The sequence below is a fragment of the Amblyomma maculatum genome, chromosome 1, assembly GCF_055883805.1.
Source record: "Amblyomma maculatum isolate TAMU_Amacu chromosome 1, ASM5588380v1, whole genome shotgun sequence".
NCBI classification, from domain to species: Eukaryota; Metazoa; Arthropoda; class Arachnida; order Ixodida; family Ixodidae; genus Amblyomma; species Amblyomma maculatum.
In genome coordinates, this window is record NC_139344.1 from 355,417,751 (window position 1) to 355,489,839 (window position 72,089).

Below are 72,089 nucleotides of genomic sequence, written 5' to 3' on the forward strand. Positions count from 1 at the left end.
CAGCATGACCAATCATGACTACGAAACGACGACTTGAAACGACTGCAACTGTTTGGAAAGGAAGGCTAGGCGTTCGCCATTCTCCTCTTACGAGATATCTAGCAGGCCCTCTAATTTATTACATTTAATGCTTTCGACTTATGAGTAGCTGCGATGGGAACAAAACAACGATAGTTCGAGGCTACAAGCTCATTTGACGCTCCTTGACGAGAGCTGCACGTGACTACAGTACTGTGATGTTTTGTGTCAACCTCTCTAGATGGCACCACGAGTCTGCCTGACGGGAGGTTCATTCACTTTGTTTATTTTTGAATTTTTGTTCGCATAAACTTCAGAACAATTCATTGCCCTCCATAACCTATGATCGAGGGCAGCTTTTTGAATTTATTTTTATTTTCATGTTTATTTTCTTACTTCTGCGGTTGTCTTTTCCCTCAGAGCCATCCGGTGTCCAGAGTACACGCTAGACAATAAGAAATATAGTTTAGATCTCAGGAAGTCTGCGTAAAGTATGCTGGTTTGCCCGCTTGGATGGAGAGCAGAAGGATAACGGCAGACGAAATTCGGGACGGTAAGGGTCACTGCTATCAGGAAGCAGGACGATAATGTACCCACTAATACACTGTTGCTCGCCTGCATTTGAAAGAACACCATAGAAGCAAAATCATAGGGCGACTCATTCCAAAGTACTTGCAGCCGGAATTTCATAAAAAAAGGAGCAAGGCTAGGGCTAAGGCCGTCAGGAGGACCTGGAGTGGGAAGAAATGGCAATTTACGTTTATATAACGATAAAATGCATAGCAACCACAGCATGCACCGAAACGCAATGAAACTCAGTTATTGCATTATTAATTTGATTGGAGGCAATCGCTAGGCTGAGGAGACGACGGTCACTTTGACGATCGATGGTTTCCTGGAAGCTTCTATATGTAATTACTAACTCCGACACTGCATATTGGAAGGAAGAAACACGCAGAAATTGGGTACTAATGAAGAGAACACAAAGTATTTGAGTCCACTGCAATCTGGAGGCTAGGATACTCTATAAATTTTAGAAATAGAAGCCCTCACTCCCCAGTATGCGCGCTATTACCATGGCTCCTCCAACATGCGCAGAAACATAATTATTAACGGAAATACTGTTTGAAATTAACAAGGAAGGTGTACGCCATACCGGTCAAAAATCTATAATGCAAGAAAACTTTCAGTCAAATACTTATTAAACCACTTAAATACATATATATGCTTTCAAAATAGCGAGACCCGCATTACCACTTCTGCGATGAAGTAAGTAAATAGTGCCACTGTATCGGTATAAGTTAGTAACTCTTTAGATTTGTTACATCCGGCGCAGCTGAGAATTAGTTTCTGAAAATATGTTACTGCTGTTTCGAAATTTCTGTAAGAATTGTTTTAAAGTGCTCGCTGATGCAATAGTATATCTGTGAGGAATTAGGGTTGAATCCACATACTTGCCAGCAGCGCAACAAGGAAGTTGCCGTATGTGGTGGTTATAGGTTTCGCAAGCTGTGTGATCAATAGGCGTGTGCCCGACATATTGGAATTTTGGACATGATGGAACGACGAAGATTGTGCAAATGCAAGAGACGGGAACGACCAAGATTGCAAAAAAAAAAAACTGATTGGAGTAGCTTTAATGTAAACTAGGAACAGACACTGTGCTTACGGGATGCAAACAGGCTAGAAAAAGTTTTCCCTCGCTGATCGTCGCATAATTCCTCCCTTGAACTGTATGGCGATTTAGAAGTGTAACGCAGCCCAGTAGCTCTAAATTTCAATGAAGAAAAAAGTACGCCTGACAGGATTGTTGTGAAACGAAGGCTCAACGACCTCGAAACGTCTAAATTCAAAATTTAAAGGCCTCTAAACTGCGTGAAGCGGTGTTAATATGTCAAAAGAGCCTTGATTAGAACAAATTTCAAGAGAACGCTAATAGGGACTCTGGAGCCACATTTGCAGCGTTTCATATAATTTTGATTTGTTTTCCTTTGATCTTGTGCCATTCGGTGGTGCTGCCGATTACGTAAGTCGTTCTAAACGACGTGCTGCCAACCGCTGAAACACATGCATGATGCTACTTTCCTAAATAAAATAGCGCCACGCCCATGTTACAGACGCAGACCGACATCTAGGCTGACGAATCACTCTCGGCACAAAACATTTAATACACCTAACATGCTTTATCAACTTTGATTTTGTCTTAGCAAAAAAAAAAAAAAAAAAAAGGAAAGGTCCATGCGTTGACTATACATTGAATCGACGGAGAATCGTCCCGGTGACTTGGCCGAATTAAAAAAAGCAGCATGCAGTCCACTACATAAGGCACCCGCACCAGGCGGCCTCAGACTGGCTGGTCACTTGTGCCCTACTTTCTGTTGCCCTTGCAGCAGTTAGCACTACAAACAACGAATTATTCGTTACTACAAGCGGACTCCGCTTTCTTCGACCCTAATAAAAAGTTCATAATCGAGCAAATGCGAGGCGAAAGAAATTCGCACATTTTACACAAACAAGTGTAACTTTGCTTTTACGGTATTTTTATGATCTGCTCAGGACCCAGATATCCGCGCAATAGAAGCTTGTAAGCTCTGCTTTCCTCACAGGGTTTATCCTTCAAGCCTAAACCATATGAATCACAGCGTCCAGCTCTCACAAAGCAACCAAAATAACTTTGTGAATATAATGCTCCCTTGAAGACTTGTCCTTTCAAAGGTCGCTTTCCGCCAACTTGTTCTTGACCTGTCCCAGCGCGATGGCTTAATGGTTACGGAGCTCGACTGCTTTAGCCAATTATGCGGGATCGAATCGCGGCCACGGCAGCCGCTTTTCAATGGCGGCGAAAAGCAAGGCGCCCGCGTACTGTGCGATGTCAGTGCAGGTAAAAGAACTACAGGCGGTTGAAATTTCTGAAGCCCTGTACTACGGCGTCTCTCACAGCATGAGTCGCTTTGGGACGTTACAGACTATAAAGCATAAACCTTGCTCTTGACGTGTACATAAGATGCTGCTGGCAAATAAGTGCCCTTTTCTCTTCTTTTCTTCTAGAACACATTTGCATGTATAGCATAATAAACACATCGCGTGAGTGTAACGACTTACGTCTGATGGCAGGTGATTGAAGTAGCATTCAGATATTCGAGAAATCTCGGATTCTTCGTAGGCTGCAAGTATAAAAAGTAATCGTCAAAGTAATCGAAGTTGCCTCGTTTATTTTTTTTTTTAAATTGAATTAACGAAAGCGATTGGAGAGTCTCGCCATTTGCAATGTAGCACCTATAAATTAAAAAATTTTCTCACTTCCCTTCTTTGTGAATTTCATTATATCGTCTTTTTTTTTTTCTTTAGTGCATTCTCCAAAGTTTCCTTTTCCGTACAATCATGACACTGCATTGATATTCTGCCCAAGAAAACTACTGTACCATATTATCAACCGTTGTTCTTCAAACACTAACACGGCACCACGTTCAGCAGAGGCAAGTGGAGTCAGAAGACAACTACAGTTTTCTTTAACGCTGTGAAATGACGCGCTTCTTCATATTTTGGCCATATGCGGTTACATAACACGCACGAAGGTGTACTCTGCGATGTCAGTATAAGTTAAAAATCGCCATGTGGTCGAAATTTTCTGGAGTACATGCGGTTACATAACATGCACGAAAGTGCACCGTGCTATGTCAGCACAAGTTTAAGAACTCCGTGTGGTCGAAATTCCATGGAGCCATCCGTTTGGCGTCCTCGTATCCCGAGCTGCTTTTGAACGTTAAAACCTATATAACTCAAACCAAACCACATTTAAGCACATGACCGGAGACTGCATTCTTACCCTTCTTAAACCGTTAGTTCGCTACAACAGCCCCTACCTTCAATAAGTACCATGTAACCGAGAAATTCTTTCCTACCTTAAAATATTTATGCTCTTAGGAACATATTTTCGTTAAACAAGTAGACTGGTATAGACGATAACTCTTGTCTGAAAGCAATATTTATACAACTAAAAGGCACAGTGTTTCAATAATTAGAGCATTCTTCATAATTCCTGTTATATGTCCCGCAGATTTGTAAGACAACTGGTATTCCGCACTGGTCTAAGGAGCAACAGTTTCCAGGACTAGCAGGCACCCACCCTGTTGGGTCCGGTCTCAACCGGCCTTCGATGACGGCGACTCCACGCGTCCAATATTTTTCCGACAACTTGTTCTTTAAGTCCACAAGGCGTACTATTTGGCTTGGGTTGAAAGAGAAGTGCGCTAGGACCTGACGAGTTGACTTTCACGCTCGTAGTCACACTGATCTTATGTGATTTCCGGACAGCACCCTAATCATGAGCAATATTTATTTACTTGTGGTTTGCAGCCTTGCGCGGCAGGGATATTGTGACATTTGTTGCAGGAAAACCGAAGAAAGTGACGCCATTCCGGGGACTTCAGGATAGCCACACTCAGCACAAGTTACGCTTTGTTGATCATATAGCGTGAAGACGCGCCAGGTAAGGCGGCAATCTATATAGCTCCCCATTCCTCTCCAGTTCACGGCACCGTAATTTGCAACCTTACCGAGCAAGCTCAGGCACTTTGCATTGAGAACAGTAAAGTAGTTTCTCTATGCACACCTCAACGCAGAGATCGCCGACAATTCCACCGGGAGCCACAAAAAAATCTTTACAAGGCGAAAACGTTGGCCTCATCTTGCAGCAGTTTTCAACGAAACAGACGTAGACGCTTTTCGAAAATGATTTTTGAACAACTTCTCCTGGTGAATGCTCTTTAAAAAAGCAGATCTTTCCAGGTGACAGCACTCCGAATTCCATGTGCTGTTCCTTTATACTATAACGACGGCTGTTTTCCACTCGTCTGTTTGAAGTGAATATGAAATTAATCGTGAACAGAAAACAAAGGTGAAAATATTTCTTTAAGAATGCTGGCCATGTTGCTAGAGGTTTGACTGTTGGTGAATAGTTGATAAATTGTTGCATTCATTCAGAAATGTTAGCTGTGATGTACAGCCTGCTCTGCGTACAAAATGAATAACTGCCACAGGTCTGTACTTACAGCAGATGTTGGCGTCCGGCATGTAATTTTTCTTTTCTCTTCGAAAACGCTGCCCTGAACTAGCTCCTGCGATAAGAAGAGTCACCAATGCCAAGAGCGGGAATGTTGCCATCATTGCAAGGGCAGTGCTGCAAACCCTTGAGTATGACCGTTAAAGACCGCCGCTCAATACTTTGATCACCAGAATAGCGATAGGATTAGATGGCCCTGCCAAGTAGAGGAAAATGTGTCATGACGATTGAAAATAGGCATGAAGTGCAACAAGAGAGCGAGGAAACGTTTTATGATCATTCATTGATGCAATACTTTTCCTTTCTGCTGAATCGACAGTAAGGCCTAATTGTTTCTCGAACTCCAATACCGCATGACGCTCATTGTAAGAAAGAAAGAAGAAACAATAAAACAGACAAAAATTACCAGCTCTCTTTTGGGATTGGAAAGTAAAGACCGAACGAAAAAAGGGAGTCCAGCAGCAGAGTAAACTGCTCTTTATTTTATCTGCGACCGCCGCCCGAATCAAAAGCCAGAAAGCTACAAACGAAAGATCTGTGCAAAAGACAAGTGTGACAGTCGCGCGACAGCCTTCGCTTTGCTGTAGCCCATTCTTTATAAGCTAGTTTTTCCTTTATATGTACCTTACTGAAGACCAGCCCAGCTTCATAGCCATATCGAATTCTGCACTTTTTTGTTTGACTACTGGCTAGCTTTTTGCTGTTTAATTGAACATGCGCGCAAATGAGGAGAACGAAAATCGTAAAAAGGACAATCATAGACGGCGCTATGAATGATTCATGCATGATCCCATTCTTTGGCAAAAATAAGGGCTCACTCAGTTGACATTTCATACACGAGGCCGGCCTATTGATTCTGCTTCTATTTTGTTTCAAACTTACATTATTTTACGTATATGTCACATAACGTTTGCGAGTACTATTTATTCAGAAGTACGGCTAATGACGCAGCCCTCAAAAATTGAGCTTGACCGCGCTCTCTTCTTATTGTGTGTGTGTGTGTGTGTGTGTGTGTGTGTGTGTGTGTGTGTGTGTGTGTGTGTGTGTGTGTGTGTGTGTGTGTGTGTGTGTGTGTGTGTGTGTGTGTGTGTGTGTGTGTGTGTGTGTGTGTGTGTGTGTGTGTGTGTGTGTGTGTGTGTGTGTGTGTGTGTGTGTGTGTGTGTGTGTGTGTGTGTGTGTGTGTGTGTGTGTGTGTGTGTGTGTGTGTGTGTGTGTGTGTGTGTGTGTGTGTGTGTGTGTGTGTGTGTGTGTGTGTGTGTGTGTGTGTGTGTGTGTGTGTGTGTGTGTGTGTGTGTGTGTGTGTGTGTGTGTGTGTGTGTGTGTGTGTGTGTGTGTGTGTGTGTGTGTGTGTGTGTGTGTGTGTGTGTGTGTGTGTGTGTGTGTGTGTGTGTGTGTGTGTGTGTGTGTGTGTGTGTGTGTGTGTGTGTGTGTGTGTGTGTGTGTGTGTGTGTGTGTGTGTGTGTGTGTGTGTGTGTGTGTGTGTGTGTGTGTGTGTGTGTGTGTGTGTGTGTGTGTGTGTGTGTGTGTGTGTGTGTGTGTGTGTGTGTGTGTGTGTGTGTGTGTGTGTGTGTGTGTGTGTGTGTGTGTGTGTGTGTGTGTGTGTGTGTGTGTGTGTGTGTGTGTGTGTGTGTGTGTGTGTGTGTGTGTGTGTGTGTGTGTGTGTGTGTGTGTGTGTGTGTGTGTGTGTGTGTGTGTGTGTGTGTGTGTGTGTGTGTGTGTGTGTGTGTGTGTGTGTGTGTGTGTGTGTGTGTGAAACTGCACAGAGTGAGGAGAAAAGAAGAGAATCGATGTTTATTCCTTGAGATAACGCCATTTACTGTCCGCATGTATATGCTTGTGTAAAAAGTATTACTGTTCTGATATGTAAAAGCTGGAGGGATGTGTAAAGAAGAGAAAAAATAGAGGTGAACTAGAAAACTATATATTCATTCTAGAGAGCAAAAAAAGAAAAAAAATCTTAGTTTTAGGCTTCAACTGCTTGAATACAGCGCTAAACAGGAGGAGTTTCACATCGTCGAGAAATCCTGAATAAATTTAGGTGCTCAGAAATATATAACATGCTTATTATCAAAAAGTGGACGCCGAATTGGAAACCTCCTCGCGTTCTCGGAGAGAAACACTGCCGCACCCTTCCCTGTGCTACCTTCCTACATAGTGGCCTTATAAAGCACTTAAAAAAGCACTTGAAGAAGCACTTGAAAAGCACACGTCACTGATAAACACCCCTAAGCACATCTCACTTTATCTGACTGCTTGCACCAGATCGTGAAAATCCGTCTGCAGAGCAATATTTTTGGCGTTTGTTTTCGTATATTTAGGCAAGAAAAGGACAATTCAAAACTGGGACGTCTTCTTGAATAATTTTTCAAATGAAAGCCTAGCAACGCTAACTTTCTTGTCCCACATTATGGAACATTAACTAACCTTCCTGATATGTCAAAATTGTAATGTAGGTTGTGCGCGGAGAGTTACGCCCAGGCGCAGCTCATCACCATGATAAGCTCAATTACGTGTACTGCATAACAAATTACTATTTTACTGATCTACAGTTAATCATGACCTGCAGAATATTTTGGCGCCTTACGCTCACAATTTCTGGATCTCACCTCTCAGTCGGCGTTCTGTCCCCCCGTTCCATTCACGACCTTTCATCCTTGCATATGTCTGCACGACATACGCTGGACTGCATTCAACTTGACCTGAACTAGGAGGCCGTTGTAGAGGTTTATCACGCTCAGCACTAGTCTCTTCTCTCCACATCACCGTTGTGATTTTTCCCTTCATAGAACACTGCAAAACCCTCTCTTCTATGTTTTTCTCTATCTTCAAATCTTGGGCTCCCAAGTTAAAAAATGCCTTACTGCAGCTGTGCTGTTCTAATGCTTTGTTGGCTGATTTTGTGGGGTTGAACGTTCCAAAACGACTCAGGCTATGAGAGGCGCCGTAGTGGAGGACTCCGGAACTTTCAACCACCTGGGGTTCTTTATCGTGCACTGACATCGTACAGCACACGGACGCCACTCCGTTTCGCCTCTATCGAAACGCAGCAGCCGAGGCCGGGATTCGATCCCGCTGCCTTGGGCACAGTAGTCGAGCGCCATAACCACTGCGCCACCCCGGCGGGGCCTGTTCTATAGCATTGGCAAGTATCGTAGTCATACTCTGAGATTTTTCAGTAATACTATTTGGCCCATTCCAGGTCCTTTTCTTGTCGAGCTGTTTGCTGAAAAAAGCCTTTATGGTTTATAAAATACGTCATTAATCAAAATCCCATTTCACGTTTCCTGTGCTATGCTTGAACCTATACTATAGTTGCGCACTGCCTAGTCGCCTGCTTGCTTCTTGCCCACATTTCCACTGAGGTTGCTGATTAGTGCTGCGCACTGCACTTTTGCTTTATTCGTTGCCAAGCTTGCCTTCTTAGAAACATCAGACCATCCCCTTTTTTAGACCTGGACAGCTTCCAGCTTTTGCTGCTCACGCAACTTGTTTGCGATACCTACAAATTTGTGTTAATGCCGAAAAATTCATAAATGTTAACCCCTACAGACTCGTTTACAGAGATTCTAGCAATTTTGCCTAATGCATTTTTTGTAAACGTTATATATATGCCTCATTCAACTGTTAGCCTTAACTTGTCATATGATGTGGCTTTTACACGCTATGACGCCTGGTTGCAAAAGTTTGATTCATTATTATTATTTCTTATAAAATATAACTCCGCTTTTGTATCGCGAATTGCAACTTTTTGTGTGTATCACTCACATTAAGGAAATTATCGGTGTCTGTTCAAAGGACACCTTCATTCTGGTGTTCTAGAGTCCCACCTCTGCGAAAGTACGCATATAGTTATGCATGAAATAAACACTAATTTGGCAAATAATCATCATTTCTAGGCTAGCCTCACTCGATAATGTACTTGTGTTAAACGTGTGTTCTCCTTATTTATAGGTCTGAAATTCTGAACGCCGCCTTGGTCAGTCTTTGTAAGGAGAGTAACGTTCGTGCGTACTCGAGCGCACGCAGGCTACGCAAGCGACACCTTTCGGCGAATTGCGCGTTTAACTGATGTGCCATGCAAAAGCACACTGCCAGGCGGTGTTGTCGAGATGCCGACGGAGATTCAATCCCAAGAGTTGCAGAATAAAAGTATCTCGGTGTAAAGGTAAACAAAGGACAGGCATACAGGGAAAGCACGTAGTGTCCATTGGGGCAAATGGCGAAAAGCTGCTCATATACTGAGCATTTTGAGCGTAGAACAGGTTTGAGGTAGCGAGAAATTTGGGAACGAATAATGGACTCGGGCTTACTTTTGGGTACGTGGTCTCGTGCCTAAAGATATAGAAAGAGTGGACATTAGCAATAAAACAAAGGGCTATTGGAGGATTAGTACCAGGTGACAACGCCAAAACCACAAACGAGCAGTAAAGGAACATCTTACGACTTCGAAGGAAGAGAAGCTCAGACTAAAATGCTATATCAAGAAGGCTTGATGAGACTGGACGACAACACATGGGCAGCCAAAATTCTTAAATAATTATACAAAAAGAGTGCTGACTCACAATGGCTAAAAAGGACTTGGAAAATAACACAGTAGGATCCGCTTGAAAACAAACTTGCCCTTGCCAGCAAGCGCATATTCCGGATGAAGTGTCTGAAGATACGTCGGACGTACCCATTAGATTCTCGTAAAGATAAGGCGGACGTAGGCTCGTGGCTGAATTGCACGTCGAACGTGGTATTGTCCGCATTCCGCTTGCTACGTGTGAATGAATCGCTTTCTCAGCTAGCCTTGGCCACTCTCACTGAGATACTACGAAGGGTTCGCCCATTCTAACAGCCGCAGATCACGGTCTCCACTCAGGATTTTGCGCGGCGAGCACGCACAGCCAAAGGCGACGCGACGTACTGCACCATCTAGCGTCGAGATACGCGCACGATCGTAGCTTTCGATTCGCACTAAACTATCACCTCGATCTGCACGTAATGTAAGCGAGCTATTCCTAGCATTTACGCTGTCTTAAATCCTGCACCAACCTCCGAAGATCGAGCGTCGGCACAATTCACACTGAACACCTCGCCGTGCACTCGGCCGTCCAAAGTATGTGTATTACGCTATAAACTATGTGAAATGCTATGCTCGTTCCTCACATGCAGACAGAGGAAATGTGATGTTTGTAGTTAAATCCTTCTTTCAGATTCTATTTCAGAATCGTGGAAAAGGCATGCCGAGTGGCGAGCTGCATGTCGAGGCGTCGACCTGCTGCACCGCAATACATGAGTGCACAACCGGAAAGCAGGAAGCGCGAATGATCCGCTTCCCTACGAAAAGCAATGTTCTTTGGTATTTAGGGGAAGACTAGGCAAGTGATCAGCCTGCATCTTTCTCTCGTCATTGAATATTGCGTACATGGAGTTTAAACTGCCGCATGCTCGAGGTTAGCGTGACCCAATTGAATGGCCTCCGCTTTCACACGAGCGGAAGATATGCGACGCGCCGGAGAAAGTGTGCGCTGTACATTTAGTTGCAGATGCTGACTCTTGGAATTTTGCAGAGGATGCCACGCAAGCGATCGTTGCTACAACCACCCATATATATGTTCCCACGGCTGGCCTACTCGGTGGCGCATGAATGCAGTCGAGTACGCGCCCTCCTCAGTACGTTGACCGACTGTGCGGAGCTTGCAGTTCCGCCCTCGATCGCGTTGTCGTTTTATTTTCTTGCCTGTTGGGCGCTTCCATATTAAGTTTTGATGAATGCAAAATAAACATGAATTGTAGCCAAGCACCTGTCCTGTGAATATCGTTCTTCTTGCGTTTTTGATGCATATATATGCAGCGTCGAACGTACTACGTCCGCGCGCTCTCAAATGAAACATGCAGTTGCACGATAAATATTCTACTTTCGAGGGGCTGCAAACTGCTGTACAGCAGTACGCGAAGGAGAAGTTTTATCATTTTTGCCTTGATCATGCATAACTCAGTGTTTTAGGTGTGCTCAAGCTATAGTTCGAACAGCTCGCCTTTCAAGAAGAATTAACGGCTGATTGGGCGAGTTGGTGAACCATGACGAACAGTGATATAAGAGCGCAACAGAAACCATCGTTGTCCTCTTCTCTTCGTCTCGTTTCTGTTGCGCTCTTATATTACTGTCCGCCTTTCAAGTCCGCGGCCAGCGCTGGATCAGCAGTAAGACTTTCCACGCTACACCGATGTCTTGCTAGAAAGCCAACCTAGGCGGCGTTTGACGTTCAGCTGGTTTTTGTGGGCCCCGTAATGATAAACAACGCCTTCAAAAACGTGCTAAATGTTCAGAAATATTAAAAAAAATGTTAAAAAATGCATGCAGTCATCATAAACTCATCAAGAGGACATTTTAGATCATCTTCGCAGAAGACACATGCACAGCTGACACAGCTTCATACTTATGAAAGAGGGCAATTACCAATATGCAAAGCTTGGAGATGAACTAGCAATAAACCATTCGAGGGAGGTGGGGGATTCTTTTATTTAACACTTACACTCCAGGCTGTGTTCAACAAAAAAAAGCGGGCAGACGTTGACAAAACAATTGAGCACTCCAGTCAAAACCAAACACCCGCACGTCTTTAGAGATCTGTAGAATTGCCAAAGATCACTTTCCGATTGCTAGGACATCAGAGCCGCATGACAGAGCTGTCATGTGAATAGACCACACCAGATCAAAGGCTTCTCGTATAGCTAATAATAGTATACCTAACAGCGTTGTGTTGATTTTTATGGCACATAAGCGACTAATGCTGCCATGCGCCAAGAACAAGGTTTAATGTACTTTTTTTTTGCATAATGACTAAAATGTTCTTTAGAATGCAGCTTGTTTAGGAACATTGCTTCCTTTAGAAAATCGAAAATGCAGGGAGTTTGAACTGGTGCAGTTTCTCGTAGGATTATACTGGAATGGAAAGGGATCTGTTGCAAAATTGTTGAAAATGTTTTCTTTATTTCTCGCGTCCGGTGCATATGAAAGTAAGATATGGTTTATTGCTAGTTCACCTCCCCTCTTTGCATATTGGTTTGTCCTCTTTCATAACTAGGAAGCTCTGTGTCTGGTGTGGGCGTGTCTTTTGTGAAGACGGCCTAAAATGTCCTCCATTATGCGTTCTTGATGACAGCATACTTTCTATTCCTCGATGACAGGTTTGACAAAGTGTAGTGTAGTTTGTTATTTATTTCAATGTTCCAAGCATTCTTCAATTTCACTCTCAAATGTTTTTGTACAAGCTTCTTAGTATTATTATGCAGTATATTCAACCTCTGTAATTTAGCATTGCGGCTAGGTAACCCGGTTATTTCCCTTCAGTACCTTTCAAGACAGCTGTCCAGCGTTCGTAAAGTGTAGGGCTTCTGACGACAGGAACTTCTTTCAAGTCATAGAAATAAATGAGATTCACAATCATTAGCTACCTAAGGTATGCATATATATCGATCGCTCAGTGAGTGGAATCGTGTTCGATCGCTCAGTGGAATGGTGTCAGCACGCTGTTAGAACAGGTCTTGTAACAACAACCGCTGCCCGAGGGGGTCGTGCCATGTAGCCACAAGCACTGACAGAACTCTTGATCATGTTATGTGATGATGCTTCCCTTTCAAAAATAAAGGTACGCATTTCAGAACATCCAGTGCACCACTTGACCATTTGCCACCAATGTTTGTATGAAAATGTCTTTTTCATGCATGTTAACCAGCATGATTAACAGACAGACCTTGTGCACAAGCCAAAAGTGCCACTATGCAGATGTCATGAGGCCACACGATATGGCAGGAGCTGCTAACTCTAGCTTGCAAAGTTACATTTTGAAATATGTTCTGCTCCGTTTCAGCTCCGAGTAAGAAAGGTTACTCCTAGGCCATGTAGGCACATTTCTACAGTTTGGTTAACACGAGCCTTACAGAGGTCTACGTCAAGTTGTCTTTCACATAACACAGCAGCCTATGACTGCATGCTAATGAGTATGTGTGAGATAGCACAGACATGAATTAAGGAATTAGTGATTAAGTGTGTAGAAAAGGGCATCTACACTTGTGAGCAAAAGTGGTATACTCCACGCACTGCAAGAAAACTGCCCGCCAGATTTTTCAGACAGAGAAGCAGTTATTTCGGAGATATGCATTACGTATCCTCCTTGATATACTTGCCATCTTGCCCAAGCAATTTTGCGTGGCTCATTTTTTTTTATACTGAAAAAAAAAATGCGATCATTGCGGTTTGCGTGGAGTATACCACTTTTGCTCACGGGTATACATTAACGGGAATCCACAGTGGTATCCGCATACAAGAGCCATTAATACCGGCACATCATACCCTTACAGGTGGAGGTTAGGTATCTCCCTAAATTTTTGTCTACTCAAAGCTTAAGTCATTTTCTTCGTTCTTCTAGGTGAGGAGGATGTCAAAATAATAGCATCGAGAATGCCCAAGACCATCAATTACGAGGATGCTGATCTCAACAGCGTAAATAAATAGTTCACAGATTATGGGTGACAAGCAGTGCTAGCAAAAGTTGAAGCTAAGCGGAAACGCATGAAAATGAAATGCAACGAATGCAGAGATGTGTTGCGAGACGATCAACTGTCGTGTGCGACATCTGTCTCCGTTAGTTTGATCAAGTGATTGGCCAAAGTTGATGGAGCTTGTGGTTTTGTGATAAGTGCAGTGTAGTAGCATAGATGCAACCTTGCCCATTAACAATTTGAGGGCAGTAAGTGCATCGTATTGCTTTTGTAAGATGTTCATAGTTTCCATGCAAACATATGGTGAGAAATTTCCTTTTAGTGAATGTTTGCTGAAATATGAATATAATGTGCAATAAAACTAATGTTTTTGCTATTTACTTTTTCATGTATACATTAGTTCTGTGAAGGACTCCACAGGCTAGAAGGAAATGTAATGGCATGTTTTCTTCTTTCTTCTAACTAGCGGACACAACATCTACAGTACGCCCTGATAGAAAGCTCCAATAAAAAAAAAATTGTGGTTTAGCTCTAGTTGACTTGAATTGAATTGCGAAAGCAACGGCGGAAGCTTCTTTTGCCAGCTACATTATTCGCCTATCACGCCCTGTAAGTGTAAGGTGCTACATTATTGGGGCGGCGATTACGGCGATTACGGCGACACCTCGCGTCGAGGCGATAACTAGAAGACGGCACCCGATTCCGGTTTTTCCCCCACGGAGTTGTAGCATTTTCCGTACTGCTCTCCTCTCCCACTGTGTCCCTACTCAATCCGACAGTGTTTACATGCTTCCTGCAGTGGGGTCAAATCCACTCAATTCACTCTGCGCGAGAGTTGGCTAGACTCGGCCCGTCGTCTCCTCGACCCGACCCGACGGGGTTTACATGAACCCGGTAACCGGTTTTCGACCCGATAATTCAACACAACTCACTCCTGTCGGGTCCATGTAAACGCCGCTACAATGGGACTGGAGAATCATTGTATCCCCAGTGACTACGCCCGGCCGAAGCCAGTGACGTAGTTCACGCACCACACTCACAACAGAGCCAGCGCCTTTTGGTGCGAGTGTAACTGAATTTCACAGTGTGACACTGCGCGAATGACATCAACAAATATCACTCGTTGAAAGGAACACTTAATTTTTAATTTGGGATAACGCAAATAACCTTGCAGCTACGCAATGGTACGGTGAAACTATCTTTGAAAATATTTTACAGCGCCTGAACGCTGGCAAATCGCGGTGCAGGCGTGGCCTTGGAGATTTGATCCGCAGTCCCGCGGTCCCCAGAGAGACAGATCCGCATGGCGGTGCACTAGTCAGCAGAAAATGACTGTACGCGAGAGCGGTTCTAAAATCTGGTGGAAAGAATAGTGTTAAAACCGGCAGCATAGAACGAGAAACCGCATAAGCTATTGGCTGAGGATAACACGAACACCTTTTGAAAGCTGTCATATTTCGGTTCTAGTTTCGCCCAAACCGATACCACTGGCTCTCCCCTGTTGTTGCGCTTGTCCCACGTTTCTCCGTTTATCATGGGGCTATGCGAACAAGCTTGCAGTCTTGTAGTGACCGACATCCATACTACGTGTGGGAAGCGGCACTGACAGTGAAAAGCCTAGCACAAAGTACAAGCAAATCCGGCTAGTACGCGAGCCAACTTCTGCCAGTATTCCAACCTGATCCGCTCTATAATCCTCCCACACAACTTCAATTTAGACATAAAAGGTGCATCATCATTGTCATCATCTTCGAAGTACGACTCTGCAAAAAATGTGCTGCATGTTGATAGCCAGCAGCTTTCATTTCCTTCCGACGTGCTGTAGCGTCATCAGCGCCATTCCGAATCTTCAAACTGGTAACTTCTCAAGTTACATTGTTGCCACTCATCTACTGATCTGATCTATTGACCTGCTGATGTAAGTTCTTTTAGAGTGTCGGCAAGGATGTGTATGATGGTTATGACGTCTATTTCTGCACCCCCCCCGCCCCCCCCCCCCCCCCAACTCTTATGTAGTACATACAGGTTCGTGACGTACACCGGTACAAAACGAGATTAAACCGAACATATAAGGGGAGCCCGAGGTACAAATCCCACCAGCATTCCTTCGTTCTCACCTGTAGTTTCTCTTGCTATGTGCGTCTCTACATGCGCCATCAAAAGCAACACTGAGCAGCTATATACAATATCAGCAGAGCATGTTCGTCCTAGCTACGGCTCACATTGAAAATTGGTGTATACTTATTTCATCGCTCGATTTGAGCGTCTACTCCATGCTTCCTTTCACTCATGATGCTCTTCTGATAACAATGAAGCGTTCAAAAAGGTCTCGTCACGTGAATATACTTCCAGCTGCGTTCACACAATCTGTAATGCGCGCGACCAACACATCACGTGGTGCTTGCACATGGGCCAGCCCAGGAAAAGAAAACCTAGCAGTCGAGCTTTAATTTATAGAACGCCAGCATGATACAGTCAGGGACCAGAAAGGTTGGCTTCCAAAGATGGCAATTGCTTCAGCAGAGGCGTTTGCCGATCAAGATACGAGATAGCGGCACGTGCTTTATCTGGGATATGTGAGATTTGCCGAGACTAGGCCTAACCCCAGCAGAATGCTACGGAGCAGCCGAAGCACAGCTTTGCATTCCCGACTCTGCCCAGGTTACGCTATTTGATTCTGGACGTTTCAACTCCGCCCAGGACTAACCAGACTAGCACAACATTCCTAGCCTGTCTTCTCAGTCCCTACAATTGCGAACTGTGACGTGTGTTCAAACCCTGTAAGTGCCGAGGCCTCGGAATCTATGCCATGCTGCAGGCTCGCCTGTCCACTGCAATCGGCAATTGACAGTGTTGTGTCTGTGCAAGAAGTTCATCCGAACGTCGGCAACCACTGCTGGTTACTGTTTTCATGGCATTCTAAACTGCATCAGCTGTGCTTTCTGCCAATCTTCGTGGTGAGATGCCATCGGCGCCGCACCGTGTGTCAGCCAGCTTCAGCTCTGCGTGCGAGATCAAAGTTCTTCACCCGCAGGCGCTAAAATGGTAAGTGTGGCTGTCAGTTAATTCCCCTTGCGTCGGCATATATATGGCGATGTTGTCCCCCGCTTGGTTTAATATCCTCAGAATCTGGAACGTACTGGAATCTCTTTTGAACACCTCTTTAACGAGGTGTTCTCATTCTGAAATATTTGCAGTGCACATCTTCGTAAGTAGGGCTAGAATTAGCAAAAAAAAAAAAAAAAAGCCACATTATGTTCGAGGAGCATTAGCGTATACCTGCAGTTATTATAGTGTGTATAGAAGTTTTAGCTCATCGTTCTGGCATTAAAGGTTAACGACGTTCTCATTTAACTTATTCCATCTGATTTACTTTGAAAAAAAAAAAAAAACACGACGAAATAAATTTTATTAATCAAAATTACGCCATAATAACCTACGAGTACCATCTGAAATGTTCACGTATTTACGCCACTGCTGCTAATCTGTCATTCATGATCCGATGGTACTTTCCGAAAGTACTCGTCCCAGTTTGATTCTATAGTTATTTACGTACGTTTCGTGACCTGGATCTGCGGTCACAATCCGTCTTAAGTAGACGTATTTCGTTACTACATCTAGTACCTCGCTGCTATCCATTCCGGCATAATGCTGTGTAACTCCATTAACCACAGATATTTCTTGACACTGGCGATAATTCCTCGAAATGACGAGCTCGAATGTCTCTACGATGCACGTGTTGATTTTAGCACCATGCATTTGTTATGGGATAGGAACACATTAGAATGACATTTTCCCAATGCGCGTGTGCTCAGCTCGCCAATGTGCGGTGTCATTTCGCGGCTTTACGCTGATTATTGTGTGAGATTCGCGTACCGTGTGCCATCGATTTGCATACGTTAAAACTTTACCACCTTTCTATTAAAACAATATATCTATGATGACGTGTGGCGTTCGCAATGCTGTTGTTGTACGTGATAATTAAAAATTGTACGGAACTGGTATGTCTCAAAGTGGATACGCAATGAGCTAACACTTAAAACAAAGGGATTTGCCCTAATCATGCGAAGTTCCCCTTTATTGTACGACTTTTGTAACGTACGCAGCTTGTTCAGTCGAAAAGGCATCGCTGCCCTCGAATTACGGTCGGCATGTGGCAGCCACCGGAACTAATCGAGACCTTCTACGTCGTTGCGGGGACAGATGGCGCCTCTGTTTTACAAGTGTGAGGCACCCTACCAAGTCTCAAAACGAATTTCGCAGTGCGAAATGTGCGTCTGCGTCGATTTTTCCCAATGCGGAAGCACCCCACTAGGACACAGGCCGCTATCGCGTGATATCTTTGAGGCGGAGCGTAAGTGTTCCCTTTATCGTCAAAGCTTCGCGCTTTCAATGTCATTATTAGCGCTCGATACCAACTACCCTTTTCAGTGATTGTGACCAACTTTTAAACCGAATTCTATAATATCACGAAAATGGTATATTCGACGCTGACCTACATTTTATGGTGTGATAAGAAAACCAGTGACGTTGTTTGATGATTGGCATCAAAGACACCAAGAAGGCTGAATCTCATACCATATATATATTATCGGTTTGCTCTTATGAAACATGGCCCTTTCCTTCATGCGTTAAAGACAATCTCTCAAAACCCGTACCTCAGGCAAGCGCTCTAGTCGAGCCGGGCATACGATGACCAGAACCACCCCTGCAGAATCGCAGCTGCAGGTGAGGCAACTGGCAGCGAAGCTCACCGCTATCGCTCCGGGACCTCCACACGCTAAGTTCCTCGCTGTTAAGAGCGTATACGCGAAAATGCCATAGCGTCAGGTGAATGACAGATACACGAAAAGCTGTAGGGGGGGCGCCCGCAGTAGCTTTGTTTGATAAAGACCCCGCCCCTCCTCCTTCGATTTTTGTTTAGTAGCTGGGGTGCCAATTTGGCCGGAAGTTTTTGCCATTCCGAAGGGAGAGTGTTCGTGACGCAGCGCATTAAAGGAAAGGAGTTAAGTTGCTATGTCGGAGAAGCGTACTACCAGTGTTCCCTGAATCGAAACGCGGGTATGTGTAATTGTACTCCACCGCCAGTGTAATACAGCTCCTCTATTAACTATTACTTGTACTGTGTATTAACGTGGTAAGCTGGATTAGTTTATAAACATCAGTGCTTTATAAACTAAGCACTGTAGTTTTGCGCCGCCGTCGACTTTATGCGCTTTTACATGCGAACTTTTTTAAACATGTTTCGCGCTCGGCACTGCTTCTACGCCCTGTTTTATACTCGGTACGAAGACTGCGAAAAAAGTGAACCATAGAGGAGCACGCGACACTAAAGAACGCTACTATCAGCTGATTTTAATTTGTCTGTGGTTGTTGTTTGCGCTGTCTTCTTACTGAATGTAGCCCAGCACCATGTTTTATTGCAGCAATGTTTTAGCTCTCTCACTTCGAGGGGAGTAGCGTCACCGAACATTTTCGCTATCGGCTACAGCTCGAGAGCGGCTTCGGAGCAGTTCGGCTCATTGCAGGCAGAGAACAGTTTTGTGTTTAACGGGAACGTCTTTTACAGATATACCAGACCCCCCTCCCCTTCATTTCACATCTTGATTTTCGTTCAACAGCATCTTTCTTCTGGATCGTTCCTTCTCTCAGGTACTTCATAATACTGCAGTATGAAGCATTTCTACAATCAGCGTTTCCTAAATTTAAATTTAATGACCGCGATACTGCAAGTACACAGAACACGCTAACAGAGAGAGGAAAGTTGGAGAGAGAGCTGATTCATTTCAGAAGCAGGCGGACATTTACATGTGGAAACTGACCTGGTGTCACACATGAAGGCACGATGCCGCTTCTCAACTCTCTTCCGCATTTTGCACAGTCGCCGCACTGCGTCTTCCATATTCATTACCGCTGTACCGTATGCGTACAAAACGGCCACCAGCAGCAACAGGCATCCACCCTTCGGATGCCCGGGGGACAGCGAGAGGAGATGCTGTGCCTAAAAGGCACACCACCTCACCTTGTCCACCACACACGGCGGCTAATTGTGCAGCCGGAGTCTGCAACTAACTTCGGCTAACTTCGACCAAGGTTTTCAAAATGCAGTTCGCTCTGGTCGAGTGAAACAAGTTCAGAGATTTGCAGAGTCGCATAAGCTAATCTCCTATATTTTGTTCACTACAGTTAATTAGTACATACTAATTCGCTAATTTTTTATATATGAACTTCAGAGAAAACGCGTCTATGCAAAGGTTCTCTCTCGAAAAACTTCTAGTTGCGCTATCTCCATCAAACTACTACTTCCGCCTACCTATTTACAATCCTTCAAAAAATACTGTCACGTGACCAGCCAAATTCGCCAAATGCCAGCGTCATCGTACAGAACTTTCCTTATTGAGCCAGCAGTAAAAACAGATGGGGCGTAAGAGTAGGTGCGGGCATAGCAGACCCTATGGAATGGTGGCGGCTTGCAATGAAATAAAGTAAACTGAACTCAGGAAATAACCGATGGACGCTTAGGGTAACTCAGAGAGGATAACCGATGGACGCTTAGGGTAACAAACTGGATTCCAAGGGAAGGAAAGCGTAGCAGGGGGCGGCAGAAAGTTAGTTGGGCAGATGAGGTTAAGAAGTTCGCAGGGGTCAAATGGATGCAGCTAGCATAAAACCGGGTTAACTGGAGAAATATGGGAGAGGCCTTCGCCTTGCAGTGGGTATAATTAGTCAGGCTGATGATGGTGATGATGATGATGATGAGCTCGGACATCATGACCCTTTCGACCTGTCATAACTGGTAATACGCGACGAACTGCGGGGGACTCTAACGACTCCGGCTTTTCTGCAACACATGGGCCGTCAGCTTTTCACACAGTCAGGTTGAACTCGAATGGATTAGTCTAATTTTAATAAAATGAAATTCATCGGTGCCTTTACGCCCATTAAAAATTGCGATTTGAAACTCCGAGCCCACTACAGGTCCATGATGGGATTCAGCTGTTTGGCACAATAATCAGGGATTAAACCCAGACAGCCTCAGCAGTGCTCTCTGTGTCTCGTCCTCCCCTTTTTGTGCTTGTGTAACTTGCGCTGTTCCCCCTTGCGATGAACCAACTAGCCCGCAACGTTTTGTCTATCGAGACAGTGACAACTACTTTCTTTTCTTTCCTCGTCAAGTATTTGCTTTTGCCTTTCATTGTGGCGCCCTGTCACGCAGATCAAGAAATTACACATCTAAAATCCCACCTCCCGCACATTGATATATAGCTGCTGCTGTGGTGCCATAAAAATGAATATTTTGCCAATATTATATTGTTCTTTTAACGCGTTTGCTGCAGAAAAAAATCTCGTGGGGGTTTTTGCGCGACACTTCGAAACTTACGCCTTTGCAATGCATGTATTTGATGGCGTACGTGTGGCCTGCTGTGACACAGGAGAAAGCGCAGTATTACGGCGTACACAAGTGGCCCGCACAGTACGTACTGGCGTTTGCTCCTTGCTTAGCAAAATGAACTCAACGCATTGTGAAAGTGCGAAATCAAGGACGCTGAAGAGCATAATTACCTTATATAATACAGGGAAGATCAACATCATCTGTTAGTTTAGAAACGCGTGAAAACAAAACTCACTGGCTGCAAAACAACGCATGTAAGTATTCACTTGACAGAGCCAGCAGGGCTACATGATCTGCGAGGATTCAGTTCTCACTTTCTGCAGTTAAGTGGCGAACACCGTATTAAAAGTATGAAATAAAACATCATCGAACAGTTTATGTAGCAGCTATTGCCTTTTTCTGGCATTAATGATTGGTTCTATCAACAAAGCAAGACGTGACCATTGAAGTTGCCTAGCAAAAATGTTGCCCATTTTTATTCTCCCCACTTTCAAAGTACAGAGGAAAGACATTTACTGCCGACCAGTGTTTTTACATGTGGTGGTGTATTCACTTCCATTAATCTCTTCAAGCTCTTTACGGGTCCTGTACAAATATTCTGCTTTTTTCGATTTGGTTTCACCGTATGTACGTGGTATCAGAAGGCTCCTGGGTGTGTGGTGAGTGGGGCTTTCTGAAGACTACAGACAGACGCAGGTAGGGCCTATGGGAAGCAGGAGGGAGATATATGGGTGGTGGGTTCACGGAACAACACGACTGCGTTAGTTCGGTTCTCCTATGTTTCCTGTGTCCGTGTTTCTACAGCACTGCACATTTCCATGACACCTCACTGAGTGGCCCACACGAAGGTATTAACTGGCGTCTCTAGCTGACTGTGTAAGATTTGGGACCCGCATGGCATCCCTAAGGTAGAGACATACTTTAGCACATCTACGCCAAAGCCTGACTCGTTTTCAAATAATGTGCGTTGTAATGTGAATGTTTTAGAAGAAATAACATAAAAAACAACCAGCCAATAAGTAAATTCTCGTTGAGAATGATATGTCGTCTACATTTCCAAATGTATTATTAATGCTGATGTGCCGCACAACGCCTCTTTGTTCGAGATATTTGGTTTGGTTTATGGAGTTTGACGTCCCAAAGTGACTCCAGGTATAATAGACGCCGTTGTGGAAAGCTCCGAAAATTTCGATCATTTACAGTTCTTTACCATGCACTGACATCGCACAGCACACGGGCGCTTTGCTTTCCGCTTCAATCGAAAAGCGGCCGCCGCGTCAGGATTCGATCCCTCATCCTTGTGCACAGTGGTGGATCACAAGTGGATCACAAGGCTGCTATTCCTATGCCGTATTTCGCGGAGTTCGCATGCCCAATCTAGGAGTTCATTACTCATGGAATAGCCAGCTCAGTCAAAACAACGAGTTCTGCGTGTGAATGGCGTACTGTAAGAGAAGAAAAAATGTACAGCAAAGCTTAGTGTGTTAGCACATCAATCCGCGTGAGCTGATAGAGCCCCGAACGCTGTTCCGAGCCAATAACCACGGCTAAGCGGCGACTCGATGTCGACACTCGTTGGCAGCGCACCGAGCGCTGGTGAGCTTTTGTGATATGTTTTTGGCTACACTGCGAGATACCGCACTTGCGACAGAGAGATGATGCTGCTCGTCTGTTTCCCGTTGTGCGAAAGCTGTAACTGCGACTTCCCTGTTATGCGGGCATCACACGGTGGACTTCCGAGTGGCGCCACTTATTAACAGGAGACGTAGCTTCCAAAATCAGGCATCTGTGTGACTTCAGAGGTGTGTAGTTTAGAGTACCCTTCTCCTCCGCTTGGTGGCTGTGCGTTCCGGAGAAAAGGCACACTTCAATTTGAGGGGGCCCCCGCACTTTTCTCTGCTGCCTTTCCGGGCCGTGTTACGCTAGCGACCTGCGGAGTGGTCGCTAGAGGAGAGTATAGCACGGCGAGAACACTTTTGGGGGTGGATATCTCGCTGAGTGGATGCAATAACCTTCTCCCCCGCAGCACTGTTACGGTTGGCAATGGGGCTTGCTTTTATTTCCTTTTTTTTTTTTTTTTGCTGTGGCTTTATTTCCTCTCTTTTTACCCTGGGAGACTTACCTTAGGAGATGCAGCGTCACTCCGCAAGGACTATACCGGCATTAGAGTGAAGAGCTTGAAGTTCGGGTGCCTCAGTGTACACACAGTTCACATGTCTGAACTGTACTGTGGTAACCTTTGTACGGTAGAAATAAATATGCTGTTGATTGTAACGGAAGACCAGAAATGTCAATCAAAGAAAATATATTTTCGGCCGTTTTCTGGAGAAAGAATGCCTGCGGTAAACGCACGCTTTCTGTTTTAGAGCAACAAGCTCACCATAGAGTAAAAAAATAACAAGCATCCATTTCTGTAATGCGCGCCACCGAAACATCCCGTGATACTTGTACATGCCAGGGCTAACCTGGAAAAAGAAAACTCTGCAGTAGAGCTATGATTGATAGGCCAGCATGAAACTGTCATGAACCAGAACGGCTGGCTTCCAAAGATATCAAATGCTTCAGCAGGGGTGTGTGTCGATCAAGATACAAGATATCGGCACATGCTCCGTCTGGGACAGCTGAGATTAGCCTAGAGTAGGCCTAACCCTAGCAGAATGCAACGGAGAGGCCGAAGCACAGCAACTCTTTCTGCCGTCGGATGCCGTCATCGCCAACTTCAAAGTTCTGCAGATTCGAAAGTATATAATACTTTTGAGTCTCCATTTTTTATGTACTGTCAGAGATTAGATGAGTAACTAAAAATATAGTTGGATCACCTCATTTGTGAGGGGTTATGGGGGCAAGCTCGTCCTGGAGCGGAAACCATTTTCTTTGCAGCGGCTCACCTTCGTATTCGCCAGGTTTCTTTCACCATTCGTCAACAAGAGTCTGACGAATGTGTATCGGTAGGCGGCAACTCCTGAGTGCGATGAAAGTTGCAGATTTTTAGGTATGTTGATGACTATCTCATTAAACGTAAAAGAAATGACGATTCCTACATGGATGACATTCTAAAGACCTCACTCTATGTCGTGACCATTTCAAACCTCTACAAATAACATTTGAGCTATCTGAAGCCGGTGTTATAAAATTCTTAAACATTAGCATCATACTACATCATGACAAGACGTGCTGGATATTCACATCTCGCGGCGGAAAACCATTGTTACATTTTAATTCATCACACTGCTAACTTTTCAAACTGTCAATTGCTCGCCTTTAACTTCTAAACTTCCTCAGGAAGTCATGCCCGCTCCTCATTCATGAAAGCTTTTCACAAGACAAGCGGCTGAAAGCTGCTGGGTACCTTTTCCAAGTTCTTGTGTCTTTTTCGGAAGGTCCTCTGAAAAACTGTGCCAAAAAAAAAAAACAACAACAACAAAAAACAGAGGTCACTCAAGAAACACTGCAACAAAGAAAACGTTTCCGATATGCCATTCATTCATTGGCTGTCCCATAACATGAAAAAATGAAACTGATTTAGTGCCAGAGCGGTTTTTCGGCGCCTAATAAAAGGAGTCATCTGTACACGAAATCGTTTCAGAACCAAATAAGGTGTTCGACTGCAAAACGAAGCACGGGGGAAATTTGCTAATTGTATTTAAAAGGTTGTCTAACAAGTTCCCCTCTCTTGTGGTGAACAATATGTAGGACAAACGGGCCGCAATAGTAGGCTTTCGTGAGCGGACGTCAAGAACCTGTGTGGGAAAGGTTTGTTGGTCAAATGCATTTGTAAATGCAAAAGCAAATGTGTGTGCAAATGCATTTCTCTTTTCGAAAGTGCGTGGTTTTAAATGTAGTACACAAAAATGGGATAAGACGTTAAATAATTGGAGTAATTTTCCCTTTTTAAATTTTATTGTGTAAGCAGCCCTTCTGTCGCGCTGTTGTTAAAGAAACTCGCATATCAGGTGGACACGCTTTGCTATCTATCGCATGTCTGGTGGTTCACTGTGATATCGCTGCTATAAAAACCACCTTTTATTTCTGAAATAAACGTCTGCTGGTAGGTAGCGCTGCGTGTGTCTTTTTTCTGTGCCACAGCTTTTATTGAGTTACGTTTTATTCATTTGATATAATGAAGCAACAAGCTCAAGCATTTACTCTTTCAAATTTGTTCTCATTAAATCATTTTCAGTCTTTTTATGCATGCAAAAGATTAAAAAATGAGGCGGTGTGTAATGGAACATGTAAGGAAAGGCTGTTTCCTTACAACAACAGATAACAAGTGCAGGTCAATTTTGCTGAAGTATAAATAATGGCGCTGTGTATTGTTAAAAACGAGAAATAATACGTGCTATACTTCCTTTACCATGAACATATAATGAGACACAAATGTTTTTTAAGGATGAACTGCAAGCAATTCATAACAGACAAGGTGCCAGAAAACATATTGTGCTTGCCATAGACTTTAATACAACTATTTCGACACCACCCAAACCAACAGTGATATAATACTGAAGATTACTGGTCAGCTTCGGCTGACTATAGATATCCAGGGCTCTCATGCATAGAATCCGTCTGTGGTAGACTAACCACGTCATGCATGTGTTGACATTGTCTCTGAAGTCTCCAAAAAGACACGCCAGGCTGTATAGCTAGAAGAAAGGTATCGGAATCCTACTCTGTCATTTTAGCAGAGCTTCGAGATGCTCGGCCAGCAGTGAGCAAATTAATTTTGAATGGCGGTGAAGTCAATATGCGTATAAGATTACTTAAATGGGGACTCTTTCTGAACGCCAATAAACTTGAAGCCAATATTTCAATGGAAGAAACGTTTAGTGCCCTGTAGAGGCGATAAAAAGCTAAAATTAGCACGAATGTTACGATTCGCTAAATTGATGATAAAATTAATAAACTGAACTATAACAGAAGTAAGCTTCCCGATAGGGTGTAAGAAATTCCTAGTGGCACACCTTGAAAGAATACCGAGAAATTCGCAAAGGAAAGGTAAATGCAAAAATTATTCACATTATATAACGCTCTATCACTTGGCTAGAACATAGTCAATGGAAGTAAAGGACAGGCCGATCACTCAGGATGTTGATAAAGAGATGCAAGCGATCCTCGCGAACATACTTTCAATGCAGTTAGCGGATTCAATTAACAGATGTGTAGTTGCCTGTGTTTAAAAAGCTGAAACTCCAGAATATTCAACCGCAGCAGCACGCAACTGCTACTGGAATCATTCACACAGCTTATATAGGACATAGTATATGCGTGGTGCGGTTTGAGGCGGTTCCTCCGACGAACCACACGAACGACGTTGGTCACTCGACGGGCGCATGATGTTGAAGATTGAAGGAGGGCAATATCATAGGTTATATCGGTCACCTCACGGAGCAGGCGGTAAGGATTGCTGTACGGGGACAGGACTTACTCAGAGATACCCACGCGGTGAGTTTGAGTCCGAGGGAAAGCGAAGGACTACGGAGAGAGACTGAGCTTTTGTTGAGTGCAAGAAGAACGGAGAAGGTCATCGATGGGTCATGAGAGAAGATAGGGGCTTCGGTCGATAATAAGTTGTGGACGAGTGCCGCGATGCATTATGACGTCTCTGAGGACAAAGTCAGCGCCGTCAGTATCAGTAGACAACAGACGCATGATTCGAATTTTGTGGCAAAATTATTGGCCACGACAATTTACTTATTGCTTGAATTCGAAACGGAAAAGGGAAATGGAGTTCGAGGTCAAAGTGATCGAAAGTATCGTACGTAATGTCAAGCAATTGAGCGGGACCGGCCAACAAGGATTGCTTTTTCCGGCATTGACACAGAGAACAAGCAGCCACATATTGCTGCAGAGAATGATAAAGTCGTGGTCCACGGGCAATATGCGAAAGAAACTGGGTAGATAAGTTGTTTATACTTCACTTGGAAAGGTTTCTACAATTCGCCGCGATAGCGGTGCTATCAACTAGAACTGATTTTGATACTGGCTAATTTGTTATCCTGCCTTTTGTTTTGGCTTATCAGATTGCTGCGGTATGTTGTTATTTGTTCCGATTGTGTGCCTGGGACCCATTAGTTTCCGTATGCCTGAGCGCGCTTCCAACTCCTGCCGACTCCACTGCCTTTGTTGAGTGGTCTTCTACGGTGATGAGTGCGAGTTCGTGCCGCTCTTCTTAGGGACAGCGCGGACGTTGTTATTCCGCACAACGCCTATCTCCTAAAGCAGAAGCAGTCCTGTATAAAAGATCCCTGACCGCGAACGGAAGAAATATAGTGTACGGTGTCATGTATCTGCCTCCTGCATGACAACATTAGAAATGACAAATTACAATAGAGGGTCTTTTGATTACACAGCCTCGAAGACATCTGAACGACCATCAGAGAGAAATTGGAAACTAATTTTCATCAACTCATTTATGCAGCACCTACGCATACCAGTCCTGCACGACGTCGAAGATAGCTTACCAAGACGGTTCCGTTTCGGCTCCCGGATAAAAAGAATAACGGCGCCAGTATGGCTCTATTTCAGCTCCACGTCACTTGTCGCCAGCAATAAAAGCGAAAAAAGTTTCATGCTTGATATTGATATTATGAATATTTAATACTCGTTAGCCGTAAGTCAAAACTGCCACACGCACAAGAAACATGACTGTGTGAAAATATCATTCTTCATATGTATGGCTTGTGCATTCGTTTTCAGCCTTGTGCACAGATGATGTCGAATCCCGATTAAAAAAATGTAAACTAGAATTTCTTATAGTCGCATGTTTTTCTTGCTATTCATGGTCACGTACTTTCGCCAACTAAGCTTTTTTCATTATACTTCCCAGTCGAGATAAACTACAGAACCGTGTCAAAAATACGACAAAATATTGTGGAGTTCTGTCGTACACGTCAAATTTTTCTGTAGTTCTGTAGTACTTTTCTGTAGTTCTGTAGTTTTTGTGTAGTATATTTCTGTTGTCTATAGTTCTGTAGCACATTTCTGTTGTAACTACAGATATTTCCAATGTTACTACAGAACGTCCTAATGTCACAACAGGTTTCCCGTCAAAAACCGCACAGAAATTCTGTCGTAACAACAGAATATTTTCTGTAGTTTTTTCCGACTGGGTTTCGTTTGTCACACCGACCGAATTAGAGACATTTATGAAGATAAACGCGATAGTCTTGCAGAATAAGGAGGAGGAGGAAACAACTTTATTTAACGCATTGCATTAAGCGTTAAGAATGTCCTGGGCCAGGGTCACCAAGGCCAACTGATCTTGCAGCTGGTCAGAGGCTAACCAAGCCCGCCACGTTGGGGGAGGAGGGTGTGGAAAGTGAGGAGATTGGAGGGCGACAGGGCATGAAAAGATGCAATGCTCCAAGTTTGCATAGTGTTCTGGGCAATTTGGGCATGCAGGGGAATGTATGATTCTGTATAGAAAAGATCGGGCATACAACAATACTACAAAAACGTCTGCCGTTTCGATAAAGCGAACGAAGATCATTTGCAAACTTTGGACTATTCTGTACTCTTTCTTTTTTTTTTTTTTTACTGGGAGCGAAAGAAATTCTTACCTGGTGTCCCGCTCCGCTCCCATATGTTTTAGTTTTACTTACAAGTATGCAAATAATCTGCCTCTCTGGGAGGTATGTTCACGTGCGGACGCGCAGGCAGCTAAGACGGATAAGAAGACGAAGCAGAAGAATCATGGAGCCTCAAAGCCCGAACGCTGGGGCACAATCGACCACTCACGGCCGCTTCCTGGCATCTCAAACGACCGCACACTGGCGAAGACAAACTAATGCTGCTGGAGCCATCGCCGGCGGCGTGTGTTCTGTGTCCTTCTTCGCGGCCACCTGCCTGCTGGTGTGGCTCATCGTCACGCACCACGAAAACCGGGTGCGTGCAGAAAATACCGAAAACACGTCCTTCTGCTGCCCCGAGGAAGCTGCCCAGCTCCACTCCGTGATCAGCAAGACCGTTTCCCCATGCAGCGACTTCTTCGCGTACGTGTGTGATAACGCCATCAAATCAGGCTTCATCCAAAAAGGCGTCAGCCAGGATATCCTGGTGAGTTCCACTCTTTCACGCGTTCCGTGCCTACATGGCTCTGCCGGCAGGTGCTCATATAAAGGCAAGGGGATTTTGCAAAGCGCTGGTAATCCTTTCCGAAAAAATTCTAGAGGGCACTTTGAACCCCTAAAGTGCGATGAGGCGAAAGCCAATATAGCGCGGTGGATCGTAGCTCTCCACTACGGCACCTCTACCGCCTCTACCTCCCGCTCTTATTTCACTCCAACTTTCCTCCCTTCTTTTACGGCGTGGTACATTTGTCCCCGGAGAATTGCGACAGTTACTGCGCCTTTTTTATCCTGTATATCAATTCAAACGCCACTGATGCCTGCTGCACTAACGCCTCCTAGACATTTGGGTCTGCTTCTGTTTGCTGTGTGGTGCGGCGTTCGAGGAAGCGGCAAGTGAAAGGTGCCGCACGGACGTCTGCATCGGACGCCCAGCGGGGTCAGCATCGTGTATATGTACGGATGGATGGATGACAACTTTTATTCTCCACCTTAAGTGGAGACCCCTTACTCCCCACCCCCGGCACGCAAGCCTAGGGTATGGGGGCTGTATAGTCTCCGCGACTAAAGGCTAACAAAGAGATTTTGTCTCTTGGCGGCCTCGGCCCCTGGCGGACGGCTTGTTGCTGCCGAGCGGGATCTTCGCTCCGCAGCAGGGCTTCCCAGCACTCCCTACTATTGATGTGGACATTGTGGTCGACAGTACTCCTCTCCCCACATGCTTTACAAAGATAATTTTCATGTTCCCCTGGTAGTACGTGAAAGGCCAATACTGGGTTAACAAAAACTTCAGGTTGCAGTCGCCGCCATGCGGTCGCCTCTCTATTACTTAGTGTTCTATCCAATGGTGGCAGTAGTTTTCTGTTTAATCTATAATTCTCAACGATTTCACAATATGTTTGCGCGCTCTCATCCAGGTTCTGGGAATCCGACGGTTCTATGGTTACCCGCAAGTAGATAGCTCGGGCTAACTCGTATGCCGCTTCATTGCCGGGAACCGACGCGGGCGCTGGGGTTATAGTGCCCTAGAAGAATATTCTAGAGCACTATACTGGGGTCCATTAGGCTGACTTTGCGGGTCAACTCTTTGCCGGCCAGGATCCTCGCCGCTTCCGGCGAGATTCTGCCTTTCATGAAATTCCAGATAGCAGTTTTACTAGCAGTTTTACTATCGCTGACTACAAATTTTGCTTCCGTTCCAACGCAAGCGAATGAATGAATGAATGAAAACTTTATTTCCACCGAAAAGAAGCCCTTCATCTCCCGCCCCCGGCACGCAGGCCGGGGAGCGGGTCAGGAGGGCCCAGCAGGCTGAGGTCAGGTGAGGTTACAAGCACTCTTCACGGCCTCAGCCGCCAGGCGGGTCGCGTGCCGCTGAACGGTGGGATCTCCGCTCCACAGCCAAACCTCCCAGGCTTCTCTACTATGAATGTTAATGCCGGCGCCTGGGGAATCGGAGCATTGCCATATTATATGATCTAGCGTGCCTTTTTGTCCGCAATTTTTACATTTAGAATCTTCTTCCTCCCCGGTCTGTGTTAAGAAAACCCAGACAGGGCAGATGTAGTTATCGGCTTGTAATCGCCTCCAGATGCGTGCTTCATTGTTAGTGAGAGACCGATCTGGGGGAGGGTATACCTTTCGATCTAATTTGTAAGATTCTGTGATCTCATTGTATTTGATAGCGCAATCTTCAATTCCCTTGCATTCGGGCTGTTCTACCGCTGCCCGGTGGTAGAGATCTCGGGCCAGCAAGTGCGCAGCTTCGTTGCCAGGGACAGATTCGTGTGCTGGTATCCATATGATGGATATGGTTCTAGTAATGGGATTTGTGAGAAGAATCTTTTTGGCCTCCTCTGAGATCCTTCCTTTTGCAAAATTCCAGACAGCCGTTTTGCTGTCGCTGATTATAGTTTTGGCCTGTGTACCTGTGCATGCGAGCGCTATTGCGACCTCTTCAGCTGTACTAATGTCACGGGTGCGTGTTGAGGCCGCAATTTTAGGTGCACCTTCTCCATTTACTACTGCCGAGACAGCTGCTCCGTGTCGTCCGCATGATGCGTCTACATAAGCAACTTCATCGACTGTTTTGCGTTTCATTCTTTTAGCGATGGCTTTGGCTCTGTGTTCTCTGCGTTCTTTGTTGTAGTCTGGGTGCATGTTTCGAGGTAAGGGAGGTACCAGCATGTGTTCCCTTATGTTGGGTGGGATAGATGTTTTCGTCTGTGGGCCTCTGTCTGATTGGAGTCCGACCCAGTCTAGGATGGCTCTGCCTGTCTCCGTCTGACTTAGTCTTTCCAGTTGAGAGATTCTGACAGCTTCAGTGAGCTCTTGCCATGTATTATGAATCCCCATTTTCTCCAGCTTCTCTGTTGATGTGGAGACAGGGAGGCCTAGTGCGCGTTTGACGCATTTTCGAATTATGACGTCGATTTTTTCACGTTCTGTCTTTTTGAGATTGAGAAAAGGTGTGGCATAACATATGCGACTGATGATGTAGGCCTGTGTCATTTTGAGTAGACTACGTTCCTTGAGACCGTGTCCTCTAAGCGCTACTCTTCTGAATATGCCCGTAACTTGGGCTGCGTAGTTTTCCAATTTTTTGATGGTGTTTGTGTTCTGCCCTCTTGCTTGGAGGATCATTCCTAGGATTCTAATTTCCTCTACTTGTGGAATCGGGTAGTTTTCGCTATAGCCTCGTGACGTCATGACCTGTCGTGACGGTACATCGCGCGCCCCTTGTCGAACACAACTAGCATTTCATTGAACGCATCAAAGTGCACCGTTGGTTTATAATTCGTCCACAGGAAAGGAAAGGCGCAGTTGAAGTTGAAATTAAAAGTTTATTTAAAAAAAAAAAAAACTACATACAAGAATATACAGCTAGAGGTCCCATGGTATATAATACCGCAGGTGGGAACTTCCATGTCAATAGATTTCGATAGGCAACTTAAAGAATAGTGTTATTGAAAGGAAAATTGTGATATGAAGAAACAATCAAAATAAACAACGAAATATATAGTAAAAGGTGCATAGCAGACAGATTTAGATACAAAAAAGGTACAAAAAAATACACTAACAAATTCCGTGACACGAAGGTTAAATAACATAGAAATCACAAATTAAGAATTTTTTAAATTTGAACTTGAACAAAGAAAGTGTATTAGTTTGCTTAATGTCGAAATTCAAAGAATTCCAAAATGATATTAGCGAAAATTGAAGGCATTGTTCTTCGTAATTAGTACTGACTTTAGGTAGTAGAAAATTATTACGTAGAGCGAACTGAGTAACTGTTGTTTTTTGTCATGTCGGGAGGAAAAATGGTAACCGGGTGCTGATGGTGAAGAATCCTAAATAATAGAATATCAATATTATAAGGATAAAGGGAGGGGTAGAACATTTAAATTCTTGAACAAAATATTTGAAGGTGACATTCGAGGGGAGGAAGTTATGATGCGTATGGCTTGCTTTTGTAGTTTTATTATTGGCCAAAGGTGAACATGATAGGTGCTAGCCCTGGATGAAATGCCGTAGTTTAAATGGCTGCGGACGAATGCGTAGTAGAGTGATAGTAAAGTGTGGATAGGAAAATAGGATCGGGCTTTGATTAGTGCGCGCAACCCAACTGAAATTTTCTTGCATTCCGCTATATGATAATGGAATATTAAGTGAGGGTCAATAACAACTCCTAGAAACGAAATTCGGTCTTGCGACGCGATGGAAGTGGAATTCAAGTATAGCAGTGGTGAGACGGGCAATGGCTTCTGAGGGGGTGGAAAATCCGAAAGCAAGTCTTAATAACATTCACAGTCAGGCGGTTAATGTGACACCAATGTTCAAGAGAATAATGCCATTTTGAAGGTTAGATATGAGCTGGTAAATGTTATGGTGCGATGTTATCATGGTAGAGTAATCTGCCATGATAAGGATCTTCCTCCCTTCCCTGAGTAACAATATACTATTACAATGCCTAAAATAAGTAGGCAAATCGTTAATATACAGTAGAAACAATACAAGGCCTAGAATAAATTCCTTTGGAACCCCTTTGTTAGTGAGAGCTTTGTTAGATGCATGGTTATTAATACAGACTATGTGCTCTCGGTCACGAAGAAAGCTCTTCAAAAGCATTGGTGGAGGTCCTGGTATGCCGTACGACTCGAGTTTCTGAAACAAGATCTGTCACTCTCGGAATCCCGCTATCATCCTCAAGGTAGACAAGGGGAATTATGAAGAGCATTTCACGATCCGGGGCTTGGCGCAGTTGGTAAAGCACTGGGCTGGGGATCAGAGGGATGGAGATTCGATTCCCGGTGGAGACAAGATTTATTAATTTATTAATAACTCTCGCTCTCGAAAGCGTGACACCTCTGCTGACAACCTTCTGTCGACAACGATGAGGTATTAAATGATTTCGCCTTAATAGTTTGAATAAAGTGAGGTTGGCATGTATACTTGTGCGGCGAATTGACACAGTCTACTATCTCTGCTGAAGCGAAGCATCAGAAGTGGTAGGCGAATATGCGTACTTACGACAGGCAGTAACCGCGAAAGAGAAAAAACTAGAAGAATAAGAGTGGCATGTAGCGCATTTGAAAGTATTCGCAGATTATGACTAGCGGCTAAGCGGTATCGCTCAAGAGGATAGTATATAACAGTTGTATCTTACTTGTACTCACCTATGGGGCTGAAATATGGAGACTAAAGAAAAGGGATTTACTTAAGGTCAGGACAACGCAGAGGGTTATGGAGCTAAAAATTGTAGGTGTAATGTTAAAGGTTTGGAAGCGTGCAGAGTGGGTCAAAGAAATAACTCGAGTTGATTAAACTCAATTAGAAATCAAGAAGAAGAAATGGGCATGGACAGGATATGTAGTGCGAAGAGAGGATAACCGATAGTCGCTTAGGGTAACAGATTCCAAGGGTCGGAAAGCGTAGCAGGATCCGGAAGAAAGTCAGGTGGGCGGATGAGGTTAAGGAGGAGAAGAAGAGGAGGGCGGAAGGCAGGGATGTTAACCAGAAATAGTTCCGGTTGGCTACCCTGCACTGGGAAAGGGGAATGGGGTAATTAAAGGGGGAGGGTAGAAGAGGAGAGGAGGTGAGAAAGTGACAGTGTCAATCAGGCTAGTCTCTCTTCAAAAGCGAAGAAGTGCCTTGCAGGCTTTGAGCGCAGATGACTTTTGTGGCCATGGTCCCAAGATCTTCCCTTCCGTTAAGGGGTGACCGTCCAGACAATCCAATACATTTCCAATACGATCCAAGAGCAGTACGCAGCGTATGTCGTAAGGTTAAGAATTTTGCAGAGGTCAAGCGGAAGCAGCTTGCATAGGACCGGGTTAATTGAAGGAATATGGGAGAGACCTTCACCTTGCAGTAGGTATAGTCCACCTGATGATGAAGAGGACCAACGTCTGAAAACTACCTATAAGAGATAGAAAGGAAACAAAATTGAGAAGTGGGACTCTAAATCAATCATTTAAGACAAAGCAACAAGAATATGAGGTATCTTGCGCTTTCACCCTATAACCTATGGCTGACAGATCGCAATGCATACATAAAATGCATACAACCAAATTTCATTTGTAGCAATCGTAACACGGACGAGGAGCGCTAGTCTTATTCACACTGTACTATAGCAGTAGAATTCTGCTACTAACCGTATTGTGGTGACTGAGGGAAACGTAGCTTTTCTTTTCGAGCGCTGTTTTTAGGCGCTTGTTCGGCGGTTCAGCTGCGTCGCCGTTGTAGTCGGTGGAACAGCGAAAGAGTTACGATCGACGTTTATGGATCTATAAACGATGGTCACGATCGAGACAAAAGAAATTTTTCAGAAGATAAAGAAGAACCGCAAGCGCTGTGTCGCTCACTCATGGCTCATCTTTTCCTTCTTCTGATGAATACAATTTGAATCATGGTAGAGACAGAGACTTATTGCCCATAAGAAAAGGTGCGCGCCCCAACACCTTCCGCCGCAAGAAAATATGGAGCACTTTGGCCGGGTCTCTTTTGTTTTGGGTTCAACCGAGTGAAATAGTCAAATGGCGAAATCGAATTCCCCAGAACAGAGGGAAGGGACGCCATCTCTGCACCGCTCGCACATGGCTCTTCTTTCAATTCTTCAGATAAATTTACTTTTGCTCATGAGGAAAAAAATTAGAGGGTCTCTTAAGTGGTTCTAAAGAGGAGAATGGCGAAAGCCTACCCTTCCTATCCTACAATTTGCCTCCCATCGTTAACCTCTTGTCGGCATTCGTTGCAGTGCTGTATATAATTATAATTGGCTTACATGAAAGGAAAGGCGCAGTATTTAATTATCACACTTTCTCCAGCAAGTCTGAGTTTAGACGCTACACCATCGCTCCTGTCGCGTGGCGTTCCTTGGCGCACGTTCAAGTGTGGCATTGCAGATGGCAGGGACGCATCCCGCCTCGGCCAATCAGAACGTCTCAAAAGCGGGACACACTTTGTCCACGACAGCATGAGCCATTAAAGGCTTTCGCCTTAGAAAGTTAAACGCAGACGGCGGAGATTCCCCTGATGGGGCTGGGACAGGTAGTTCACCGCCGCTAACGGCGGGGGCTAACCTGCCACAGAATGCTTATCTGTTGTAGGCCGTCATTGCACCCGCCATCGTTTCGGTGGTGAACGATGGCTGTTGTTGCGGCGCGCGTCTTTTTCTCCCTCTTCCTTTTCTTTCTTCTCTATTTTCTCTTCTGTCTGCACGAGGTAGGGGAGGTGGCTCAGCTACAGAGCCAGTAGCAGGCCCGTGCATTTTTTTTCTTTCTTCCTACAGCCACATTAACAACTACCTGCTCTTCCCTGATGGGGCTGGTACAGGTGGGTCACCGCCGCTTGCAGCGGGGGGCTAGCCCTGGCACCGAATTTTGATCTGTTGTATGCCGTCATTGCACACGCCACCGCTGGTGGTGGACGACGGCTGTTGTTGCGGCGCGCGTCTTTCTTTCCCTCTTCCTTTTCTTTCTTCTCTATATTCTCTTCTACCTCTTCTACCGGCGGCTGCGTTTCGATGGAGGCGAAACGAAGAGGCGTCGTGTGCTGTGCGATGTCAGCGCACGTTAAAGATCCCCAGGTGGTCGAAATTACTCCGTAGCCCTCCACTATGGCTCCTATTTCTCTCTTTCCACTTTCACTCCCATTTCCTGCCTTCCCTTACGGCGCGGTTGCGGTGTCCACAGAAAAACAAGCGAGACAGTTACCGCGCATTTCCCTTCCTATAAATAAATCAGTTTTAAAATCAGTTTTTTCTACCTGCACGAGGCAGCGGAGGTGGCTCAGCTACCGAGCCAGTAGCAGGCCCGTGCATTTTCTTTTTCTTCTTCCTACAGCCACAACAGCAACAACAACAGCCTTAATAAAGGGTGCGTATATATGCGCATATTGTTAGAGTGCGTAACCGAGATCTCGCAAGGCGAAAGAGTTTTGACGCTATGTGGAACGACGACGTCGCTGAGGAGGAGGAGGAAGAACATTTATTTCCGCCGAATATGGCGCGGCAGCCCCCGGGTCCGCACGCAGGCGTCCGGGGAGGCAGTCTGTCGCACCACGCCCAGAGGACACCCGGCCCCGTCTAGGAGAAGAGGTCTTCAGCTTCGGCCGCCAGGCGGACGGCGAATCGCTGAGTTTTTTCTTTTCGTCGGAGCTTCTTAGCGTGGTCTCCTATTCATCGCTAGTTGTAATCGCGTTGCGCCCTGGGGCACGAACGCATCTCCATATTATGTGATCTAATGTTGCCACGTGGCCGCAAAACTTACAAATTTCGGTTTCTGGCGTCCGTGTGCTGTGCGATGTCAGCGCACGTTAAAGATCCCCAGGTGGTCGAAATTACTCCGTAGCCCTCCACTACGGCCCCCCTTTCTCTCTATCCACTTTCACTCCCACCTTCCTCCCTTCCCTTACGGCGCGGTTCAGGTGTCCACAGAGCAAGTGTGACAGATACTGCGCCTTTCCCTTCCTATGAACCAACCAACCAACCAACCGTCCCTCTTCCGCCTTCTGGCACCCGTCCAACTCTTTCACAGGGGCGAAAAGAAATTTCGAGCTTGGAGTCTTCTCCAGTCGTATGATTCCTTTTTACTCAGGGATCTATCCGGTGGCGGATATATCCTCCGGTCTTTCTTCAGATTGTCGGTTACATCCCTAAACGTACCAATACATTCTTTGCTTTTAGATGTTGTTGTGGAGGCGTCCGCAGCATCGCGAGGTAGCGAGGAGCGGGCAAGCATGTGGGCAGCCTCGTTGCCGGCGAGACCGGCGTGTACTGGGGTCCAGATCATGGTCACGCTTCGGCGAGATCATGGCGAGAGACGACTCGTTCAGAATTTTAGCAGCACGATTGCTGACTGTACCCTTGCTAACATTCCTAACCGCCACTTTGCTATCGCTGATGACGTGTTTCACACCTGGTCTTGTAATGGCAATGGCTGTTGCAATCTCTTCCGCCTCTACCGGCGGTAGATCTCGGTTTCTTTCGATTTCTATGGCGATCCCGGTGTCTAATAGGGCGACCGATGTTACGTCGCCTTCTTTCCCGATCGCTGCATCGGTGTAGGCGACCGATCCCTGTGGGAGTTTGTCCAATTTGTTAGCGAGGTGCTTAGCTCTGCTTTTCCTCCTTGTGTACGGGGTGCATGTTCTTCGGTATGGGCGAGACGTATATATGCTTTCTGATTTCTCGATCTATGCTTTCTCTGACAGTTTCGTTGATGTGGAGCTGGTGTGTTGGTGTGCACTGATCTTCGCGAGGTTTCTCTGACATTGAAGTGTGACTCTTGCCGCTAGAGAACGCTCCATAACAGTTTGGTGGCGTGAGGTGGGTACATACATCAATCGACTAGCAGCAACCCGCACGGGCCAGACCGTTCTTATGGACCTTAACCTGACTAGCCCGCAAGGTCTCGTACAAAAACAGGCTATACCGCCCGGGTGGTCAGACTCATTCATAGCCAATCCCCTACCCCGCAATATGCATCCTCTGTTCCACCAAAGGCGCCGGAAGGCGCGGGCCAAATACATCCAGAAAAAGTACGGGACGGACACTGAATCCTACTACGTAGACGCAGCAGAGTCAGAAGCGGGGTACACGGTAGCGGTTGTGATTCACCAACAACAACTGGTTGATGCCCTCACCGTCTGCGATGACAATATAGAAATGGCGTAGGAGGTGGCCATTGCTTTAGCCGCCACGCATACCACCTGCGCCTATATATAACAGACTCTATGGCTGCCTACCGCAACTACATCAAAGGACGAATATGTCCCCAGGCTGCCAGAATATTGAAAAATTATGGACACCCCGAACAAGACAAATGCCTCATCTGGACACCGGGACATCAAGGCGTGGAAGGGAACGAGTGCACCCATGCCGCTGCCCGAGCTCTCCTCCCCCGGGACTCGACCCCTCCATCCTCCCCACCGCCCTATCCCGGCCCTCTGGCGACGTATGTGGAGAGGTTACAGCACTGCAGACTCTCTCGCAGAAAATATCCACCCCCAGCCAAGGGGATCTCCAAAGCGGAGGAAGTTAGATGGCGACGCCTACAGACAGGTACATATAACACACCAGCCCGTTTAAACACAATACACCCCGGGTTCTGCGACCCCAAATGCAAATATTGCGGGGAAAAGGCAGGCCTGCACCACAGGGTGTGGACCTGCCCACACAATCCTCCAGATGATCCGAATGCAGTGCCAACAATTGAGGGGTGGGAGGCTGCCCTATCAAGCTCTGGACTAGAGGCCCAACGGGCCCTCGTGACACGTGCGCGGGTAGCAGCGGCAGCCGCTGGAGTCCCGGACTAGGGACCCCACCTACACATCCCCCTCCCTTAAATATACTTAATAAAGTTTTTCACTCACTCACTCACTCACTCAATCACTCACTCACTCACTCACTCACTCACTCACTCACTCACTCACTCACTCACTCACTCACTCACTCACTCACTCACTCACTCACTCACTCACTCACTCACTCACTCACTCACTCACTCACTCACTCACTCACTCACTCACTCACTCACTCACTCACTCACTCACTCACTCACTCACTCACTCACTCACTCACTCACTCACTATCTCGCGTCCACAACCTCCAACTCCGAAGTGGGCGCTATCTATGCCACTTGACACATCCTCATCCACAGCGACAGCAGCGCCGACCGATGTCATGGCGTTGCCTCGGGAATTGGCCACCTTTTGCGGGGCCGATCAAGTCGAAGTCTACGATTAGCTCTCTGTGTATGAGCGAGTATGCAAGAACAAACGCTGGGATGCTACTGTTATGCTTGCCAACGTGATTTTCTACCTAGCCGGAACGACGCGTGTCTGGTTCACGACCTGCGAGGAAGACTTAACATTATGAGATATTTTTAAGCAGGAGCTGAAAGTCTTATTTGCAAAGCCAATTGAACGCATGCTCAGGTCAAAAGAGGATCTTGCTGGTCGAGTGCAGTCAATCACTGAGCCGTACGTATCGTACATTCAGGACGTCCTAGAACTGTGCCGTGAAGTGGTCAGTGCCATGTCTGAGACCGACAAAATGGGCCATACCCTGAAGGGATCGCGGACGACACATCGCGGACTGAAGCGATTGCCGTCAGGCATGGCCTGCCGGTCCCCACCTGTGATCAGCAGCCGGGCCAGCCCATGTAATATTTCGCGGTTTCAACAAATAAAGTATTTCACCATCACCACCAGTGTATGAGTAGCCTTCGGAACACTACGCCACGCGTTGGCTGCATCCATGCTTTTGAACAAAGCTACACTATGCCCCAGATGGCTATATCATAACTGCTGCAACTTCTATGGAGCAAGCGCGGGGAATTCAGCATCACACTAATTTCAGAACGTTATCTTTTACGCCGGTTCATGTCATTTGGCGGCTTTTCGTAAACAAGCAGCGGACCTTGAGACGAATTTATCTTGAGGCCACGGCTATGTGCCGCGGCTCATTATATGAGCTCAAATACAGGTCTTTCGCAATGCTGAAGGGCTATGGTACAAAGCCGAGGCGGGAAGCAATTGCTTGAAACAACAGCGCTGTAAAACGGTGAGGCAAAAAAAAAATAATTGATGGGCGATTAGGACGCTGAAAAATGCGAAGTGTGACGCGTATATGGTTGCGACGCGCCATAGTTCATCGGAGTTTCTATCGCATCGCGCAGAAAAAAAGCGTGACATGTCATATGTGCCCTATAAAACTTTACTGGATCGTGGCAATGGTGAGGGGTCCAGCTATCCCAATTTTACGTGCACCTTGCTTTTTTGTCCGGCGGAAGCGGTATTGCATAGCCAGCCCTCAAATTTGTTTTTATTCAGAGCGAAAGTCGACTTGGGCGTCCTCAATCTGACCCCACGTTGCGGATTAGCGCCTGCCGTTCTACTAACACATTTTACCTGTTTACATCACAGCCAATGGTTTACACCAGTGCCATGCGGCAAAACGTTGACGCGACGCGCCGCTGTCGCATTCATATATAAACGTTGCTTCTGGCTAAAGCCACTTTCGGCAGCATCTTCAACGAGGCTAAATTAAATAGCTGTGGCTTCCGACGGAGACTGACTTGTTGCATGCAGCAGTTCTTGAGAAGACTTTATGGAGGTTCACTATCTGCTCGATGGTAGAAACGCGCGGAGGAAGCACTAGACTATTTCCACGTTTGAAGTGCCGAAAAGGATTTTAAAGTTTGATATTTTTCGGGAATGCAAGTAGTTTGACCTGGGGTGTTTAGTATGTTCACTTGCACTGCGACGGTGTCGAGGATTCGCGGAGAAGGCGGACGAACACGCACCGCTCATGTGCGAACAAAAAAAAAATCAATATCCTGCAGAGATTATGCGGCACGTCTCAAGCATCTTGACCAAATTTTAAGTTTTTTCCATAAATGACCACCATAGGCACTTAAGGTTCTCACTCAGTCTGGGTGGCGTTTAACAGGGTCGTTAACATAGTCTGTACAATCGCAGAACATGGTTTCTCAGCATTTCGCTCGAGCTCACATGTAGGGCAGTCATGCACAAAACACATCAGACGCTCGGAAAATCGCGTTTCCCGACGAAAAATGTCAGCGCTCATCGCAGCGAGAAGACGGAGATGACAGCGATCATTTATATGTGAGTGGATAAAAGAAACTAAATGCTAGCAAGAACGAAAGGAAGAAGATGGTTTGCACGGTATAAAAAAGAAGAACTGAACAAGGGTAAGTAGGGTACGCCTCAGGTCGCAACGTTGGCTCATCTGCGACCTGAGGCGTACCCTATTTACCCTTGTTCGGTTCTTCTTTTTTATAAATGCTAGCAAGGTAATTATTTAAAATTTACAGCACGCTGGAAGAATTAAGGGCACTAAAGTACAACTAACTATCCTTTTTTATCACTGTTTGACAGCTGAAGATCAAGGGCAACATTATCAGAGGCACACAGAACATGGAATCACCAGCTGCAAGGGTGCTTCATTGGTTGTACACATCGTGTATGAACGAGGTATGGCAGCAAGACCGACGCCAAAATGAGATAGCGTCTTTTATTCTCGACGAGGTGAACGCGACGAGCTCCATGGGACAGAGTGAACTGATTCGATTCGCCCTGACCGTGCAGGCACGATATAAACTCCGGTTTTTCTTCGCGGTCACCTGCAGCGAAACGGTCACAATATTTCAACGGAGGTATATCCGCAGCAACTTTTACGAACTATTCTGCTCCAACAGCTGCTTTTCTAATGCACTGCCGGCCGTCAACGCTCGCCTGCATACGAATTACACTCTGCAAAATTTCGTCGACTTCGAACGCCTGCTGCCAGAAGACGATGAATACAGAGAAATGGAAGTATTGGACATAGAAGAACTCCTTAACGCTTTAGGAAAAACAAACAAGTCGATATTGGGAGCCCTTTTGACAGAGTTCTTCCCCAGATTTAACATTTCGGCGCCTACATACGCGATCTCCAAAGATAACCTGCTCGATGAAATTAGCGTCCTTTGGAACGTCTCAAATCAACCACCTATGCTGTTTTACGTGCTGACGATAGTAGTACTCGATGCAATGACTGAAGTCCAAGGTTACAGAGAGCTGGACGCTCCGACGAGGCGTATGTGGCACATATGCGATGGCCACAGTGACAGATACGACGAACTCTGGCGTGCCACATACGTTGCGGCCCTCACCAGTCCCAGCAAGAACCACCGGATGCGCGTCATCTTCGAGGCGACCCGAGCGGCCGTGCGGAACTACGCCCCTCTGCGGACATTCGTGGCAGCCGGCAAACAGGCGGAGCACTTGGACGCTCTCCTTGGAAGCATGTCCGTTATTCTTCCGGGAGACCTCGTCCTTAGGGATGTAGATGTGCCCGAAATGTCACCTCACGGCTTCGTGCGCAACTATTTTCGGGCTCTGAGCTTCGAGTTTGACGTCTGGCGTGAGAAGGTACGGAGAGGCGCAGCCACCACCCCGAATGAAGATGAAGTCAGGGGACTCATAGAGCGCATTAACGATACGCACTTCTACGTGCCGGCGACGGCGTACAGTACTCTCAGCGCCAGCAAAAGCGATTCCTTGCTCGCGGACGCGCCCGTGATTGCCATCGACATGGCGGCCCAGATATGGAGCGAAGTTGAGAAGTACGAGCAGTGGAACTCTCGGACGGCGGCTGCTATCAAGTCTCACAGGTACCTGTATTTTTGATTATCATAGAATACTTGCACAGCTAGTGCCAGAACAATTGAGCCGTTATGTCTAACATGGATGCCCTTAAAGACTATAAACACGAGCACATCGTCGTAATCATTCCGCTTTTCTGCTAAATAAGCGGGAGTACATATCACCTAGCACAACAATTATGTTATTTTAAAGCTCTGCGCTCCGTTGCCGCCCATGTTCAAGCCTAATAACAATTATTGGTGTTTTTATTTATTTATTTATTTATTTATTTATTTATTTATTTATTTATTTATTTATTTATTTATTTATTTATTTATTTATTTATTTATTTATTTATTTATTTATTTATTTATTATCAATACCTCAAATGCCCCAGGAATGGGGTATTACATGAGGGATGGGCTGCTATTTCATATGAAAATAGATTCGATGGCTGCCTTGAATTGAGATGGATTGGAGTGGTGCACGAAGTCGACTGGCAGATTGTTCCAGTCCCGAGCAGTTTTTACGAAGAACGAGCGAAGATGAGCTGTAGTCTGCGCTGGTGGAGGGTAGACAACTTTGGGATGGCTGGTGCGGTTTGAGAAGCGATGAGCTGGTAATATCACAGAAACATCAAGTGGTGTGTGATAAAATTTATGAAAAAGGCAAAGCCTAAAGATGCAACGTCTCATATTGAGATTAGGAAGGTGAGCCTTAGATTTAAGAGCAGTTACGCTGGAGTGATAAGAATAGTCTGAAAAGATAAATCTTGCTGCCCGATTTTGAACTGATTCGAGGATGTTACAAATGTTAGCTTGATGAGGGTCCCAGATTGAGCATGCATATTCTAGCTTAGATCGAACGAACGTGAGGTAAGTTAGTGATTTAATCGAGGCAGGGGCGAGGCGCAAATTTCGACAGAGGTAACCAAGAGTGCGATTGGCTTCGTTAGCAATGTTCGTTACATGTGCAGACCAATTAAGTGTGTTAGAAATTGTGATGCCAAGGTATTTGTATGAATGGACAGATGAATTTTCTGAGCCACAGATGACATACCTGGAGGGTTGATAGTGCTGTCGTCGATGAAAAGAGAGTAATGACGTTTTATTAGTGTTTAAATACATTAACTATTTGTCGCACCAGGCTTCAACGCGTTTAAGGTCATCTTGAGGAATGCGAGAATCGGAACTGTTATGGATAGGACGGTAGATGACGAAATCGTCTGCAAACAGGCGGATGTTAGAAACAATGTTACTAGGCAGATCAATAATGTAGATTAGGAAGAGCAAGGGTCCAAGTACAGTGCCTTGGGGAACGCCGGAGAGGACTGGGGAGCAAGTCGATGAGAGTTTATTAGCGTACACAAATTGCTTCCGGTTAGTCAGAAAATTACGTATCCATTCCAATACAAGAGGGTTAATGCGTAATCGTGAAAGTTTAAGTAAAAGTCGCTGATGGGGAACTTTGTCGAATGCTTTTTCAAAATCTAAAAAAAAGAGCATCTACATGTACGTTGAAATCCAGGTTAGAATTTATGTCATTGATGAATAAAGCTAGTTGAGTTTCACATGACAGTCCTTTACGAAAACCATGTTGATTAGGATGAAAAAAAGGCTATAGAAATTACAAATTTTACCATGTGAGAGTAAAGCAAATGTTCCATTTGTTTTGAAGAGACGCTTGTTAGTGAAATAGGACAATAACTAGAACATGAAGATGGAGGACCTTTTTTCGGAACTGAAACAGCCTTGCCTATCTTCCAGTCTTCCGGCGCCACTCCTGATGACAACGATTGCTGAAAAATATGACTTAAAATGACGCTGACAACAGTTTTGGTGTGTTTTAGTACTTTTGAGTTGATGCCATCGACACCTGATGAAGATGTAAGTTTTAGTGAGTCTATAATTTTCGTGATGCCGAAAGGATTGAAAATGATATCAGGCATGACTGCGTGATCATAGCTAGGGAAATCTCGTAAAGTGTTGGCGGGTTCTTGAGTAAATACAGATTTTGAATGTGTGGTTAAGTTCTTCAGCTATTTTATTGTCAGGGATTGGACGGTTCTGCTTATCGCATAGTTGTAACGGTTGCGAGTGTTTGGGGCAAATCGTATTCCAAAACTTTTTAGGGTTATTTTTTATCATTGTTGGCAAGACTGATGAATAAAAAGAGCGTTTAGTTTTGCTAGCAAGTGATTCAAACTCCTTTTCCGCTGCGTAATACTTTTGCCATTAACATTGGTTGTTAGATTTTTTAGCTGAGCGGAATAGCCTTTTCTTTTTGTTATTAAGACGTTTCAACGTGATGTTAAACCATGGTGATGACTGTTTTTCTCTTATAGTAGTAGTTGGTACGTGCGTTAGCATCAACTCATGCATTTTGTTCTTAAAAAGTAACCAGTTAGTTTCTACGGAGCGTTTTGAAAAATCGTGAAGGAGCCAGATGTAAAATTCTTCGAGTGCTGCATTAATTATGGAATAATTCCCCCTGTCGTATAGTGTTATTGCTTTCGTTATTTTAGGCGTATGCGGCAGATGACAATGAAAGGAACCGTGCAAAAGTGAATGGTCACTAAGCCCTGGCAAATATGTGAGCGGAGAGAGCATATCGGGCTCGGAAGCTAAAACCAGATCGAGTGTGTTTGATGATTTGCTACCGCGACGCGTCGGCTCTGTGACTGTTTGCGTTAGTCTAAACGTTAGGCAAGTGTTTACGAAGTCACTTTCGCTGTTGTTTTGTGATAGAACTGAGGCAAGATTTTACCAAGTTATCGCAGGAAAACTGAAGTCTCCGAAAAGCAGGATAGGCGATAGACGGTATGCGCTGGTTACTGATAAAGGGAATGGTGCGGACTTACCGGTTAAGCCTCCTTTCAGGCGATGCTATAGTTTCTGACTGTACATCTACAGCATAGCTATTTGCTTGAACCTGTAAATAATGGAGTAGTTCGCACATCTTCTAGAGACACCGAGGGCTGCTATATGTGCTCTTAATGCCCTTGTATATGGAGCTTACATTGAGCCTTTTTTATTTCCAACATACACTGCACTGTTCATGAAAAATCAAAGCAGTTCCACTCGGCAGCTTCTCCTGGTCCTATGCCATATACCATATAAAAATTGTATTTCCTTTCTGTTGCCTTTAACATATTTGAACGTGGTTGAAAAACAAAAATAAGGGAATTTTCGAGAGTACTTCTGTAAGAGAGTGAACTCACTGCACACCACATAAGTTTAGTGTAAATTCTGTGTTTCGGAGCCTGTTGAGCATTTTGAGCCATCAGCAACGATCTGCCGAGCTCAGTCGGAAGTATAAATGAAACTGTCATTATTTTATTTTCCGAGATGTCCGAAAGGGACGACCAAAGAATAGAGACGGTTTTATAGCAAAGTATAGAAATGACCTAAAATGCTCCGTTTTTATAATGCTGTACTGCTACAATAAACGCATGAAAAGCAATAATTCTGCTATAGGTCATCATCCGTCTTATGCACTCGTCGAGAAGGGTGTCGCCACGTGTGCAAGTGAAGAATAAGAAATGAGAGAAATTTCTTTTTTATGAGGTATTTGCATTTTATTCTGCGATCATAGATTTAACATAGGTTCTGGGTATTGTCTTGTTTGTGCTGAGCCTTGATTCCTTTCCCAAGGCGAGAAATAAAACCGGCAGCATGCTCCATTTCGTGGTCGGTCATTTATAAACATTTATGTCGGTCATTTATAAAAAGAGATAGGAAAACAGCACCTTCCAGCATCTCTTCTTATTTCATTTGTTTATTAAAGCATTTAAGATCCCAAAGCGACTCAGGCTATGAAAGACGCCGTATTGATAAACTCCGGAAATTGCGATCAGCTGGAGTACTTTAACATGAACTTATATCGCATAGTACAGTGGAGCCTCGCGTTACGCCTCCATCCAAAAGCGACCGCCATGGCTGCGATTTTATCGCGCGTCCTTGCATTCTGTAATCCACTGAGCCGTCGCTCCCAGGCCGTTCCTCGTGTAAGAAAAATTTTCAGCGGCTTACTAGTCTTAACAAGGGTCGCGTTTTCACTAAAGCAATAAGTGTTTGGCATTACGATAGCTGCAACAGGTACACCTATTGATTACGTTCGATTAGGCCAGTTTCGCTTTGTAGAAGATTTCACACTTTACCAAGGAGGCTACCCAATTTTACCAAGTCAATTCGATGTTTCTTTCGCTGATGCGCAGAGATTTCGTATAGTCACCTGTCCAATAGTCCTTCCTTTTTAATCAGTACCATATGCATGTGATCCACATGTCTTGATGCGACCACTCCGAACAAAAACTTTTGTCACCTAACCTTAACCTAAGTTCATCTTGACCTCCTAGGGAGTGCATGTTGAAGTCTCTGAAAGCACTGAAGTACGAAGCCCCTTTTGCCATGACCGCCACGGTGGCAGTGCAAATCGCGGCCAAGGTTGCGACCTCGGAGGGTGTCGTCGCTCGCTCCGACTCGGCGACATCTACCGACTGGTGGGATGTGAAGATAATCTGGAGCTTCTTTCGCATGTCCAAGGCGCAGTTCTTCTACGCACGGTATGCGTACTTCAGGTGTAGTGCCAGTAGACGCTCCAGGCTCTTGGTAAACGAGCCTCTGAGGCGCATCGAAGACTTTGGTGTGGCGTTCCAATGTACGCCAGAGGACCTTGTCAACGTCAGCGCATGCGTGGACGTCAATGTGTGACTGTTTCTCTAGAGTGTGCTGTGTTGATTCTGTTTACGTTGTATGCGTGACAGTATTATACATTTAGCGATTCCTTTCCTGCTCTCTTAGCTCATTCTCTACGAAGAGTAAATTTAATTATTACCTTGCGATTATCTATGCTCTGACACTGTTGCTGAAATGAGAGCGAAGCACTAAAAGCGCACGTAACCTCTATCTGTTGGGATATCTCATTTTTTTATGTCGAGAACGGGTGATGGCTTCTTAAGGTCACCTTCATCTCAACCTTTCAAGAAGCGACTGGGGAAAATAAAAAAAAAGCATTTTTATCTTTATTTTGAGAAAGAAATGATACGTATATGCCGCGCGCATCACATTTCATTCTTCATACAGGGCAACAGGAAACCGTGGTATGTCTTTTTCTCGAGCCGTTGGGTGCATCTGAATGGCAGTAAAACGCGTAACAGTAGCGTCATCCTTGACATCCAAGGACCGCCTGCACAGAGTTTTGATTTGGCGCAAATTGTATTAGGTTAAGCACGGTGGTGTCCGCGTGCAGAAAGGTTTGCCCCTTTCCGTTACAACATAGCTATTGCCCTAAGTGGAGTCTCGAAGTTGTGTGGAATTGACAAAATATATACTGAGGGTAAGGTGAGAGAAGAAAGACGTCTGTATTTGTGATAAAACCAGAATTTCCCCCTCCCTTTTCTGTTGTATAGCTTAGCTAATTACGAAACAAGAAAAATCTAGTGCGCGTATTTTTCATCTTTGTTATATGGTGCTGATATACGCTGAAACACTAATTCTGTGGATTTAAAAAACTCGCTTTCTCCAAAACCTACGGAGGGGCACATTTTATAGCAAGCTACACCCTGATGATATCACAGTGACTAGTTCTTCCTATTTGTTAGAGTAAAACCTGTTGAAAAACCAGTGTGCCGCTCATGTGAATGTTTTCTGGCTGCGCTGATGTCACAAGTGGCTCCCTAGTTTGCGCGGAGAGTGCCGTTCTGTGTCAAAGACATCAGGTGAATGGAAGCGTGTGCGAACAGCTGGTTCCTTCGTGCCAAGGCCCGGGAAATAGGGAGGGACATTTTGTACGAAAGTGAGAAGGCCTATTACGTTCGTCTCCAGCAGTTTGGGGAAATTTTCAATAGTTACCATTGCAATTTTCAGCATCTATGTTAACAACGGCCACTACTTGCCTCTGGTGGACGTGCATTGACAGTACAAGCTAAGGCAGTGTCGAGACGAATACGTGTTTTTATATTCGAGAACATTAGATAAATGTGGCACCTTCTGCTCCTGCGCAGTGATAGGCCAAGCAAGGGCCGCTGGACTTGAGAAGAACACGCTACCTGTTGATAATTTCTTCCAACGTGAATGCACATACTCGTTTTGACACTGGCCTTCCTGATGACATATTGATGTATGACACCAAGAGTCAGGACAAATGCGCGAAGAGAACGAAAGGTGCAGCATTCGAGTGCTTTAAGTATAGGCACGATTTACTGCCCAGTTTTTATGGGTGGAGAGGGGCACTTCATGTACAAACGAAATAAGATATGGGGCTGAATCGTGCTTTTCGGAGTAGCGAACATGCAGTGTGTATATTTAGGTCCTCTAATCAAGCATTCTAAGCTATACACGCCTGCACTCCTAGCTCATAGCGTAGCACAGGCGGCGCACTAAATTTGAGATCAAGGAGAAAAGTCTCTCTCGCCTGAGCAGTGGATAAATAAACATATGAATATATTAGGCTCTAGGACCGGTCGATACACACACACACGCGGTGCCGAAAGCTAAATATCTAAACGCAATAAGAGTGCGGAGACGTCTCCGGCAAGGGAAAATACACCAGTCAGGTACAGCTGGACTGATGATAGAAGAAAGCCCTCCTGTCCGGCAAAAAAAGGCTCCAAAAGTACGCCCGAGGTTATTTAAGAAGGGCTGCTGACTCCTTTGTCCGCTTATTCCTGCACGTGATAGTCTGCCGTTAGGTGCCATTTTTAATGCACCATCTGGGAGCTCGAGCCACAACATTTGGCACTCTGAAGGATATTGCTACATTGCCTGTCTTAAGCTGCATCGGCTGTATAAGCCGTGAGCATATTTATATTCAAATTACGTGAACCTTTGCTGACCGATTTTTTTTCCTGACCGACGGGAAGTTTGCCTTTTTTTTCTTCTTAAAGCATTGCTTGTTTTATGTGTCCTGTCTGTTGTGAAATGTCTTTAGTTACATTCATATTACAGCGACATCTGCAATGGACTGTTCAGGTTGTATATGTAACAGCAATACATTGTAATGACACGATGATTCTGACTGCGTAGATTTTGTTTCTGAGTGTTGCGTATGGCTGTGTGTAATAAAATATTTTATGTTCGCACTATATTGTCCTTTTCAAAACGAATTGCCTTTTTTTAGTGAAGCTAGCAGCTAGCGTAAGAGGGGCGAAGTGGTTGACTTCGACGGCATGAAAAGAGGTGTAATTCACTGCTTCGAGTGCCTCCGGTAAAAGGTACAGTAGAACGAAATTAGAATTAAAATTGGAATTGGTTTATTGATTCCTCTACAAGCGAGAGGAGGCAGGGACTAAAGGCTATGTGAAAGGGTGAAAGAGGTCCCTGCTCCCCACACAGATTATGGCATTGAAAATTAAAAAATGTATCAGTAATAGTTTGTGATTTCACACGTTGTTAGGATAAAAACGCACATAATACCGACAGTGAAATATAGTTACAATTACTTCTACCATATACTAATTACACAAGAAAAATTTTCATCTCAAAATCATGCATTTAGCACATAACTTTTTCATCTACATGGAACAATTTAAGAAAATAAAACTGATATGAATACACATGAACAGTTCCTATAACTTATGAAAAACAACCTACAGAGATGGCTCTGCACACTAAGAAAAAGAAGTGCTAAAGACAAGATATGCGGATTGTATTCTGAAAGCCACGTTCTGCATTGCCTGAAAGCGCACATAAAATGGATCACATAAGAGATTGTAAAATCTGAGCAGTTATTCAGTTCCGAAATACAAATTTTGCCGTATTAACAGTTCCTTGATCTGCTTTTTAAATTTGCGTTTGGAGCAGTTGAAATCTACAAACTCTTCCACTTGATCAATTATTTGTATTGCTTGGAACTGAAATGCTTGTTTTCCGCAATTGGTTCGCACCCTGGTCGTACATATTGCTTTTGGCCTGAGGCAGTGGCTTAGAGTGGAGTGTTTTATGTTTTCCACCATCCTGTTGCCTGAAAGTTAAATATAACTTTCAGAGCTTGAAATGTTTGTAAATCAGAATTATGCGCGCTTTATTTATAATAAATAATCTGTATGTGTACTCACTTTAAACATGTTTGTTTTATTTGAATGAAAAAGTTTAAAAGTTGTGCGTCAAGAACTTTAATTTTTACAAATTTGATTGTGCGGCTAGGTTTCGCTCCGTTTGCAAACGGTTCCCACGTTGGAAAACATTTTTCCGCTATGATATTCATCATAGTAATACAACAGGCCGTAATTTTTAAAAAGAAATCGAAGATGGTCGAGTGCAAAGTCTGGATGAGTTGGCTTGGAATGACCGCGTAGACTCTACAACCCGCATTGCGCACTGAGCCTTGCGCAGGGATCTCATTAAAGCAGCCGTAACTATTGGTGCAATGAAATTAGGCAATAATATTTTAATGATCATGAAAGCTGATGTAGAGGAGAATATGTAACAAAGTTTAAGAAACACAAATTATTTTCATTGTTGTCCGAAGTTTTCATTGCGTAGCGTTGGTTGAAGTTAGCCCGATCATAACACCTAAATGGAAACGTTAGATAGGAGTGCTAGCAGTTTGATAGATAAGATTACATGGAACATAGTGTGCATTACTGCTGCTTTGTAGTAACCTTTTTTTTTTTATTTAGATACGCACAATAGAAAAAAAAGACGTTTCCTTGGGCTGACGTTTCGTTAAAAAAATTTGCTATGGAAAACAAAAATTAAAATAACTAAGCGAAAATAAAAACATTTTTGCATGTAATCGAACGATTTTTATTTACATAGCTTTAACATCTTTTGTTAATCATACAAAAATAGCCAGAACAGCAGATTATTTAATCGCGGCACTAGACCTCTTAACCATTAATTATACCCGGTGCTTATAGAAAACAAAAATGGACTAAAACCAGTTGCAGATTTTTTTTTATTTAAACATCAGGAAACATCATATATAAAGTTCGACGAGCCACGTTTTCATTGATCTTACGTGAAATCACCCAACCATCTCTTCTGCGTAACTGCCTACTACATGCGCCGTGTTTCGTGTGCGAGGCGACATCAGGTTACACATAAAACAGCCCCAGGAAGCTGCATGATTAAATCTATGCCAGATCGACGCAAACCATTTTATTCAGCATATATTTGGGTACCTAAAACCAGGAATCAGTTTTGATATCTATCCGCGTTACGACGCTATAAAGTTTTAAAGTCTAAAAAAGAGGGAAATTTTGGTGCCTTCCCATAGCAAGCTATGCATAATATTCAGACGCGCTGGGAAACTGAAACGTTGGCACAATCTTCGGCTGACGGTTTATTATATAAATCCCGGAATAATTTTGCGTACGTGTTATTGTTCACGTTTTACATATTTTTTTGGTACCCGTTGCCTTTAAGTTACGCACCCAGTCGCCGCCACTAGTCGGTAGATGACGTGAGTAGTACATGTGGCATGTACCGTCTTTGCCAAAAGTAACCAGGCTGCATGTTTTGATTCTCACTTGTATTGTAAAGCCAGCATAGATTCCCAGATAATCACAAATGGTTAAAAAGTGAGGACAGGAACTCGTCTTTACTTTGCACAGATTTACAGCTTCAGAAATGTTACGAGTTCTCTGCTACCCAGCCGAGAAGCGGAACATACTGCCTGATTACTTTTGGCAAATACGGTACATGTAGTAGTACACGTGAGCTTCCGGTCGAAGTACGGGAAGCTCAGAGTAAAATATTATATAAGGAACGCCTGAGGAAATTGGACAGTAACAGATGGGCAGCTAAAGTTTTTAAATACCTGTACTTAAAAAGCCTTGACTCACAATGGAGGAAAAGAACCAGGAACCTAACTAGTAAGTATGCTAGTCACAAGGACGGAGAAATAAAGAGCATTGAGCAACAGGTGAAAAACACAGAAGGTAAAAATTGGATAAATTCGATGGAAAAGAAACAGTGTGGAATTACACTGAAAGTGGAAAATGCAGATCAGGAAGGAAGCTTTCCTTGATAACTCAAGAGGGAGTGCCCTACTTTTTGAAGCTAGATCGGGGCGCCTTAGAACACGCAGCTACAAAAAGAAATTTAACAATGAAGATGACACTTGTGCTGTATGTGGTAACTCCAGTGAAACAATTGACCATATTATACTCGAATGTAATGGTATCCATCCGGGAGTTGATGCAGGTGCAGTCACTGTTCCTGAAGCTCTGGGGCTTAGAGATACCAGTGGCTGGGTGAATAAGCCGGCGGTGGAAACTAGCAAAAAACGACTGGGAGATTGGTGGCTTAAAGGCAGAGAAGCGACAAAATGTTAGTTATGTAGAAACAAAAATTTAATAAATAGAATGATGGTTTAGTTACTCAATCTAAAACAATAATTAAGATATAGGGAGAAAAATGAGCATGATAGCTTCTGCTACCACCCCGTTTCAAAGGGGACGCTCCTATATTCCATCCATCCATCCAGCAGTAAAGCTGGGCTGGGAGCGTGGTTTGGGGATGTTAACTATATAATCGATCTCTGGAAGTTAAAATAAAATTTCCGTATTATTTTATCGCCTCGGCAAATCCTTCAGCGCTATTATGTTTTGCGGCTGTCAAAGTTACCTGGAACATTTGAGCACTTTTCAGAGCCAAAAACCCGAGCAGCTGTTGTAAACGTTATTTGTCCATGTGATCGGGCAAAAGTGCGTAGGCACTGTACAACGCAAATGAATGGGAGCTTGCAAATGCTCTAGCGCAGACGGAAGAGTACGCACGCGGGGTATGAATTCGTCGAATAAAGCTTGGCAGATTTTAACAAAAAAGAGGCTAGTCATTCTATAATTATTATTCGCCTCTCTGCGTCGCAAGCAACATGAATGTCGCATTGAGCGAGATGCAGTCAGACGCTGTCATGTACGGAAGCCGTGTCTCTCATCCGTGTCTGTACGAGTATTCAACTTCCTACTCTCGCTGCCGTGATGTAACTTAGGGTAAAATAAATTTAGTTGTCAAAGCGTGCCACAGTGTGTTTTTAGTTTTTGCGCATCTCGTGTATGAGATGCGGAGGAACGGAGAAGCATTTTTGATCGCCGATATTTCTTCTTTCAAGACAGCTATAAAATTTAGAGGTCAGAGGATCGCTCATGAAATCCATCATTATTCTTTTTTCTTTATCACTGTGAAAATAAAACTAGCGGACCTTTTAAGACCATTAATACATGTAGCTCTATAGGCCATTTAACGTCTCAACGGTATTCAAACGGTCCATGCAAGCAAATTTCATTTCATTTATTTCATTTCATTTTTATTTCCCCAAAGACCTCCTTTTTGGGGGTATTACATAAGGGGTGGGGTTAACATAAGTGCATAAACCAGTTTCATGATGACAAGTGCGATGTGACTTTGCCTAGGAAGGTGGATGGGCAGGTGATGGCTGCAATTTCGGGGGGAAGGTCGTTTCATTGACTTGCTGTTAGCAGGAAGAATGATTTTGAAAAAGTAGTTGTACGAGCACGTTGGCGTGAAACTTTAAACGGATGACCGATGCGATGAGACGTGCGTGATGAAGGCGCGCAGATGTACGGCTCTTGTTTCAGATAGGAAAAGTAAAATTTGTGATATAAGCACAGGCTGCAAATGTGACGACGTACAGATCGAGAGGCTTGGTAATTGTGATTGCTGTTTCAGAGATGAGACGGGGGGCTGATATCGTATGAATAGGAGCGATGGATAAAACGGGAGCTCTGTTTTGTACGGCTTCTAAGGATTCAATGAGGTATGCTTGCGGGGGATTCCAAATGACGGATGCGTACTCAAGTTTTGACCGGATTAATGATTTGTAGGCAGGCAACTTTACATCTTGAGGAGCATGGTGTAGGTGACGTTAGGGAAAGCCTAGTTTTTTATTCGCAGTTGAGATTAGATTTGTTACATGCTCGCCCCATGACAGATCCCCACTGATAGTAATGCCTAGATATGTATACGATGGAACAAGCTGGACAGGAAGATCAGAAATTGTATATGTCGATAAATACGGGTATCGACGGCGATGAAAAGACGTGAGTTTGCATTTAGTCGGGTCTACTTGCTGCTTCTTACGCAATAGTGCGAGCGTGAAGCATATCACGGGATATCGAGTGCAGCCTCTGTAGCGTGCGCGCTTGATATCGAATGCAGCCGCTGTAACTTTCTTGCCTGGTCATGCATGATTACCTTATCACTTAATTCCGTGCTTCGTTGTGCAGACGGCGGATATAAGAAAGGTGTAAACAAGAAGAATGTGCCTATATTTCAATGATGGGCGTGTGTTTGGTACCTTTATAGTGAAGTTCGCTTTTGATGACGTTGACGTAAAGAGAGGGGGAGTAGATCGGTTGATTCTTACTCTGCTGACAGAAGATTGTTTCATAGCATGTATGTACATTTTTTCTCGGCATCGATATGCCATGCATGAAAGACCCGATGAAGAGGTTTAAGTAACTAATTAATAGAGTAAATAGGGGTTGGAAGTGTTCACATGAAGCGAAATTGAAAACGACTGCTAATGTATAAGCGAAGTTCGACAAGTACGGGTACGTGGAGATGAAGCTACGAGTGCATTGTGATGTGTGCGTAGTCGGGGGAACGTAGGGCGTGTAAGCAAAAGTGGATTTATCTATGCAGATATCTGTGAAACATGTAAAGGCTGAGTTCACGGCGACGAAGTACAAGGTGGCACACCCGGATTTCACATTATGGTTTGGTCTGCCGTCCCAAATCGAGTAAAGCTATCAGAGACGCCGTACTGGAGGGCTCCGCAAATTTCGACCGCCTGGGGCTCTTTAACGCGCAGTGATATCGCACAGGACACGTGTGCCTTCCTTTCGCCTCCATCGAGAGCGGCCGCCGAGGCCGGGATTCGACCTCGCGTACTACTGCACAGTTGTCGAGCGCCTTAACCACAGGGACACCACGGCGGGGTAGATCGAATTCGACGGCATCACTTCAGAAACATACACGCGAATTCCATACCGTTATTACTCTTTTGGTCGCTGCATTGTAAGCCTTGCAGCTTATTCACAAGTCTTTTTTATCCCTCTCTGAATGAGGCACGCGCCATTTATACCGGGTGTCCCGGCTAACTTCGACCAAGGTTTTCAAAATACAGTTCGCCGTATTCCAGTGAAATAGATCTAGAGATTTGCAGAGTAGTTTATGCTAATCTCCTATATTTTATTCACTACAGTTAATTAGTACATACCAATTAGCTAATCCTTTAATTATGAACTTCAGAGAAAGCGTGTCGATGCAAAAGTTAACCTGAAAAACTTCTAGCTGCGCTGTCTCCATCACGCTACGACTTCCGGCGCCCTATTTACAATCTTTCAAACATGCTGTCACGTGACCAGGCAAATTCGCCAAATGCACACAACCAGCATCATCACAGAGAACATTCTTTCTTGAGCCAGCAGTGAAAAAAATGGGGCGTAAGAGTAGGTGGGGGCATAGCAGTCCCTATGAAATGGTGGCGACTTGTAATGAAATAAAGCAAACGGAGCTCAGGAAATCCAGTTAACAGCTTTATCACGCTTTCGAGAATAGTTCATTGGAACGGAGGCCATTGTGGTTAACGAAGGAGGGACTAGTAGGAGCAGGATGTTCAACAACTCTGGTGGAGCGCCCGGCGTCAGTAATCGAGAACTCGCACTAAGAAAAACACCGTTGAAGCTGAAACAGCCCCTCCCATGAAAGCGTATGTATGCTAGGAAGTGGTATGCTTCCATTGCTTTCTCAAGAGTTTGAGGATGACTTTTCGCGAACACTTCCGTGGCTTCTCTTCGTAGCTGCAGGATGGTGTTACCTTTCGCTTTTTTCCGCCGCTTGTAACATAAGCTTAAGGAAAAACGTACAGGAAGCACACTTCGGGTTCCTTGCAGCTGTGTTTGAAGAGAATGCTCCTTAAAAATATCTTATATTTGTGCCGACTGGTAGTGACTTGTGCTGCAGTCGGCGAAGGGCGAGCACATCGCCATGTCGAATGCACCTCGCGTTGACCTTTACGATCGACCCGCAACCCCTCGCACACGCTCCTATAGGTCGCCTAATAGGAAGCGAAAATAAACGTGGGAACTGAACACTGCTTTCGTCGTAACGAAGTAAACCTGGTACCAGTCACCGCAGTCTTTGTTTATATGGAGTGTTATTCCCCTCCCCCAAACCTGATCCCACCAATGTATGTCCACACTTTCACATACTGTCGCTATGTCGCATGCACCTCGCGTTGACCTTTGCTATCGGCCCGCACCCCTCGCACATGCGCGTACACATTTCCAAGCATCTATAGTCGCCTAATAGGAAGCGAAAAAAGAGCTTAATGACTGAAAACAGCTGTGGTTGTAACCAGGATACAGTAAAATCGTTCCAGACGTAACCGCGGAGTGTTATGCCCCTGGCCCAAACCAATGCATGTCCACAATTTCACACGTTGCGTCCGGAAGGTCGTGGCTGCATATTTCGACGTGCGTTGCTCTGGCTATCGCAATAATAACGAAAAAAGCTGCAGTGTATCAGCATGGTGTAAGGTGGAATACCTTTGCCGTAAAAACAAGTTCAGCCTAAGAAAAGCCAAAATGAGGTCTCCTTGGTGTCCATTCACCATATTTTGGCCAGTGTTATATAAGACCTGACTGCGGTCCGGATGAGAAACGATCATTATCAGAAACACCCGCTCAAGTAAATATTGCAAAAGCGGTTAAACAATTGTCACTGCTATACGCCCTCCCCGTGTTCCAGCTTTCCCCGTTCCCATTTTGTTTGTTAGCCTCGGCCCCCTTCGAGCCCGACCCGGTAAATACGTCTTATTCGCGAGCCTGAAGACCAACGTGTTTGCAGCCTAGGCTGGAGAATATCTGTTCCAGTGTAGTGCTGTTCCAGTGTAGTGTGTTCCAGTGTAGAAAACGTGAAACTTGTGCTTCCGCTTGAGGAATAGTGGGCGGTCCAACGTTTCGCATAAGCTGGTAGGCGGCTCGAAAATGCAAAATTCCAGCAGGACCTCGCAGCAGCGCACCAGCGAGCACATCGGGAAGGGGTCGATCACATCCATCACGATAAGCCGCTGATGATCCATATCGCACTTATGGTCGGGAAACGTGTACACCGGGATCGTGGTGCCGCTGGTGCACTGAAGGACGGATGAAGCCGTATATATATATATATATATGTCTTGCTTAAACTGCGCACGAGCAGCGCGTGCTGTTCGAAGTTGCGCTTGTTGCAGATGTCCTCTACTTGCTGCTTTTCCTTCGCGACGTTTTCTTCAGCCGAGGTCTCCCGGAAAGCCGTGCTTGTAGCGACTGGTTTGTTAATCCCAAAACGCGACCGAAGCCGTAGCAGCAGCTCGGAATCGAGGAAGATCACCAGGGCGAAGGAAATTCCACCCTTGAGAACCAAGGAAACGACTTCGAACGGGCGCGTGCTCAGGCCCACGCTTTAAGGCTCTAGTTGGTCGGCGGAGTCTGCTTTGAATACAAATGTTAATCACAGTGCTATAGGCTGTTTGCATGGCGAAAACACTGTCGCCTACGTAACTCCAAAACATTAAAAGCCCACTGATTACCGCCGCTGCAAGATGGTTTTAATATTACTAATTTCTATTAGCATATACTAAATAATATATTTAACGTTTTTCGCCGTACTGCTCTTCTTCTCAGAGTTTCTCTGAGATTTGTCGCTCTATTACGCTGTCAGATAGCCCCTGCAAGCATACACCCACCTCGCACGATGTTGGCTGGAGGAGTGCAGGTATGTTGCCACCATGTCAGTTTTTTTTTTTGCTTACCCTCAATATAGTGCCTAGAATATAGTATATTCTAGGCACTATACCCTCAAGCACAGTCTCCCACTTCTTCGCTAGAGAGCAAAAACAGCTTGGCGCGTAGCAAGCGTAGTTCATGTTGTCTTGACGCATTTTTCGTTTTTGGGATCGGGATGTACGTGGCAGTTATCGCCCCTGCCGGGGTGGTGCAGTGGTAAGACGCCCGACTACTGTACGGAATACCCGGGTTTGAACCCGACCTCGGCAGCTGCGTTTCGAAAGAGGCGAAACGAAGAGGCGTCCGTGTGCTGTGCGATGTCAGCGCACGTTAAAGATACCCAGGTGGTCGAAATTACTTTGTAGCCTTCCACTACGGCTCCTCTTTCTCTCTTTCCACTTTAACTCCTACCTTCCTCCCTTCCCTTACGGCGCGGTTCAGGTGTCCACAGACACAAGTGTGACAGATACTGCGCCTTTCCCTTCCTGTGAACGAATTATTATTATTATTATTATTATTATTATTATTATTATTATTATTATTATTATTATTATTATTATTATTATTATTATTATTATTATTATTATTATTATTATTATTATTATTATTATTATAATAATAATTATTATTATTATTATTATTAGTATTGACTCAAAGTGCTTACCCATTTGAAAAGAACACAGTAAGACACCAGATTAGGTGGAACATCACGTGACTGATTTCAACCGCTCGTTCTCACAGCCACTACATGGCCACTACATGAGGGCCTTCTGGCACGTGAACGGTCCTGCGGCGTTTATTTCAGTATTTGTTAATATGTTATATTAGCGAATCAATTCGCTTACTTCGTATTAGACACTTTCAGTCCATGCGCGACGCGCCGTTTAACTTGTGCCCTGTGGTGTGTTCTAAATTAGAGGTCATATAGCTCGGACATCATGACCCTTTCGACCAGTCAGAACTGGTAACACGTGACGAACTGCGGCGGACACTAACGGCGCCGGCTTTTCTGCAGTACATGGCTCTTAAGCTTTTCACCCAGTCAGGTTGAACTCGAATGAATTCGTCTAATTTTAATAAAATGGAATTCATCAGTGCTTTTATGCCCGTTAAACAATGCGATTTGAAACTCCGAGTCCATGACAGGTCCATGATGGGATTCAGCTGCTTGGCACAATATTCAGGGATAAAATCTAGACAGCCGAAGCCGCAGCTAAAAGTGTCTATCGTGACTGTGACAACTACCTTCTTTTCTTTCCTCGTCAAATATTTGCTTTTGCCTTTCATTGTAGCGACCTGACACGCAGATCAAGAAATTACACATCTAAAACCCCCCTCCCGCCCATTCATACATAACTGCTGCTGCGGCACCAAAAAAAGCAATATTTTGCCTATATTATATTTTTCTTTTAACGCGTTGGTCCGCAGAAAAAAAATCGTGGGGGTGTTTGCGCCACACTTCTAAACTTACGCATTTGGCGGCGCAGTGGTTACGGCGCTCGACTACTGTTCCCAAGGAGGCGGGATCGAATCCCGGCCTCGGCGGCCGCTTTTCGATGGAGGCGAAAAGCAAGGTGCCCATGCGCTATGCGATGTCAGTGCACGTTAAAGAACCCCAGATTGTCGAAATTTCCGGAATCCTCCACTACGGCGTCTCTCATAGCCTGAGTCGCTTTGGGACGTTAAACCCCACAAACCAACCAAACCAACCAACCATTTGCAATGCATGTATTTGATGGTGCACGTGTGGCCTGCTGTGACAAAGCAGAAAGCGCAACATCACGGCGTACGCAAGTGGCCCGCACATTACGTACTGGCGTTTGCTTCTTGCTTAGCAAAATGAGCACAACGAATTGTGAAAGTGCGAAGTCTGGGACGCTGAAGAGCATAATCACCTTATATAATACAGGGAAGATGAACATCATCTGTTCGTTTACAAACGAGTGAAAACAAAACACACTGGCTGCAAAACGACGCATCTAAGTATTCACTTGACAGAACCAGCAGGGCTACATGATCTGCGAGGATTCAGTCCTACATTTCTGCAGTTAAGTGCAGAACACCACATGAATAATATCAAGTAAAACATCATCGAACAGTTTATATAGCAGTCTGGCATTAATGACTGGTTCCATCGCCAAAGCAAGACGTGACCATTGAAGTTGCATAGCAAAAATGTTGTCCATTTCTATTCTCCCCACTTGCAAAGTACAGAGGAAAGACGTTTGCTGGCGACCACTGTTTTACATGAGGTGGTGTATTTACTTCCATTAGTCTCTTCCAGCCGTTTACGGGTCCTGTACAAATATTCTGCTTCTTTCGATTTGGTTTCACAGTATGTACGTGGTATCAGAAGGCTCCTGGGTGTGTGGTGAGTGGGGATTTCTGAAGACTACAGACAGACGCAGGTATACAGGGCCTGTGGGAAGCTGAGACAGGTATATGGGTGGTGGGTTCACGGAACAACACGACTGCGCTAGTTTTCTTCTTCCATGTTTCCTGTGTCCGTGTCTCCATAGCACTGCACATTTCCATGACGCCTCACTGAGTGGCCCTCACGAAGGTATCAACTGGCGCCCGTAGCTGACTAAGATTTGGGTCCCGCAAGGCGCTCCTAAGGTAGAGACATACTTTAGCACTTCTACGCCTATGCCTGACACGTTTTCCAATAATGCGCGTTGTAAGGTGAATGTTTTTGAAGAAATAACATAAAAACCAACCAGCTAATAAGCAAATTCTCGTTCAGAATGGTATGTCGTCTAGATTTTTAAATGTATCATTAATGCTGACGTGGCGCATAACGCCTCTTTGTTCGAGCTATTTGGTTTGGTTTATGGAGTTTGACGTCCCAAAGCGACTCCAGGTATAATAGACGCCGTAGTGGAAAGCTCCGAAAATTTTGGTCATTTACAGTTCTTTAACGTGCACTGACATCGCACAGCACACGGGCGCTTTGCTTTCCGCTTCCATCGAAAAGCGGCCGCCGCGTCAGGATTCGATCCCGCATCCTTGTGCACAGTGGTGGATCACAAGTGGATCACAAGGCTGCTATTCCTATACCGTATTTCGCGGAGTTCGCAGGCCCAATCTAGGAGTTTGTTACTCATGGAATAGCCAGCTAAGTCAAACCAACGAGTTCTGCGTGTGAATTGCGTACTGTAAGATAAGAAAAATAGTACAGCACAGCTTAGTGTGTTAGCACATCAATCCGCGCGAGCTGATAGAGCCCCGAACGCTGTTCTGCGCCAATAACCACGGCTAAGCGGCGACTTGATGTCGACACTCGCTGTCAGCGCACCGAGGGCTGGTGAGCTTTTGTGATTTGTTTTCGGCTGCACTGCGAGATACCGCACTTGCGACAGAGAGATGATGCTGCTCGTCCTTTTCCCGTTGCGGTAAAGCTGTAACAGCGACTTCCCTGTTATGCGGGCATCACGCGGTGGACCTCCGGGTGGCGCCACATATTAACAGGAGACGTAGCTTCCAAAGTCAGGCATCTGTGTGACTTTAGAGTTGTGTAGTTTGGAGTACCTTTTTCTTTCGCTTGGTGACTGCGCATTCCGGAGAAAAGGCACACCTCAATGGGAGAGGGCCCCACGCTTTTCGCTGCTGCCTTTCCGGGCCGTGTTACGCTAGCGACCTGCGGAGGGGTCGCTATGGGAGAGTATAGCACGGCGAGAACACTTTTGGGGGCGGATCTCTCGCGGAGTGGATGCAATAATCTTCTCGCCTGCAATGCTGTTTCGGTTGGCAATGAGGTTTGCTTTTATTTCCTTCTTTGCTATGGCCTCATTTCCTCTCTATTTACCCCGGGAGACTTACCTTAGGAGATGCAGCGTCACTCCGCAAGGACTATACCGGCATTAGAGTGAAGAGCTCGAAGTTCGGGTGCCTCAGTCTACACACAGTTCCGAACTGGACTGCGGTAATCTTTCTACGGTCGAAATAAATATGGTGTTGATTCTAACGGAATACCAGATTTTACAAAGAAATAAAGCAAATTTTCTGCCGTTTTCTGGAGAAAGAATGCCTGCGATAAGCGCACGCTTTTTTTTTTAGAGCAACAAGCTAACCATGGAGTACAAAAAATAACAAGCATCCATTTCTGTAATGCGCACTACCGAAACATCCCGTGATACTTGTACATGCTAGGGCCAGCCTAGAAAAAGAAAACTCTGCAGTCGTGCTATGATTGATAGGCCAGCATGAAACTATCATGGACCAGAACGGCTGGCTTCCAAAGATATCAAATGCTTCAGCAGGGGCGTGTGCCGATCAAGATACAAGATAACGGCACATGCTCCGTCTGGGACAGCTGAGATTTGCCTAGAGTAGGCCTAACCCTAGCAGAATGCAACGGAGAAGCCGAAGCACAGCAACTCTTTCTGCCGTCGGATGCCGTCATCGTCAACTTCAAAGTTCTGCAAAGTTCTGCAGATTCGAAAGTATATAATACTTTTGAATCTCCATTTTTTATGTAGTGTCAGAGATTAGATGAGTAAGTAAAAATATAGTTGGATCACCTCATTTGTGAGGGGGGATGGGGGCAAGCTCATCCTGGAGCGGAAACCATTTTCGTTGCAGCGGCTCACCTTCGTACGTCAGATTTCTCTTCCCATTTGTCAACAAGAGTCTGACGAATGTGTATCCGTAGGCGGCAACACCTGAGTGCGATGAAAGTTGCAGATTTTTAGGTATGTGGACGACTATCTCATTGAACTTAAAAGAAATGACGATTCCGACATGGATCACGTTCTAAAGACCTCACTCTATTTCGCGACCATTTCAAACCTCTACAAATGACATTTGAGCTACCTGAAGCCGGTGTTATACAATTGTTAAACATTAGCATCATACTACATCATGATAAGACGTGCTGAATATTCAAATCTCGTGGCGGAAAACCATTGTTACCTTTTAATTCATCACACTCCTAACTTTTTCAAACTATTAATTGCTCGCCTTTAATTTCTAAACTTCCTCAGGAGGTCATGCCCGCTCCTCATGCATAAAAGCTTTTCACGAGGCAAGCGGCTGAAAGCCGCTGGGTACCTTCTCCATGTTCTTGTGTCTTTTTCGGTAGGTCCCCTGGAAAAATGTGCCAGAAAAAAAGCAAAAAACAAAACAAACCCAGAGGCCACTCGAGAAACACTGCAACAAAGAAAACGTTTCCGATATGCCATGCACTCATTGGCTGTCCTATAACATGAAAAAATGTAGCGCACTGATTTAGCGCCAGAGCGGTTTTTCGGCGCCTAATAAGAGGAGTCATCTGTGCACTAAATCTTTTCAGAACCAAATAAGGCGTTCGACTGCAAAACGAAGCATGAGGGAAATTTGCTAATCGTATTTAAAAGGTTTTCTAACAAATTCCGCTCTCTAGTGGTGAACAATACGTAGGACAAACGGGCCTCAGTATTAGGCTTCGGGAGCGGACGTTAAGAACATGTGTGGGAAAGGTTTGTTGGTCCGCTGCTGTGTGTGCAAATGCATTTTTCTTTTCGAAAGTGCGTGGTTCTAAATGTACACAAAAATGGAATAAGACGTTAAATAATTGGAGCAGAGTAATGTTCCCTTTTTAAATTTCATTGTGTAAGCAGCCCTTCTGTTGCGCTTTTGTCAAACTCGCATATCAGGTGGACGCGCTTTGCTATCTATCGCATTCTGGTGGTTCACTGTGATATCGCTGGTATAAAAACCCCCTTTTCTTTCTGAAATATACCTCTGCTGGAAGGTAGCGCTACGTGTGTCTTCTTTCTGTGTCCCTGCCTTTATTGAGTTACGTTTATTCATTTGATATAATGAAGCCACAAGCCCAAGCGTCTACTCTTTCAAATTTGTTCTCATTAAAACATTTTCAGTCTTTTTATGCATGCAAAAGTTTCAAAAATGAGGCGGTGTGTAATGAACTTGTAAGGATAGGCTGATTTTGATAACAAGTGCAGGTTAATTTTGCTGAAGTATAAATAATAGCGCTGTGTATTGTTCAAAACGATAAATAATACATGATATGCTTCCTTTACCATGAGCATATATTGAGACACAAATGTTTTTTAAGGATGAACTGCAAGCAATTCATAACAGACAAGGTGCCAGAAAACATATTGTGCTTGCCATAGACTTTAATACAACTATTTCGACACCACCCAAACCAACAGTGATATAACACTTAAGATTACTGGTCAGCTTCGGCTGACTATAGATATCCAGGGCTCTCACGCATAGAATCCGTCTGTGGTAGACTAACCATGTCATGCATGCATTGTTGACATTGTCTCTGAAGTCTCCAAAAAAGACACGCCAGGCTGTATATAGCTAGAAGAAAGGTATCGGAATCCTACTCTGTCATTTTAGCAGAGCTTCGCGATGCTCGGCCAGCAGTGAGCAAATTAATTTTTAATGGCGCTGAAGTCAATATGCATATAAGATTACTTAAATGGGGACTCTCTGAACGCCAATAAACTTGAAGCCAATATTTCAATGGAAGAAACGCTTAGTGCCCTGTAGAGGCGATAAAAAGCTAAAATTAGCACGAATGTTATGATTCGCTAAATTGATGATAAAATGAATAAACTGAACTATAACAGAAGTAAGCTTCCCGATATGGTGCAAGAAATTCCTAGTGGCACACTTTCAAAGAATACCGAGAAATTCGCAAAGGAACGGTAAATGCAAAAATTATTCACATTATATAACGCTCTATCACTTGGCTAGAACATAGTCACTGGAAGTAAAGGACAGGCCCATCCCTCAGGATTTTGATAAACAGAGGCAAGTGATCCTCGCGAACATACGTTCAATGCAGTTAGCGGATTCAATTAACAGATATGTAGTCACCTGTGTTTAAAAAGTTGGAACTTCAGAATATGAAACCGCAGCAGCACGCAACTGCTACTGGAATCATTCACACAGCTTATATAGGATATGCGTGGTGAGGTTTGAGGCGTTTCCTCCCGACGAACCACACGAACGACGTTGGTCACTCGGCGGGCACATGGTGTTGAAGATTGAAGGAGTGCAATATCATGGGTTATATCGGTCACCTCACGGAGCACGCGGTAAGGATTGCTGTACGGGGACAACACTTACTCAGAGATACCTACGCGGTGAGTTTGAGTCCGAGGGAAAGCGAAGGACTACGGAGAGAGACTGAGCTTTTGCTGAGTGTAAGAAGAACGGAGAAGGTCATCGATAAGTCATGAGAGAAGATAGGGGCTTCGGTCGGTAATAAGTTGTGGACGAGTGCCGTGATGCATTATGACGTCTCTGAGTACAAAGTCAGCGCCATCAGTATCAGTAGACAACGAACGCATGATTCGAATCTTGTGGCAAAATTATTGGCCACGGCAATTTACTTATTGCTTGAATTTGAAACGGAAAAGGGAAATGGAGTTCGAGGTCAAAGTGATCGAAAGTATTGTACGTAATGTCAAGCAATTGAGTGGGACCTGCGAACAAGGATTGCTTTTTTCGGCAATGACACAGAGAACAAGCAGCCACATATTGCTGCAGAGAATGATAAAGTCGTGGTCCACGGGAAATATGCGAAAGAAACTGTCTAGATAAGTTGTTTATACTTCACTTGGAAAGGTTTCTACAATTCGCCGCGACAGCGGTGCTATCAACTAGAACTGATTTTGATAATGGCTAATTTGTTATCCTGCCTTTTGTTTTGGCTTATCAGATTGCTGCGGTATGTTATTTGTTCCGATTGTGTGCCTGGGACCCATTAGTTTCCGTATGCCTGAGCGCGCTTCCAACTCCTGCCGACTCCACTGCCTTCGTTGAGTGGTCTTCTACGGTGATGAGTGCGAGTTCGTGCCGCTATTCTTAGGGACAGCGCGGACGCTGTTATTCCGCACGACGCCTATCTCCTAAAGCAGAAGCAGCCCTGTATAAAAGACCCCTGACCGCGAACGGAAGAAATATAGTGTACGGTGTCATGTATCTGCCTCCTGCATGACAACATTAGAAATGACAAATTACAATAGAGGATCTTTTGATTACACAGCCTCAAAGATATTTGAACGACCATGTTTTACCTTGAGGATACCAATAAAATAAAATAAAATAAAAAAATAAAATTGGAAACTAATTTCCATCAACTCATTTATGCAGCACCTACGCATACCAGTCCTGCACGACGTCGAAGATAGCTTACCAAGACGGTTCCGTTTCGGCTCCCGGATAAAAAGAATAACGGCGCCTGTATGTAGGCTCTAGTTCAGCTCCACGTCACTTCAATGTCGCCAGCAATAGAAGCGAAAAGAGTTTCATGCTTGATATTGATATTATGAATATTTAATGCACGTTAGCCTTAAGCCGAAACTGCCACACGCACAAGAAACATGACTATGTGAAAAGATCATTCTTCATATGTATGGCCTGTGCATTCGTTTTCAGCCTTGTGCATAGATGATGTCGAATCCAGATTAAAAAAAAATGCGAACGAAAATTTCCTATAGTCGCATGTTTTTCTTGCTATTCATGGTCATGTACTTTCGCCAACTAAGCTTTTTTCATTATACTTCACAGTCGAGATAAACTACAGAACCGTGTCAAAAGTAAGACAAAATATTGTGTAGTTCTGTCGTACACGTCAAATTTTTCTGTAGTTCTGTAGTACTTTTCTGTAGTTCTGTAGTTTTTGTGTAGTATATTTCTGTTGTCTGTAGTTCTGTAGCACTTTTCTGTTGTAACTACAGATATTTCCAATGTTACTACAGAACGTCCTAATGTCACAACAGGTTTCCCGTCAAAAACCGCACAGAAATTCTGTCGTAACAACAGAATATTTTCTGTAGTGTTTTCCGACTGGGTTTCGTTTGTCACACCAACCGAATTAGAGACATTTATGAAGATAAATGCGATAGTTTTGCAGAATAATACAACAATAATACAAAAACGTCTGCCGTTTCGATAAAGCGAAGATCATTTGCAAACTTTTTACTATTCTGTACTCTTTCTTTTTTTTTTTTTTACTGGGAGCGAAAGAAATTCTTACCTGGTGTCCCGCTCCGCTCTCATGTGTTTTAGTTTTACTTACAAGTATGCAAATAATCTACCTCTCTGGGAGGTATGTTCACGTGCGGACGCGCAGGCAGCTAAGACGGACAAGAAGACGAAGCAGAAGAATCATGGAGCCTCAAAGCCCGAACGCTGGGGCACAATCGACCACTCACGGCCGCTTCCTGGCATCTCAAACGACCGCGCACTGGCGAAGACAAACTAATGCTGCTGGAGCCATCGCCGGCGGCGTGTGTTCTGTGTCCTTCTTCGCGGCCACCTGCCTGCTGGTGTGGCTCATCGTCACGCACCACGAAAACCGGGTGCGCGCAGAAAATACCGAAAACACGTCCTTCTGCTGCCCCGAGGAAGCTGCCCAGCTCCACTCCGTGATCAGCAGGACCGTTTCACCATGCAGCGACTTCTTCACGTACGTGTGTGATAACGCCATCAAATCAGGCTTCATCCAAAAAGGCGTCAGCCAGGATATCCTGGTGAGTTCCACTCTTTCACGCGTTCCGTGCCTACATGGCTCTGCCGGCAGGTGCTCATATAAAGGCAAGGGGATTTTGCAAAGCGCTGGTAACCCTTTCCGAAAAAATTCTAGAGGGCACTTTGAACCCCTAAAGTGCGATGAGGCGAAAGCCAATATAGCGCGGTGGATCGTAGCGCTCCACTACGGCACCTCTACCTCCCGCTCTTATTTCACTCCCACCTTCCTCCCTTCCTTTACGGCATGGTACATTTGTCCCCGGAGAATTGTGACAGTTACTGCGCTTTTTTTATCCTGTATATCAATTCAAACGCCACTGATGCCTGCTGCATTATCGCCTCCTAGACATTTGGGTCTGCATTTGTTTGCTGTGTGGTGCGGCCTTCGAGGAAGCGGCAAATGAAAGGCGCCGCACGGACGCCTGGATCGGACGCCCAGCGGGGTCAGTATCGTACATGTACAGATGGATAGATAACTTTTATTGTCCACTTAAATGGAGGCCCCTTACTCCCCACCCCCGGCACGCAGGCCTAAGGGATGGGGGCTGGAGCCTCCGCGACTAAAGGCTAACAAAGAGATTTTGTCTCTTCGCGGCCTCCGCCCCCAGGCGGACGGCTTGTTGCTGCCGAGCGGGATCTTCGCTCCGCAGCAGGTCTGCTCTCCCTGCTATTGATGTCGACATTGTGGTCGACAGTACTCCTCTCCCCACATGCTTTACAAAGATAATTTTCATGTTCCCCTGGTAGTACGTGAAAGGCCAATACTGGGTTAACAAAAATTCCCGGTTGCAGTCGCCGCCATGCGGTCGCCTCTCTATTACTTAGTGTTTTATCCAATGGTGGCAGTAGTTTCCTGTTTAACCAATAATTCTCAACGATTTCAGAATATGTTTGCGCGCTTTCATCCAGGTTCTGGCAATCCGACGGTTCTATGGTTACCCACAAGTAGATAGCTCGGGCTAACTCGTGTGCCGCTTCATTGCCGGGAACCGACGCGGGCGCTGCGTAGTAAAGTGATACTAAAGTGTGGATTGGAAAATAGGATCGGGCTTTGATTAGTGCGCGCAATCCAACTGAAGTTTTCTTGCAAGTTTCCGCTATATGATAATGGAATTTTAAGTGAGGGTCAGTAACAACACCTAGAAACGAAATTCGGTCTTGCGACGCGATGACAGTGGAATTGAAGTATATTAGTGGTGAGACGGGCAATGGCTTCTGAGGGGGTGGAAAATCTGAAAGCAAGTCTTAAGCTACTGCTACCACCCCGTTTCAAAGGGGACGCTCCTATATTCCATCCATCCATCCATCCATCCATCCATCCATCCATCCATCCATCCATCCATCCATCCATCCATCCATCCATCCATCCATCCATCCATCCATCCATCCATCCATCCATCCATCCATCCATCCGTCCGTCCGTCCGTCCGTCCGTCCGTCCGTCCGTCCGTCCGTCCGTCCGTCCGTCCGTCCGTCCGTCCGTCCGTCCGTCCATCCATCCATCCATCCATCCATCCATCCATCCATCCATCCATCCATCCATCCATCCATCCATCCATCCATCCATCCATCCATCCATCCATCCATCCATCCATCCATCCGTGGGTGCCGGTGTCGATGCGATGAGTGACTGTAAAGTTTAAAACATTCACAGTCAGGCGGTTAATGTGACAGCAATGCTCAAGAGAATGTCATTTTGAAGGTTAGATATGAGCTGGTAAATGTCATGGTGCGATGTTATCATGGTAGAGTAATCTGCGTATAATATACTAGTACAATGCCTAAAATACGTAGGCAAATCGTTAATATACATTAGAAACAATACAAGGCTTAGAATATAATTCTTTGGAACCCCTTTGTTAGTGAGAGCTTTGTTAGATGCATGGTTATTAACACAGACGATGTGCTCTCGGTCACGAAGAAAGCTCTTCAAAAGCATTAGTGGAGGTCTTGGTAAGCCGTACGACTCGAGTTTCTGAAACAAGATCTGTCACTCGCGGAATCTTGCTATCATCCTCAAGGTAGACGAGGGGAATTCACGATCCGGGGCTTGGCGTAGTTGGTAAAGCGCTGGGCTGGGAATCAGAGGGATGGAGATTCGATTCCCGGTGGAGGCAAGATTTATTAATTTATTAATAACTCTCGCTCTCGAAAGCCTGACACCTCTGCTGACAACCTTCTGTCAACAACGATGAGGTATTAAATGATTTCGCCTTAATAGTTTGTATAAAGTGAGGTTGGCATGTATACTTGTGCGGCGAATTGACACAGTCTACTATCTCTGCTGAAGCGAAGCATCAGAAGTGGTAGGCGAATATGTCTACTTACGACAGGCAGTAACCGCGAAAGAGAAAAAACTAGAAGAATAAGAGTGGCATGTAGCGCATTTGGAAGTATTCGCAGATTATGACTAGCGGCTAAGCGGTATCGCTCAAGAGGATAGTATATAACAGTTGTATCTTACTTGTACTCACCTATGGGGCTGAAATATGGAGACTAAAGAAAAGGGATTTACTTAAGGTCAGGACAACGCAGAGGGTTATGGAGCTAAAAATTGTAGGTGTAATGTTAAAGGTTTGGAAGCATGCAGAGTGGGTCAAAGAAATAACTCGAGTTGATTAAACTCAATTAGAAATCAAGAAGAAGAAATGGGCATGGACAGGATATGTAGTGCGAAGAGAGGATAACCGATAGTCGCTTAGGGTAACAGATTCCAAGGGTCGCAAAGCGTAGCAGGATCCGGAAGAAAGTCAGGTGGGCGGATGAGGTTAAGGAGGAGAAGAAGAGGAGGGCGGAAGGCAGGGATGTTAACCAGAAATAGTTCCGGTTGGCTACCCTGCACTGGGAAAGGGGAATGGGGTAATTAAAGGGGGAGGGTAGAAGAGGAGAGGAGGTGAGAAAGTCACAGTGTCAATCAGGCTAGTCTCTCTTCAAAAGCGAAGAAGTGCCTTGCAGGCTTTGAGCGCAGATGACTTTTGTGGCCATGGCCCCAAGATCTTCCCTTCCGTTAAGGGGTGACCGTCCAGACAATCCAATACCGATCCAATACGATCCAAGAGCAGTACGGAGCGTATTTCTTAAGGTTAAGAATTTCGCAGGGGTCAAGCGGATGCAGCTTGCATAGGACCGGGTTAATTGAAGGAATATGGGAGAGACCTTCACCTTGCAGTGGGTATAGTCCAGCTGATGATGAGGAGGACCAACGTCTGAAAACTAACTATAAGGGATAGAAAGGAAACAAAATTGAGGAGTGGGACTCTAAATCAATCATTTAAGACAAAGCAACAAGAATATGAGGTATCTTGCGCTTTGACCCTATAATCTACGGCTGACAGATCGCAATGCATACATAAAATGCATACATAAAATGCATACAACCAAATTTCATTTGTAGCAATCGTAACACGGACGAGGAGCGCTAGTCTTATTCACACTGTACTATTGCAGTAGAATTCTGCTACTAATCGTATTTCGATGACTGAGGGAAACGTAGCTTTTCTTTTAGAGCGCTGTTTTTAGGCGCTTGTTCGGCGGTTCAGCTGCGTCGCCGTTGTAGTAGCGGAAGAGTTACGATCGACGTTTATGGATCTATAAACGATGGTCACGATCGAGTCAAAGGAAATTTTGCAGAAGAAGAGAAAGAAGAACCGCAAGCGCTGTGTCGCTCACTCATGGCTCATCTTTTCCTTCTTCTGATGAATACTATTTGAATCATGGTAGAGACAGAGACAGAGACTTATTGTCCATAAGTAAAGGTGCGCAACCCAACACCCTCCGCCGCAAGAAAATATGGAGCACTTTGGCCGGGTCTCCGTTGTTGTGGGTTCAGCCGAGTGAAATAGTCAAATGGCGAAATCGAATTCCCCAGAACAGAGGGAAGGGACGCCATCTCTGCGCCACTCGCACATGGCTCTTCTTTCAATTCTTCAGATAAATTTACTGTTGCTCATGAGAAAAAAAAATTAGAGGGTCTCATAAATGTTTCTAAAGAGGAGAATGGCGAAAGCCTACCCTTCCTATCCTACAATTTGCCTCCCATCGTTAACCTCTTGTCGGCATTCGTTGCAGTGCTGCATATAATTATAATTGGTTTACATGAAAGGAAAGGTAATCATCACACTTTCTCCAGCAAGTCTGAGTTTAGGCGCTACACCATCGCTCCTGTCGCGTGGCGTT

General features: G+C 44.9%; 3 protein-coding genes across 3 annotated transcripts in view; 2 read left to right on the forward strand and 1 right to left on the reverse strand.

Annotated features, from left to right (window-relative positions):
• LOC146207867 (uncharacterized) overlaps positions 1 to 5,196 on the reverse strand; it is a 10,557-nt gene extending 5,361 nt beyond the window's left edge. The window contains exons 1-2 of the mRNA XM_084591175.1: positions 5,070 to 5,196; positions 3,121 to 3,182 (exon numbers count right to left, since the gene is read on the reverse strand). Of these exons, the coding sequence (XP_084447301.1) occupies positions 3,121 to 3,182; positions 5,070 to 5,184 (177 nt within the window). The 5' untranslated portion in view covers positions 5,185 to 5,196. The remainder of the gene's footprint in view (positions 1 to 3,120; positions 3,183 to 5,069) is intronic.
• Positions 5,197 to 16,246: 11,050 nt separating this feature from the next.
• On the forward strand, positions 16,247 to 47,388 carry LOC146207868 (uncharacterized). Its single transcript, XM_084577714.1, has 3 exons — positions 16,247 to 16,615; positions 41,429 to 42,705; positions 47,034 to 47,388. The coding sequence occupies exons 1-3, from the start codon at positions 16,613 to 16,615 to the stop codon at positions 47,386 to 47,388; spliced, it is 1,635 nt and encodes a 544-aa protein (XP_084433840.1). The 5' UTR covers positions 16,247 to 16,612.
• Positions 47,389 to 67,552: 20,164 nt separating this feature from the next.
• Positions 67,553 to 72,089, forward strand: part of LOC146207869 (uncharacterized) — a 17,109-nt gene continuing 12,572 nt past the window's right edge. The window contains exon 1 of the mRNA XM_084577719.1: positions 67,553 to 67,915. Coding sequence (XP_084433845.1) covers positions 67,553 to 67,915 — 363 coding nt within the window. The remainder of the gene's footprint in view (positions 67,916 to 72,089) is intronic.

Excerpts from the sequence above, each read along its gene's own strand:
- LOC146207868 (XM_084577714.1), top strand. Across the intron at positions 42,706-47,033 it reads GCTGCTATCAAGTCTCACAG|GGAGTGCATGTTGAAGTCTC; the intron begins GTACCTGTATTT and ends TTGACCTCCTAG.